Source organism: Oryctolagus cuniculus, chromosome 1 (assembly GCF_051225735.1).
Source record: "Oryctolagus cuniculus isolate XC-2025 breed Fujian yellow rabbit chromosome 1, ASM5122573v1, whole genome shotgun sequence".
NCBI classification, from domain to species: Eukaryota; Metazoa; Chordata; class Mammalia; order Lagomorpha; family Leporidae; genus Oryctolagus; species Oryctolagus cuniculus.
This window is the reverse complement of record NC_142867.1, coordinates 94,639,350-94,711,438: the sequence shown is the minus strand read 5'-3', so window position 1 is coordinate 94,711,438 and position 72,089 is coordinate 94,639,350. Positions and strand designations below refer to the sequence as shown.

General features: G+C 40.4%; 2 protein-coding genes and 2 pseudogenes across 2 annotated transcripts; 3 read left to right on the top strand and 1 right to left on the bottom strand.

Moving 5' to 3' along the window:
* The first annotated feature begins 21,003 nt into the window (after positions 1–21,003).
* MMP1 (matrix metallopeptidase 1) lies at positions 21,004–30,555 on the top strand. The gene is made up of 10 exons (NM_001171139.2): positions 21,004–21,196; positions 21,990–22,234; positions 22,327–22,475; positions 22,712–22,837; positions 23,528–23,683; positions 23,845–23,962; positions 25,805–25,938; positions 27,709–27,871; positions 29,715–29,818; positions 29,993–30,555. Exons 1-10 carry the CDS (start codon positions 21,095–21,097, stop codon positions 30,100–30,102), a joined length of 1,407 nt encoding a protein of 468 aa, NP_001164610.1. The 5' UTR covers positions 21,004–21,094; the 3' UTR covers positions 30,103–30,555.
* A 14,860-nt stretch (positions 30,556–45,415) lies between these two features.
* LOC100339535 (eukaryotic initiation factor 4A-II pseudogene) lies at positions 45,416–46,366 on the top strand (annotated as a pseudogene).
* A 2,910-nt stretch (positions 46,367–49,276) lies between these two features.
* On the top strand, positions 49,277–60,855 carry MMP10 (matrix metallopeptidase 10). Its single transcript, XM_002708561.6, has 10 exons — positions 49,277–49,446; positions 50,113–50,357; positions 50,449–50,597; positions 51,025–51,150; positions 53,039–53,203; positions 53,400–53,544; positions 55,567–55,700; positions 58,175–58,334; positions 59,325–59,428; positions 60,496–60,855. Exons 1-10 carry the CDS (start codon positions 49,342–49,344, stop codon positions 60,594–60,596), a joined length of 1,434 nt encoding a protein of 477 aa, XP_002708607.3. The 5' UTR covers positions 49,277–49,341; the 3' UTR covers positions 60,597–60,855.
* LOC103350472 (transmembrane protein 14C pseudogene) lies at positions 53,949–54,576 on the bottom strand (annotated as a pseudogene).
* Positions 60,856–72,089: the final 11,234 nt, after the last annotated feature.

Below are 72,089 nucleotides of genomic sequence, written 5' to 3'. Positions count from 1 at the left end.
TAATAAGCTCACTTTCCTAACAAATACAAAAACCCAAATACAATGAAGGCACACATTTGCACATTAAAATCAACAAAAATGCTTTTTTTAAAAAATCATGTACCCACTCAATGGAATAGGAATTTAATGAAATTCACTATTGAAAAAAGCATGTACTAAGTCTCATCACAGCCAATATCCTTGTACCATTCAGTTGTGAAATGTATGCTTATAATACTCCAAGCAGTTTAAACCTGACACATGATACCACACCGTCTTATTCTTTATACAGTCCTCAGTAAAATTATCTACAATTTTAACAGCCATTTGAAGTACAAATCATTTCTTAGCACCACGTTGGTTTAGGAAAAAGCATATTTGGGGCTAGGAGTCTGCCACTCTAGAGTAACCACTCTAATACACACTGTCTCCCTCTACCAGCTCTCTTCTCTGGTGTATTAACTGTTTAGCAGGGCTGGTATTGTGGCATAGGAGGTAAGCCATCACCTGTGATGCCAATATCCCATATGGGCACTGGTTCGAGACTCCGCTTCCATTCTTGCTCCTGGCTTATGGCCTGGGAAAAGCAGCAGAAGGTGGCCCAAGTGTTTGGGCCCCAGAACCTACACTCCTCAATTTGGCCTGGCCCATTCCCAGCTGCTGTAGCCATTTGGGGAGTGAGCCAGTGGATGGAAGATTCCTCTCTTTCTGTGTCTTCCTCTTTCTTTGTAATTCTGCCTTTAAAATAAATAAACACATATTTGATAAATACGTCTTATTATAAAAAATACAATGATTTAAGACAATAAAAAATCCCCAAACCAAATGGTTGAATATATGCATTATGTGTGCTGGTAACTATTATTTGATTCTCTCATATCTATTAAAAGTTTATTCTTAGCAAATAAACTCTTTAAAGGCAGAATTCACTTTGTTTGAGTAAAACAAAACAAAACTAAGCAATTCAATATCAGTCTTACTGATAAACAATATCTCTAAGTCACTACACTCAGTGTTAAGAACAATGTGTGTAAATTACAGGGGCTGGAACTGTGGTGCAGAGGGTAAGCCACTTGGGTCCCTGCCAACCATATGGGAGACCAAGTTGGAGTTCTAGCTCCTGTCTTCCGCCTGAACCAGCAAACCTGTGAAAGGAAGATTTCTCTTTCTCTCTCTCTCTCTTTCTCATGCACTCTCTTCCTTTCAAATCAATAAATCTTTTTAAAAAGAACAATACATGTTTTTACATTTTACTGGGAATATACACGTTCAATCTTTGTCTTAAAACTTCTAAGTTTCCAATCCTCCAAATTATCCAAAGGCACCGAGTACCAGAGATTTAAGATTTCTGTTTCTCTCCCTATCTTCTTTGAATAGAACATTTAACAACTCATGTTTTAGACACAGAATTATTTGGAAGTGGCCACTTCTTTGGAATATTCTGATCTTTTTTTTTTTTTTTTGGGTATTTATTTCTTTATTTAAAATTTTTTTTTTTATCTTTTATTTAATGAATATAAATTTCCAAAGTACGACTCATGGGTTACAATGGCTTCCCCCCCCATACCGTCCCTCCCACCAACAACCCTCCCCTTTCCCACTCCCTCTCCCCTTCCATTCACATCAAGATTCATTTTCGATTATCTTAATATACAGAAGATCAGCTTAGTATACCTTAAGTATTTCAACAGTTTGCTCCCACACAGAAACATAAAGTGAAAAATAATAGATGATTTTTTTTAAATGATGATGAAATCAGATCAGACCTATTGTCATGTTTAATCCCAGTGAGAGTCAAGTTGGGAATTGATAGTTTCTTTTTTTTTTTTTTTTAACAGAAGATCAGTTTAGTGTACATTAAGTAAAGATTTCAATCGTTTGCACCCCCATAGAAACACAAAGTGAAATATACTGTTTGAGTACTCGTTATAGCATTAAGCCTCAGTGTACAGCACATTAAGGACAGAGATCCTACATGAGGAGTAAGTGCACAGTGACTCCTGTTGTTGACTTTACCAATTGACACTCCTGTTTATGGCATCAGTAATCTCCCTATGCACCAGTTATGAGTTTCCAAGGCTATGGAAGCCCCTTGAGTTCTCCGACTCTTATCTTGTTTAGACACGGTCATAGTCAAAGTGGAGGTTCTCTCCTCCCTTCAGAGAAAGGCACCTCCCTCTTTGAAGACCTGTTCTTTCCACTGGGATCTCACTCACAGAGATCTTTTTGCCAGAGTGTCTTGGCTTTCCATGCCTGAAATACTCTCATGGGCTTTTCAGCCAGATCCGAGTGCCTTTAGGGCTGATTCTGAGGCCAGAGTGCTATTTAGGACATCCACCATTCTATGAGTCTGCTGAGTATCTCATTTCCCATGTTGGATCACTCTCCCCTTTATTTATTCTATCGGTTGGTGTTAGCAGATACTAGACTTGTTTATGTGCTCCCTTTGACTCTTAGTCCTTTCATTATGATCAATTGTGAACTGAAATTGATCACTTGGAGTAGTGAGATGGCATTGGCACATGCCACCTTGATGGGATTGAATTGGAATCCCCTGGTATGTTTCCAACTCTACCAATTGGGGCAAGTCAGCCCGAGCATGTCCCAAATTATACATCTCTTCCCTCTCTTATTCCCACTCTTATGTTTAACAGGGATCACATTTCGGTTAATTTTCAACACTTAAGAATAACTGTGTGATAATTACAGAATTAAACCAGTCATATTAAGTAGAACAGACAAAAAAAAAATACTATGAGGGATAATGTATTAAGTTGTCCATTAGCAGTCAGAGCTATGCTGATCAAGTCACCATTTCTCATAGTGTCCATTTCACTTCAGGAGGTTTCCTTTTTGGTGTTGAGTCAGTTGTCACCGATCAGGGAGAACATCTTAAAAACAGAATGGAATATTCTGATCTTACCCATCAAACCTCTGAAGCAAGGGGACCAGGAAGAGAAAAGAGCTGAAAGGCAAGGTTCATCTAAAAAGTGTTGTATTAACCATTACCAACTGCATAGTATAAAAATGTGGCTTTCTAAACATTTATTACTGGCTCAAAAAGTCAGTCTGATGAGGGAACAGGACTTTGCTGTCCCACTACAGCTTTCTTAGTCGTGACTATTTATCTATCAGATGCAAACTTTCAGGCACTCAGTTCATTTTGTTCCAATTAGTCTTTAGTCTGTGCCAGCTCCCCTTTCTGTCTTAGGAAAAGCAAGCTGATGGCTGGGCCTACCCTTGTTGACCTCAGCTCCACAATGCTAGATGGCTAGACTTGCTTGAAGTACTGGATTTGAGTAGCTGTCTTTTGCCTGTTGGTTGCGTGCAGCTCTCCTGCTGTTCTTGCTTTAGTTTTTTGCAAACTCTTGTAAGCCAGATGCATCACTCAAGTTACGAACTATGAACTTCCCCCAAAGCCCACACATATGCTTCATATTCTTTTTCAGAATGAACTAATCTCATGCCAAAGCTTTGAAGTCTGTTTCACTCAGCCAAACCTTCTTGGCAAGAGTCTGCTTGAATCCAGAGAGCATTCTACCAGTCACTCAACTGCCACAGAGCCTTGCCTGGGAGGAACAACAAGGTGGGGGAGTGGCCCCAGGTGTTTTCTGTGGATCTGGATCTCACCTGGTCCTCTTCCTCCCTGGACTTCAGCTGAAGCTATGCTAGGTGAACACCTGGGCTCAGTAAGCCTCTCTCACTCATCAACCGCATTCCTTTTTTTCCCCCAAAGACCAGGTTGGCACTTATTTTTCTGTCCATGACACTCAAATTCATAGAGTGTAGGAAGATTATAGTATATCATAAAAATAACACACAAACGAATTTCAAAAATATTTAACCATCTATCCCAGATGTCCTCTGTAAACTATACAAAGATAAACATAAGCATCTTCATACACATTATGCTTAATTGTATACATTGTAAAACAATTATCAAAATTCACATGAAGATCCTAGTGCAGGCAATTGTGTATGAAAGTGCAAACAAGGTCAGTGATGAGTGATGTGTCACCGACTTGTCACTTCAACATACTTTGCATCCAGCCAAATGCCTTACTGCAGGCAAGTGGAAAACACTTTTATTTCTTTCCTTATAACATGAATGTTTAAAATTTATCTGAGAGGCACAGAGATAGACAGACAGAGAGAGCTCCCATCTGCTGGTTAACTCCCCAGATGCCTACAATGGCCAGGGCTGGGCAGGTAGAAGCTGCCAGAAAGTCATTCCAAGTCTCCTACATGGGTGGAAGGAACCCAATCACTTGAGGCATTGCTGCTACCTCCCAGGGTACACATTAGCAGGGTGCTGGAACTGAAAGCAGAGTCTGGACCTCCAGTATGGCATCCCAACTGGCATCTTACTTACTAGGCCAAATGCCTACCCTACTTTATCCCTTTTAAGTAACTTACTGCATTCACCCTGACACTCTGGCTTCAGTGTGGCAATTGACTAGAAGTTCAAGTTAGGAGTAGCACCAGGGAATACAGAAACTGATGTGAAATTGGCCATTCTGATATTAGCCTACACTTGCTAATGAAAACAATTTAAAAAAAAAAAACTCTATCTCAAAAACTACACAATTATCACCCACTTTGACCTCAACATTTTTTAAATTAAAATTAAATCTAATTCCTCAGTTAAAATGCTTGCTGAAGGAGAATCCATACATGGTAGTGAAGCTCTTCCAAAAATAGTTCTGTGTGGGGCAGGCCTTGTGGTAGAGTCACGTGGGACACCTACATCCCATATCATAGTGCCAGTCTGAGTCCCTGTTACTCTGCTTCCAGTCCTGCTTCCCGCTAGTGCATTGTGGGAGGCAGCAGGTGATAACGCAAGTGCCTAGGTACAAGCAAACAAGGTTTGCTTTGGATAAACTCTTCCACTTTCCTTGGTTACTTAGGATGCTATTTAAAAATTGGATCAAAGTCCTGAATAATCAATGAGGGAAATTAAATATATTAGCAAGTTAGTGTTCTAAGTTACAAGAATAAAAATTAGTTGATTCAGAACCACACCTTCAATAGATTCTGTGCTTCTGTACACACTTAGCGTTTTTAAACTCCAGATATTTCAGGTGCAGATATTTGTGGGGTCATCAGCTACATTCTTTGAAATAAATATTTATTTACTCAGCCCCCATTTCAGATTGAATATATACATTTATATCTTAAATAAATACATATATCAGGAAATACTCATAAACTGTTAAAATGAACATAATAGTTGAATAATCAAAACTAAAAGCTATAAATGTCATGTAAGGAATATAATAATTTCATAACATACAGATGATATAATTTAAAATGTTTAATACATTTAAAATAAAAATAATATAAAATCCAATGAAACTGTGTGCATCAGTAGACTATTTTCAGTACTCAACTGAAGTTTACTTCTGACACTTTGTTATTATACCATTGAATATTCCTGGGCACATTTGCACTTCTAAATGAAAAATCTAATCTTCAAAGTCAAGCTTATGGAAGAGCAGGAAGCTATCCCTTGGATTCTCCCACATGGAGGCCATTGCTTGCTCTTTATACAGTTGTGGTGATGGAGTAAGGGTATTGAATTCTGATGGAAGTGTGTAGGAAAGTTGACAGGTTTGGATTCCTTTGGTTACAAGTAGCAGAAAATTCCAACTGGTTTACACATGAAGGAGTTTGCTGGTTAACATTACTTGAAAGTATAGCACTAAGGCAGGTTTCAGTTCTAGCATGTTCAGGGCTTTTGACCCTGCCACTGTCCTGCTTCTGTCCTCTGGGTCACTTCCACCCTCAGGTTGGCTCTCCTCTAGGCAGCAGCACATCTCTGGTAGTTTCAGGTAGCGCTCCTATCTGAAGTATCACCACCAGCCATCAAAAAGCAGTTCTGCACCGCCTCCGACTTGAACAATCTCTAATCATTGGTCTGCATCCAGACCAGTCACTGTGGTAAGGAGGATGGGTCACTTCGTCCTGTCCATGTTGCTTTACAAGACAACACGGAGGGACAAGAGAGTAAGGCAGCAATCTCTGTCCACCAAGTACAAAAAGAAGCAAGACAATGGAGATAATAGGTGTAAATAACCCTTAGGAGAATTTGCATTATGAAAGAAGCGAAAATTATTTTCTTCATACTGCCAGACCTGATTTGTAGTTCTTAATTGTGTCTTGCCTTGGTTGGGCAAAAGGAACTCAAAAACATTTTATTTATTGAACACCTATTTAGTGCAAGGCAGTAGACTAAGGTGCCTGGTGTATACTGTTAATTATACGCATAAAAACAGTTGAGTTGGTGGTTTGTCTCAACAGGGAAGAAATGAAAATTTAGTGATTCAGTAGCTTTTCCAGGGTCACACAGTAAATAACATAGCCACAAATAAATTTCATATTCTGATTTTAAGGATCGTGTTCTTAGTCTGTTGAGAGTAACAGACAAGAAAAGAGCCCATATGGCCTTACACCATCTAGTTTTGATTCCATTAGAATCAGAGGTTCTGCTATATCATACTGCTTGAACACAATAGGACTGGTTTCTTCTTCAGTTCTACAGCTCAGTGGCCAGGATTGTTCTCCTCACCTGAGGTCTAGTCCTACTAAATCCCAGTGTGCTAGCCCAAATTGTAACGACCGAAGAGAAGCCACACACCTCTGGCTATTCCAGTCTGTAAATTTTCCCAAGGAATTTTGTTCCAGAAAGGCTGGTCGATGTTGATATTCTGGCAAGCTATTCAGTGGCTTTGCTGAACGCCAATCCGAGGTTGAGTGCCAGAGACCAGGCTAATAGCCCATGTCAGGACAAGATCAGAACTAATGGTGATGTGATGCTGAGTCCCAGAATGATATTTAATCTCTGGCTCAATTCCTTTTACTTCAGGGCGGGTTTGGCCCTGGGAATTTGGAGTACATTTGCATTTACAGGAAATGATCCAATGACACTAGGTTGGAGGGTAGGGGAAAGCATGTAGAAGCCAGAAATCAGATTGGGACTTGCCAACAAACCAACAGAATAATGGATTTGACTCAGATGAGAACATAAAAGATATTGAAGTTACAAAATCTCACCAATCAGTGATCAGATGAGCTATGAACTCAGAAACAGTGAAGAACTCTGGCATCAAATATCAAGCAACACCAGGATTAGTTGTAACCCAAGGACACAGGAGGAAGAGCATAGTGAATCTGCTCCAATCTGGCAGGAATGACTTGTGAAAGCAGTTTTATGTACAACTGAAGAAGTTGGCAGGCTTCAATATGAGAAATGTCCAGCTTGCTGACCTAGATTTTTCAGACTAGTCCTAGGAGCTGCACCAATGTTCTTAGTCTTGACTTACAATCACTGATAATAACCCATATGTATAACTTCAGTGACTGCAGTGGCCCTGGAACTCATTTTGGTTGGAGAATAAACTAACTAGTTCTGGAAGGAGGATCTACATAGATAGAGATTAGAGGTGGGAGAGAGAGAATAAAAATTAATGAGACATTCATTTATTTTACCATCAAGCTGTGCTCTGCTTTGTAGTCATTCTATCACTTTGAATATGTTTCTCTGTTTTTAAGATGTTTGAACAGTGCATGAGAAATTGATCTAAGGGATTCAATATTTTATCAGATTAGTAAGAGTTACTTAAGTGCTTAGAAATGCTTGCTGAAATTTAAGTCTACAAAATATATTTGGATTATTTGAAGGAACTAGCTACATTTACCTTATAAATATAATTTGAATTACTGGTGAAAATGTTATTTATATTATTAAAGTATTTATATTAATAATATAAATAACTTTAAATAATAGATAATTCATTACTTTAACTGTATAAATCAAATATTAATCAAGAGCTTGAGAGTGATATTTATTTTCATACAAATATACTAGATTAAGGTTCAAAGTGACATATTAGAAAGTTGAACTTATAATATTGAGAAAACTTAATATGTGACATTAATAGACTGGATATCAATTATAATTTTTTTTTACTTTTTTTTTTTTGACAGGCAAGTGGACAGTAAGAGAGAGAGACAGAGAGAAAGGTCTTCCTTTTGCCGTTGGTTCACCCTCCAATGGCCGCCGCGGCTGGCGCGCTGCAGCTGGTGCGCTGCGGCTGGCGTGCTGCGGCCAGCGCACCACGCTGATCCAATGGCAGGAGCCAGGTACTTCTGGTCTCCCATGGGGTACAGGGCCCAAGCACTTGGGCCATCCTCCACTGCACTCCCGGGCCACAGCAGAGAGCTGGCCTGGAAGAGGGGCAACCGGGACAGAATCCGGTGCCCCGACCGGGACTAGAACCCGGTGTGCCGGCGCCACAAGGCGGAGGATTAGCCTAGTGAGCCGCGGCACTGGCCTTATAATATATTTTTAAAGATGTATTTATTTGAAAGGCAGAGATACAGAGAGAGAAGGAGCGAGAGAGAGAGAAAGAGAGGGAGCGAACTCTGCTATCTGATGATTCACTCACCAAATGGCCACAATGGCTGGGACTGAAGCCAGGAGCCAGTTGGTACTTCCAGGTCTCCCACTGGGTGCAGAGCCGCCATCTTCTGCTGCTTTCCCAGGCACATTAGCAGGGAGCTGGATCAGAAGAGGAGCAGCCAGGACTTGAACCAGCACCTATATGAGGTGCTGGCATAGCAGATGGAGGCTTAACCTTCTGTGCCACTGTGCCAGCCCCTATAAATACAAATCAAACTCTAAGCATTAATGGACATATAAAGCACGCCTTGAACATTAACAAATCCAACTGAAAGGCTGCCATATATTACTAGCTCTGTTTTAACACAGAAAGAATATAAATACTTTACATATATTATCTAATTCTCACATATGAAGTAGGTATTGTTTAGAAGTATAGGAGTTGCTGCCATTCTAAGAGGTTTACATCCTTAAGGTCATGCAGATTGTAAACAGCAGAGCCAGAAATCTGACATCAAGCTTATGTTGTGTCCACTCTGCTGCCTCCCTATTCTTTGTACTGATGTGAATTGACCTATAAATGTGATTATTAGTAAAAGAGACAGAGCATAGAAAAGATTGTCTGAAAAGGCAGGGCATGGTTGACACTTTGTATCAGATTGAGTCAAAAAGAATAGATTGAAGTGGTTTAGGAATACATACATGATACAGACTTTGATAATACCCTATAACTGCCATTTTATATTATTTTTCCATTTATAAAAGAAATTTTAAGGCAAGTAAAAAATATTTCATGTGTGTCTAAGTCATTGCTAATAAGCAATAATTTCATAATTCAAAAATAGCTGTTAATTTCTCAGTTGGGAAAAATCCATTAAGAAATTGCTGAAAACTCTGATACTACAGAAAAGGCATGAATTATCAATAAAACAGCAATGTAGAAAGCCTCCATGTTCCTGGAGTGGGTTTTTCACCTGAAAATAACAATTTAATCCTTAAATTTTTCTGCATGTGATCTTCTTTTGAGTTTCCTTTCCCACAATGTTATAATATATCACTCTTTCACTTTGAGGTAGTTATGTGGTTTTTGTCTTAATGCTCTCAGCCCACATCACTCTTGTGACTAATTAGATTCAAATTACAGCCTTGTGAATGAGTGGACCAACTTAGGAGGAGAGTTGTACCCACAAAGCTACACTTTGCAGAGGTTTAGGTCAAAATTCTGCCATGCTATACAGGAACAGAAATGCTTTCTCCCCTTTGGACACTCACGTTTTGGAGTGATATCACTGGTATGGAGGCAAACACAAAGGGCAGGAAAGGTAAGAGATATTCACTTGTTTCTTCATCCATTTCTTCCCTTGGGTATACTAAGTACTCAGCATATACCAAGCACACTGCTGGGAGCTTGGAAAAGTCAGTCAAGAAAATAAAGGTCTTCACCTTCTTAGAGCTTACATTCAAGCAAGGTATGTGGACAACAAACAAGAAATATAGCCAATAAACGCATTTTAACATGTATTAGGAGGACATAGTACTTTGGAACAAATTAGAAATGTAGTTCAAGCTGTAAGTGAAGGAAGAGCAGTCAAGGTGAGCCTCACTGAGAAGGTGACTTGGAGGAGGTGAGAGAACTCACCCAGTAAAGGAGAAATCCAGCAGAGTGAACACCTAGAAGGAAAAGTCCTGGGCTGTCATGTGCTCAGGGTGTTCAAGCAACAGCAAGAGGACTACTTGCAGCAGGAAGTAAGTGGACGAGGGTGGGAGTACTAGAGTACAAAGTCCGAGATGAAAATTGAAGGCAGGAGCAATTCATGGGGATCATTGATTAGAAGTGAAACAGGGAAGCAGTGGAAGGAATAGAACAGGCGATCCCCCAGTGCTGTGCTAGGTTCCTTAGTACAGGAGTAAGAGCAGAAGCACAGAAACTTATTAGGAGGCCGTTGTCGTATTCAGGCCAAAGTAGATGGTGGCTCAAACCAAGAAGGCAGCAGTAGAAGCGATGAGAAGCTTGTATGAAGAGGAAGAATTAGCAGAATTTAATGATGAACTGGCTGTGAAATATGAGACAATGAGGAAGGTTTAGGTTGACTTCAAGTCTTTTAGACTCAGCAATTGGTTGGATGAAGCTGCCAAGTTGTCATCACCACAGATGTGGAGGCCAGAGGGTGAAGCATGGTTTGAGGAGAGGATCAGAGTTCAGATCTGGACATATTGTATATTTGAGACATCCACATGAATCCAACAGTGATGCCCAATATATGAGTCTGCAGTTTAAGAAAAAGGCTGGATTGCAGAAAAATATTTTGGAGTTATGGACACATATATAGTTTTAATGTCTTGAAATTGGATAAATTTAACAATGAAGCAAGAATATAGAAAAGAAGAAGTCCATGGATTAAACAATGGGGCACTGTAGTACTGAACTAAATGACACATGTGAAATATATATATATATATATATGTATATATATATATATGTATGTAACCAGCCTTCCACCATACTAGAATGTAGCATCTCAATCGTTAAATAAAAGGAGGATAACAGGTATATTATAATCTGTAAATATAGATTGCCTCTTCTTGCTACTGGTGAGAGTCAAGGGTGTGAATTATTACATTACAGAAAGGTGTCTGAATGAGGGAAAGGAAGAGGCATGGGCAGTTTGGGACAGGAATGTGTGAGCCCTGGAGATGATCCAAGGATGAGCAGGTGATGAGTGGAGGAGGGTTTCAGCAGGACAAGGAAGGAAATAGGGGAGAAACAAGAGGAGAAGGGAAAAGATTCAGGTGACAAACCATAGAATCACATTAGCAAAGTCATCTGGATTGATCATGTAGGACGTGGGCAGGGAATATGGAGGAGATAAGTGTCTGGAGAGAATGATTGTCCAGTGTCCCAGTACTGAGACGAGTGAACTTGCAGGAAGGCCTACTTTCTGTGAGGCCAAAGGGCCAGGAAAACCTTGTTCAGTCTGTCTACAAAGCAAAACCATACTTAACCTTCAAATGCTGACAGAGGTACTTGGTAGTGATCTGGTTTGTGCCTATGTCATTTATTCATTGATTTATTCATTTCTTAAACAGGTATTTACTGAATGTCTATGATTTCCATGTCCTGTGCTACAAATAAAGATACATTTATTTTTTTATTTTTTTTAACTTTTATTTAATGAATATAAATTTCCAAAGTACAGAATATGGATTACAATGGCTTCCCCCCCATAATGTCCCTCCAACCCTCAACCCTCCCCTTATCCACTCCCTCTCCCCTTCCATTCACATCAAGATTCATTTTCGATTCTCTTTATATACAGAAGATCAGTTTAGCATATAGTAAGTAAAGATTTCAACAGTTTGTTCCCACACAGAAACATAAAGTGAAAAATACTGCTTGAGTACTAGTTATAGCATTAAATCTCAATGTACAGCACACTAAGGACAGAGATCCTACATGAGGAGTAAGTGCACAGTGACTCCTGTTGTTGACTTAACAAATTGACACTCTTGTTTATGGCACCAGTAATCACCCTAGGCTCTTGTCATGAGTTGCCAAGGCTATGGAAGCCCCCTGAGTTCACTGACTCTGATCATATTTAGACAAGGCCATGGTCAAAGTGGAAGTTCTCTCCTCCCTTCAGAGAAAGGTACCTCCTTCTTTGATGACCCATTCTTTCCACTGGGATCTCACTCACAGAGATCTTTCATTTATTTTTTTTTCCCCCCAGAGTGTTTTGGCTTTCCATGCCTGAAATACTCTCATGGGCATTTCAGCCGGATCCACATGCCTTAAGGGCTGATTATGAGGCCAGAGTGCTGTTAGGACATTTGCCATTCTATGGGTCTGCTGTGTATCTCACTTCCCATGAGGCATCTGCTTAGACCCTATTGGAAAAGACAGAAAAGTGAACATTAAGTCAGAATATAGATGGAAAATGAGCACTGCCCAGGGCAATCACATAGAGCTTGGGAAACACACAGCAACTAATTCACTTTGGGGAGAGCAGGAAAAGATTTCAGAGGAAGCACATTTCAGCTGAGACCCATAGGGGACATCCTCAGTGAGTCAAGGAGAGGAGCAATGATATCGAATGTGTGAAGGGTGAGAAGGGAGACAGCCTGGCTTTTTATCTTGCAACTCTTTATCAAAATATCAAGGCTCTTCGTAGTGTCTGCCCTGGTCACTGCTCTATCTCATCTCTCAACGTGTCCTACCCAAAATACTACACTCCAATCATTCTGAATCACTTGAGGCTCCCTGAATGTCCCAAGCTTTCTTCCTCAGCCAGCTCTCAAATTTCCTGTGCCCATGCCTAGAACACTGTAGGTGACATACCTAGAATGTTTGCATGGTTTCCCTTCTCTAGACATGTCCTCCTAAAGTCATCATGGAGTTGGCTGGCCTAAGCATCTGAATTTGCATCAATAATCACATGGTTATAAACATAACTGACAAAATAATAATATAGAGTCTATCAAGCGCTCACTCCCAGAATTAGAAACAACAGACAGGGCTGGCGCTATGGCGCAGTGGGTTAACACCCTGGTCTGAAGCGCCAGCATTCCATATGGGCACCAGTTCTAGTCCCAACTTCTCCTCTTCTGATCCAGCTTTCTGCTGTGGCATGGAAAAGCAGTAGAAGATGGCCCAAGTGCTTGGGTCCCTGCACCCACGAGGGAGACCCAGAAGAAGCTCCTGGCTCCTGGCTTCAGATCGGTGCAGCTCCGGCTGTTGCGGCCATCTGGGGAGTGAACCAATGGATGAAAGATCTCTCTCTCTCTCTCTGCCTCTCCTTTCTTTGTGTAACTCTTTCAAAAAAATAAATAAACCTTAAAAAAAAAAAAAAACAAGAAACAACAGACCCAGAATATATGGTCAGACAGTGTTAGGAACTGATTTGTGATATCATCTAGGATTGGAGCCATAATTGGTACTACAGCATGCACAGGCTGATATGGGGGAGCATCATCTTTGAAGAGGAGGTGGTCTACAAAAAGAGGAAAAAACCACAGTTACTCAGGGGGAAGGCTAAGAATATGTAGCAGAGAGAGAGCGCGCACACCTATACTCTTTCCATTTCTCAGGAAAGATGTCCTGATATTGAACTCCATGGAATTTCTCAAGTTCTTTATCATAAATCCACTGTAAATAATTTCCCAACTAACCTCCTGGTTTTAATAATATGCCTGCAAGAGCTACTCATCCAGTTTAGACATAAATTACTAGTGGTTGACAAGCCTTGGGCCTTCAGAGAATATGTTGAACTGGCTGTAGGGTTCCAGTATGGCAGAGGACAATGTCATGTGAAAGTGAACCACTGGTCTTAGGGAGAGGAGTAAGCTTCTGACTTAATGGCCATTCATATCAAACTAGCTCCTGGAACTCAAGCCATGGGCCTCCTGAAGTTGAAGTTTGAGGGTGTTTAGATGAAGAGTAAATGTCTAAAAGTGTTGGATATTTTTCTTCATTTAAGTCTATACATAAAGTGGCATATGAGGGGTCTTCAGAAAGCTCACAGAAAATGTGTATTATGAAAAACCTATTATAAATTTCAAAGTTTTTCACCAAAACAAATTTATCCTCTAATTCTGTTTTTTTAAAGATTTATTTATTTTACTTGAAAGTCACAGTTACACAGAGAGAAGGAGAGGCAGAGAGAGAGAGGTCTTCCATCTGCTGGTTCACTCCCCAAATGGCCGCAACAGTGGGAGCTGTGTCAATCTGAAGCTAGGAGCTTCTTCTGGGTCTCCCACGTGGGTGCACGGGCCCAAGGACTTGGGCCATCTTCTACTGCTTTCCCAGGCCATATCAGAGAGCTGGATTGGAAGTGGAGCAGCTAGGTCCCAAACCAGCACCCATATGGGATGCCAGCAGTGCAGGCGGAGGCTTTACCTGCTATGCCACAGCGCTGGCCCCTCTGTTTTTCAAAGAACTTTGTAAAATATATGTGTATTACAACTCATATTTCCTTGCAGAAAATAAGTAAACTAAAAAAATATGTAAAAACTGCTAAGAAGCCCTTGCAGTCTGTTATACATTATCAGACTGCCCAAGACACATTCAGAAGTTATTCATGCACCTGGCTAACTTGTACCGCTTGAATGCTCATGCCACACAGATACTAACTGGAATAGCAGTGTTCTGAGTGATGAGAAATGGGATAGAGGTCATTGAAAAAGTTGATGGAGGTGTTTACAATAAACTAACTCTACCTGCCCAATCCCATCTTGCAAAGTAGTTCTTATTAGGGGTTCCATGAGATTCCTCTGATTCTTTTAAACAAACCTTCTTTTCATTTTTTATTCAGCTTTTCATTCCTTCTATTCAAACAATTCTTTAAAAAATTTTTTTTATTTCTTAATTAAAACAAACCTGGAATTCTCACAGTTCACATGTATTTGATGACCCAGGAGTCACCATCTGCATACACTGCTCTCTGGCTGTGTTCACACTTCCTCTAAGGTACATCCATTAGAGCCCAGTGCACTGTGACTTTCCATTCAACTATATTCCCACAGGGCCCATTAGATGGTGTTCAGCACCACGCTTGTGATTTAGTGCTCATTACACTTCCAGTGAATGAATAACGTTGTGAAAGAAGTAATGCTTGATTCTAGTTGTGAAAAACTCAAGAATCTACTAGGCAGAGTGGAGAGGGAGAGGACAGCACAGGCAATGGCATGAAAATATGAGAGAACATAACTTATCTAGTGGACCACAAAGAGATTGAATAGAGTGAAGGGAGAGATGATCTTTTTTCAGTTATACTGCGGAGGCATGGATACACTGCGGAGGCACGGATACACTGTTATACTGTAGGGAAAAGGATACCAAGTAATTTACTAATTATTTGATGAAGAACATTAACTTTCTTTTTTAAGTTAAGTTTTTAAAATATTTTGATGTATTTGAAAGGTAGAGTGAGACAGAGAGAAGAGAGAGATATTCCAACTGCTGGTTCACTCCACAAATGCTCCCCCATCCCCCACCATCACCAGCCAGAGCTAGACCAGGATGAATGAAGCCAGGAACACAGAACTCAATCCAAGTTTCTCAAGCGTGGGGAGATCCAACTAATTGAGCCATCACCTACTGCCTCCCAGGGTATACAATAGCAGGAAGCTGGATTGAAAGCAGACAGGGGCTCAAACTAGGGCACTCTGGTTTCTTAACCACGCAGCCAAATGCCCACATGTAATAAATACAACAACTGATGAAATTCTTCCAAAGCACATAAATTCATTATTCTTAAGTAAGCAATTATTCAGTTACAGCAGGACATCCCTTCTGAAAGCATTCACACTGTAAATAACAAGGTAAGCTATTAATTTATTAGCCAGCCCACTCTGCATACAAAGTAAATTTCAAAAGCATCTTTGAAATAACGTGTTTCAGAAAGGGCCACAAAATGCTGAGGGATAAGCACCTGGTGTTCCAAGGATTTACAAGGAGAATCCACGCAAGTCATTTAATCCCTGTAGGTCTGGAGGGTATGATTCTGATAAATGACAGATCACAGAATAAGAGGAAGCTGATTCTTAATGTATAAATATTAATCCAGGAAACCTGCTTAGCCTTATTAAGGGAAAATTTTCACTTTCCTAAGATTAAAATTGAACACATGTTTAACATGACTTCTGGGCCATGATTTATACAGCCAAGGAATATGTCATCTTTGCATTTACTCTTAGGCTCACATTTAGCTCATGATAATGAAAATAATGGTGATCATGATGATGATATAACACCTTACAACATGTTAGCTTTGCTGGTAAGATTCCAAAATTAATTAAATTGGTAACTCGTTGTATTGGTTTATGATGTGTGTTTAACAAGAAATTGTGTTCCAGTTGGGTTGATTTAATCCACGCATAAATATAATTTCCTCAAGAATTATGTTTAGTTCGCATGACAGATAATCCTCTAGTAACAATATTGAGTGTATTGAAGCATTTTTATCAAGACACTTGAACCACAGTTCTAGCAGTTTTGCTTCTAATGCAATAAAAACAAATGAGAATTCAGGGGTTCACTTTGCCCATGTCCAATGTGAGAGGGTTATAGTAGATGGCTTTACGTATCTTTTCTCAGTAGGTGGAATTAACATTCATCAAGCATCTATTTTGTGATAAGCATTAGACACATTACATTTGGAGATTTAACTATCCTCAAACCGTTATGGAAGATCTTAATATTTCTCTTTCCACCAAATATATGAAAAAACAGAATATGAGAGAGGTTGAGAAACCTAAGATTACAGGTCAAAATAAGTTACAAAATACATTTTGAATCCAAATCTTCCTTACATGAAAAATCAGATTGCTTCTTCACACCAGAATGCTGTTTCCAATTCTATATTCTGTTTCTGTGTTCATTTGATAATTCTACATTTTCAACCAATTTACATATTGAATATAAATAAATAAAAATATGTAGAATTTGTAATATCTTTATAGAATTTTGGTTAGTAGTCTAAGGAAATAGTTCTTCAATTAGCTCAAGAAAACACTAACTATAGGCTAAGAAAATAGGCTATCAGTGAATCCCTCCATTTAACTTCTATTGCTACATAGTGCCTGATCACGCAGACTGTCTTAAAGTTTAGAAGGTAACAACTGTAATGTGTAGTCATCCAGTTTACAAGTACCTGTCAGTTCCATTATGTCATAAAGAAATGGATGACGCATTATTTCCTTTCTGCATGTAATATCCAAGATCGCAGATAAGATCAAGTCAGTGAATACGTGCAAATTCTTCCTGTGATAATTTAAATAATTTTAGACCTCAGAGAGTGGAAGAAATAAAAGCCTAACCACAGACATAGGACTTCTGCAGACAACTGAGCCTAATAAGAAATAGTTCTTTTATTTAAGCATCAATTTATTCATTTGGTCATTCAAGAATCATCTCCCCAAATCTACTAAATTGAGGTAGTAAGAATAATTACAATTTCAAGAACTTTTTGAAGGAAATAAGGGAAATGGAGTGGTACTTTGAAGGGAAGATTCTTTCAGACCTGAGGGACAAGGTGGTGGTACGAAGACTTCACTGTAGACAAGAGCAAGTTAACATAATAATCCTAAGGTCTGGAGACATTGTCTTTCTGTTAGGGAAGCAACCTTTCCATACCCAGTGTGTGTGTGTGTGTGTGTGTGTGTGTGTGTTTGTAAGAGAGAGAGAGAGATGCCTGGACTGGAGTCTCAATGACCTGTAATTCAACAAGTGACTCTACCACTTATCTGCCATATGACCAAGGACTCAAGACTGATGGGCCAATCGTTTCCACCTGGAGGGTAACCATGAAGACTAAAGTAACAGTGTGTATCAGGTATCTGTTTAATTGTCTCACACATAGCGTTATCCATAAAAGTGCCATGTGCCCATATATGGGGAGAATATGGAAAGTGGGATTAATTTTTTCTCCCTTAATTCTCAAGACAAAACGACATTAAATGTTTAAAGTTTCTGGCTAAAGATCATTTAAAACTTGTAGGACAAAAAGAAATAGAAAAAAGGTGCTCAAATGAAGCTATAAAGTTAGAAAAGCTGAATTTCCAAGTCAAGAGAAAGGGAGGCAAGACTGAAATTCCAAGACAGAATTGAATATGGAAAAACACCAACATAGTTGAGGCCTCTTACACAGCAGCGGCATGAAGCAACCAAGAAAAACATGGAAATAATTTGCCTGCTTGGAAATAGTCAGGAGTCAGTTGACACAGCCACACTCACAAGAGCTCTCTTAAGCCTGATATTCTCTCAGGGAAATGCAATAGAGGAATAATTTCCACAAAATCCCCATCAAAAGGGAATTATTGGGGGAAAAGGTACTTACATATTTTGAAAATTCATCTGGAAATGAAGAGTAAATACAATTCTAACATCTTTCTAGCTTCTTGGGAGCTACACTAAGTCCAGGCATTAGAAGGATCTGGTCGGGCTTAATCTCCAATTTCTGTTTCAGACTTTTGTTTTCTTTTTTTACTTCCAAATAAGTTACACCCTAGCACTAGCTCAGAAGTTACATGTATTATATTAGAAGGTTTGCTATGAACAGCTAACTGGAAATTTCAAGGTTAGGACCATGTGAATCTATGAGACTGACAGCTTCACAAACATTTAATTTTAAATTCTCTGTTGGGGCAGATGTTTGGCACAGCTGTTGACATGCCCACATCCTGTACTAAAGTGCTGGAGTTCAAGTCCCGGCTCTGCTTCCAATTCTAGCGTTATGCTAAATCACACTCTGAGAGACAGAAGCTGATGGTTCAAGTGCTTGAGTTCCCACCACCAACATGAAAGACTAAGATTGAGTTCTGGGCTCCTGGCTTTGACCTGGCCTGGCCCCAGCTGTTGGTAGGCATTTGAAGAGTGAACCAGTAGATGGAAGATCTCTTTGTTTGCCTCTCTTTTTTTTTACATTTTTTCTTAAAGATTTATTTACTTACTTGAAAGTCAGAGTTACACATAAAAAGAAAGAGAGGCAGAGAGAGAGGAGAGAGAGCGGGGTCTTCCATCTGCTGGTTCACTCCCCAAATGGCTGCAATGGCCAGAGCTGGGCCAATCCGAAGCTAGGAGTGAGGAGCTTCTTCCGGGTCTCCCATATGAGGAAGAGATTTAATGAAAAGTTGTTTTAAGGAACTGATTTTCAAGCCATGTCAATAATCCTTTTATAATTAAACACTTTGAGCAAATAAGGTAATAGCTTGGGACTCAGATAAGCAGAAAATGGTGGGTTCTGCAAGAGAAGAAAGCCCGTATGGGCCTGGTGTGAATGGGAGTCAAAGCCCCCCTTCCAACTTCCACCAGAGAAATTCCATTTTAATCTGATTTACAAACTGGCTTCTCCAAAGGGATTTTGTTTAAGTCAAGAATACAACAGTTTATAAAAGCTTGAAGAGTTCTAGAACAGAAGATGTAAATGCTTCCCGGATCAGACATTCTAAGAGACTCTTTCAGAGTGATAACTGTGCAGTTTCTTGCCCAATCCCAGATGGTCATATGCTGCTGTCTTGAGTTAACCTAGTGACTCTTGTTCCCTAGGCCCCAGCTGGCTGGGGGCAACCTCTTCACACTGACCAGTTCCCCAATAGTCAGAGTGTATCTACCACCTCCTGACTTTCAAAACAGTCTGTGTTCAGCCTCTAACAGAAAGAGCTCCTGTCACTACTTTCCTTGCCTGCATAGAGTCCCTTCAATCTTAGTGTTCTTCAGTTTCCACCCTGCTGTCCCTCTGATTCCCATGAGAAGAAGCAACTTTGGTTTTTGCAAGAGCTTCTGCCAATTCCTCTTACTCTCTCACACACATATCACTCCATATAGAGAAGGAAGCTGTGCTTAAATGATTAGAGAAAAATGAGTTCTTTAAACACAATCTAGGATATGCGGAAACATTACTTATGCATAAGATATGGCTCTTGGCATGGTAGGGAAAGCAGAAATCCATAAGGGAAGAAAAATCCTGAGAAAGCAAACCTGATTCCCGGGAAAGCACCATAAGGTGCTAAACTTGAAGAATGGAGGTAAGTGCTTCTCAACATTGTGTCTGATTTAAGCACTTCCAAGGAAGCAGTGTGAGGCCTGTTAAAGGAAGCTACGGAGACAGACTGTTCTTGCCAAGGGTGGTATGGATAACACCGGTGGCACCCAAGACAATTTGGTGTGGAGCACAATTACACGAGTATACATCTTCCATTCCGTAGGAGGAGATGTTTAGAACCTTTGAATGAAGGCATGCACAAAGAAATTAATGATTGCATGCATGAAAGAACAAATATGAGACTGCACCAGGAAGTTCATGGAAATCCATGCACTGATTTTTCATAATATGCATTTTCATGTATCTTTCAATGACCTCTCATACATTTCACCTAGTCCCCAAAAGCAAAGATGTATTCTTATCAAAGGGAACAAGATGATTAAAAATAAGACTCCAGAGTCACGCTTGGTCTGTCGGCACCCTCTGCTGCACCTCCTACATTCTGACAGGCTTCAGAGAAGGATCCTCTTGGTCCCATGATGCTGATGGGCAGGGTCAGCAGAGACAGGGAGCCGTCCCATACCTCATTCAAATTCTAGGTCTGAATAGCGATTAGGGGAAGCATGGCACTCTTGCAGTAAGCTATCCCGTAGTTTGGCGAATACAGAAGGGAACCTCAGAGAACCCCCAGGAGCCATTTTACAGGGAGTGTCTGAGGGACTGACTTTCTGTCAGGACAGGTGCTAAACAGCCAAAAGCACACAAGGTTCTTAAGTTTACCGTCTACCCTGGGTGCCAGGTGTGTGCAGACCACAGGAGCACTTGACAACCAGCAGAATCAAGCAAGGAAATCCATTTTTTTTAAAGGCCATGGAGTACTCTGTGCCAGTATATGTAAGGGGAGCATTTCTCAAATAGGATGGAAATGAAATGGAGAAAACAACTGTTTACATGGTGGAGCGTGTCTCCTACACCACGTCCTGTTTGATATTAATCATGAAATTGCAACACCAAGCTAACCCAAAAAATCTGCCGGGACTCACCATGTCTGATGATTGCTCAGGCTATTCATTGTTAATCAAGAGGATGTTATAAAGCATGAGTCACACAGCCCTCAGCTTTGTAAAAGCGCAAGGACTGGCATATAAAGGAGGAGGTTCCTAGAGGATGCAGTGAGGCTGCAAGCAGGTAGGGAGCCCGTGGTTGCCCTGCACTGAGAAGGAAGACAAACACCAGCATGCCCGGCTTGCCTCTGCTGCTGCTACTGCTCTGGGGAGTGGGCTCCCATGGCTTCCCAGCAGCTTCAGAAACACAAGAGCAAGATGTGGAGATGGTCCAGGTAAATACTGCATTACACATGCCAGAAATGCATGTCCTTGCTTTGCATTTTTACACAGTAGTATAGCGAAACTTATGTAAGGATGGATTTCCTAGAAAAAGATTTTTTTTTTGCCAGAAACAGTAGTCTTCCAAAATATGTATCTATACATAGATAGGCTCTCCTTGTCGAGTTGAACATAAGAGGGAACTAAAGGAGCAGAATGCAAATCTAGCTCTACAAGTTATAGATTTGCAGCAGTTTGCCCATCTCCCTCTACAAATCTGGCTCTACTATGATGCTCTGACTTCATAGCAACAAACGGTAGTAAAATTTCTACTCTGAAGCTGCATTTTTCCACCAATGATAAAGACAATAAGGAATATGAAATTTAAACAAAAGTGTAGTTCTCTGAATGGGGATTTAGCCTAGTGATTAAGATACCCACTCTCCACATCGGATTCCCAGCTCTAGTTCCTAACTCCACCTTCCTGCCAATGCTTACCCTAGGAGGCAGCAGGTGATGGCTCCAGTAACAGAGTCCCTAACCCCATGTGGGAGACCTGGATGGAGTTTGCAGCTCCTGGCTTTGGCCCCAGCTGAGACCTGGCCAATGCAGGCATTTGGGGAGTGAAGCAGTAGATAGAAGTATGCGCATTCTTGTCTCAAATAAATAAATTTAAAATAAGAAAAAGTATTTGTGTGAAAACACTTTAAACATAGTCTTCTATTTTGCCTAAAACTTCATGCGTCAATTTTTAGGAAATGAGAACGATTTCCTATCCAGCGTTTCAATCATTTTGTCTTTTATCAGAAATACCTGGAAAACTACTACAATCTGAAGGATGATTGGAGGAAAATTCCAAAGCAGAGAGGCAATGGCCTAGCAGTTGAGAAGCTGAAGCAAATGCAGGAATTCTTTGGGCTGAAAGTGACTGGGAAGCCAGATGCTGAAACCCTGAAGATGATGAAGCAACCCAGGTGTGGAGTGCCTGATGTGGCTCAGTTCGTCCTCACTCCAGGGAACCCTCGTTGGGAACAAACACATCTGACTTACAGGTAATCGGGCTGAACACCAAAACGAGAGTGCTGCTTCTTCCTACAGCCTAAGAAAAAAGGTCTAATGTGTTTCTGTTTTCTTTCATTGTAAGAATTGAAAATTACACACCAGACCTGTCAAGGGCAGATGTGGACAATGCCATTGAGAAAGCTTTTCAACTCTGGAGTAATGTCACACCCCTGACATTCACCAAAGTCTCCAAGGGTCAAGCAGACATCATGATATCCTTTGTCAGGGGAGGTAAGCTTTCTCTGGAAGGATGGTTTTCTCACCCGAACTTCAGCTTCTTCCTAATTCTCTCCAGTCTCACAGCTGGAATTCCTTCTTTAAAAGGACTGTTAATTTTATGAGCTCCAGGAGGGGGCTGCACTGCATTTGATGAAAGTCAGCTGGATTTCTAACAAAGCTGCTGCTTGCCCTCCTGGATTAGCCAAAGTAGGAACTAAGAGACCTTTGTTGCATCCTCTTTCTTGTAGATCATCGTGACAATTCTCCCTTTGATGGACCTGAAGGACAGCTCGCTCATGCTTTTCAACCAGGCCTGGGCATTGGAGGGGATGTTCATTTTGATGAAGATGACAGGTGGACCAAAGATTTCAGAAGTAAGTCAACCAAGTTTGCTTCTCTTATTGCCCCACTATTTCATGATTCAGGTAATGCTGACCAGCTTAATAGAAAGAACACAGTAATAGAACTATGTATTTTCTGCTACCACTTGGAAAATTAATGATATATTTAACAACGTGAGGTTATTCCTTTATATATAACATTGCATGAGTGACAAATAGGGCACTCTAAAATTTCTATTTCAACATTAACATTGAAAACTTTAATGTCTCACTTGCATACATCTTTATGGAATCTTTTTTCCTGGAAGGATACAACAAAATTTAACAGTGGTATAGCTTTTATGGAAATGAAGAGAGATAACTTTTGTGTTTTCCAAATTTGTTCATTTTATTTATCTATCAGTTTTGTAAATAATAAATAGTGTTAATAGAAATGTATTGCTTCTCGATGAAATTATACCATCTACTCATTAAGATTGACTAATCATGCTAGACTCTCAGATGAGTTTGTTTTTTAATTTTGCTGATATAATCACTGGTTTTAGACTTTACTATTAATAAATGCATACTTTCCACCCGCAGAAAAAACATACATTTATTTGAAAAATTCATTGACAAAGTATGAGCATAAATCTTTGTGAAGTTGTAGATTACTTCCTAATTAAATGCCTTAAAATTGACTGCATTTGACATTAATACAAGTGGGTTTGTTGTCTCTTTTAGATTACAACCTGTATCGTGTTGCAGCTCATGAACTGGGCCATTCCCTTGGACTCTCCCATTCTACTGATATTGGGGCTTTGATGTACCCCAACTATATGTTCAGTGGTGATGTTCAGTTAGCTCAGGATGACATTGATGGCATCCAAGCCATATATGGTAAGTTTAAAGAAAAATATCGTGGACAAGGGCCTACTAGTCTTTACACCTGTTCCAAATAAAACAGTCACTAGCTGTATCCTGTAACAAGCTGTTTTTCAATGTTTATGTAGTTTTCTAATACTAAGAAAAACTAAATCTAGGTCTCTTATTTTCTTTAGGACCTTCCCAAAATCCCAGTCAGCCAGTAGGCCCACAGACCCCAAAAGTGTGTGATAGTAAACTGACCTTTGATGCTATAACCACAATTCGGGGAGAAATAATGTTCTTTAAAGACAGGTAAGACATCAGGTTTTCTTTATGTTCTTCATTTGTAATGATAACAATATTCACTACCATCAGCCATTAATATGCTTCATGTATTATTCTAATTTGTTTACATTTATAATTATATGGTAATGATTTCTTGCATTTGTACAACACAATGTACTTAAACCAACTTTGTTTTCACATATTGTCATTCGACTCTCAGAAACTACCATTTATTGGTTTTTTAACCCAATTCCAAAGCTCTTTTGACTTCAGACTGTTTATGATGGTATGTAATCAGTCCTTTCCACAGCACCATTGCACTGAGGATGGCAAAGCTGCCACTCTCTAAGGATCACCCCTTCCGTGCTCCCGAAGCCTGAGACCGTAAGGATCTCTGTTGCCCTCTGGAGGCTCGGAGAGGAGCAGGGAAGGCGCCACTGCTGGGAGAACCCCCGTGACATTCCATGAGATGCCCCTTGGGAGATGGGACAGCACAAGGTGGTGCTTCCCTCCTCAGTGGAGGACCCTGTGCCCTGAAGCGGTAGGGGTCCTCTCGCCTGCAAGGAGCCGGCCTGCTGTTCTTACCATTGATTCCTAGGGAATTTGGCAGAGAGAAAGATCAATACACAGGAAGCAAGGGCCCTCTGGGAGGCTCCCTCCTCCTCAGGCTCTCTTTGTAGAGTGATGTTGGTGCTGTTTTACTACTTTGCAGCCCTATCTGTCCCAGAATGCAGGATATCATCTAATGATGCCTTCCATCCTCTTCTTTACCGTGTTTGAATATAAAAGATGAGGCAGGATTACCCCATACAGGATATAGTTCACTGCTGGGAATTGTTAAGGAAACACATGTTTTTAAAGGAGAGCTCTCCATATAGCAGGACACACCTATCAAAGCAAGTATTCAGAGGATTACTCCAAGGAACAGGTCGAAGTCTCCACAACCGGAAGATGTGGAAAGCAAGAGCTAGTGACTGACTTGCAAGGGTCGTAGCCCAGCAGAGGCAGGACAAGACCTACAAGTCAGGCTTCTCAGCATCAAGGTCAAAGTCTTCCTCATGGCTAGGACTCCAGAGAATTCTGTCATCCCCCATGACATCACACTGCGCTGTACCCTAAAACCTGTAGAGTCAACTTTATTTACTACTAACTGAAGTATGGCAAAGGGTGTGGCTGAGTTTAAAGTTCACTCTTGCTTCTTATCAGCAGGTAGCCTTAGACAACTCCCACAGCTCCCCTGACTTCGAGTCTCACCTCTGAGACAGGAGTAATCCTGATTACTCCTGTCTCGTAGCTATTTTCTGAAAAGACATGATGCAGGGGTAGGCCCTGGCGTGTTGTAAGTGCTCTCTTAGGGTGGCCCATTTATTGCTGCTGCATTCCAGCAAAGACTGCACCGCAGCTGGCTCCTAATGGCTCACCAAAGCCAGCTGTTAAATTCTGAAGAACTTTGCAAATTGTTGGTGTACCCCCGTCATTATCATAAATTACATTATACACATAAAATTAAATTCTATTAAAACCAAAAGTAGCAAAAATAATCAAAACTTATCATTGTAATTATTGTACTACACTATATTGTTTATATTCTTGAGGTCATTGATGTCTAGTATACCATATGGTAGAAACACTATACGATGGTCCTCTACTGTGACTCTTGATATTCACCACACTGGGAGTATTTCCACCAAGGAAATATGCAAATGCTGCAAACCGGGACTTTCCAAGCCCCACCCTCCTTGCAGAGCAGATGATAAACATGTACCAGCACAAAAATAAGGGCTGGATGTCAGCCAGGGATTACTAGTCATTAGATCTAAGCCTTTGTTTTCTTTCTTTCTTTCTTTTTTTTTTTTTTTTTCAAATCAGGTTCTACATGCGGGCAAATCCCTACTACTCAGAAGTTGAGCTCAATTTCATCTCTGTTTTCTGGCCACATCTGCCTAATGGACTTCAAGCTGCTTATGAAGTTGCCCATAGAGATGAAATTCTGTTTTTCAAAGGTAATATTTTGATCATTTTTTACTGTTTTTATGGGTTAATTTTCATCCACTTTTGGGCTAAGCCATAAGGGCATTAGCTAAATCCTCTTTGTGGCTTTTTGAAAATCTGAGTTTCACCAAGCAGATCAGTGGGAACTCATAAGCTTAATTAAAAGTTACATCATGAGTTTATGAGTCATTTTAATTGAAGACAAAAATTGGAGATACAAACCTTCTGGCGTATTTATGAATTGAGACTTGTGAAAGTGTGTTCTGTACAAATTATTTATGTATTTAAAATCATCTCTATTCCTGAAATTGCTCAGGAATAAAATTGAGACTTGGTCCAATTCTACAGAGGACAGAACAGAAAGAGATCATCTATATTTGTTTACGTTCTTCAACCCTATCTTACTAAGAAACATAAATGAGAGACAGCACCACCAGGCAGTCAGATGGGGGCGCTGCAGCCTTGCTATCAAGGCTGAGGCCCAGAGATCAGCAGAGTCATCAAGGGTCAGTCAGTTTGTTACATACAGAATCTCGCAACCCATTGCAGGTGCTCTTTGACAGAGTCTGAATTTTAACAGGCTTTCTAGGCAATTCTTATATATGTGAAAGTATGAGAATTCCTGGTTATTGTGAATCAGACAAACTTCTCTCAGAAGGAAACACAGTGCAATGATAGGTTCTAGGCTTTGAAGACACTATGCCAAACAAAAATATTTTTGTAAATATGTGTTTGGCATAGGACATGCAAACATTAAGGCACTTGAGTGAGTCATGCACTAAAAGCAAAAAAAAAAAAAAATGTAATTGAGCTGGGCAAAACCCCTTAGAATTTTAGACTTCGTATCATGAAATTAAGTAAAATATCAGATGCACACAATCCAGCAGCACTCCTATCTTTTACTGAAGGTGAAATAACCATATTTGTGCAATGAGAACAATCCCAGCTTCAGAATTGTGATGTGTGAATGCCTGAGTATAATAAGCATACAGAATCTGGACACAGCATAAATTCCAATATTTAGATGTAATGATTCAAACCCAGGGTTGCAAGACATTACAGGTTGTGAATCATTAAAATGCTTTCTCCTTTTGGATCTCAACGTTGTGTGCACTTCCACAGTGCCTGGGCTACCTGGAGAAGTGAGCTTTCTATCACTGAGAGGGCGTGGTGGACTGGCTCTTTGCACATCTGGCTTTGCCCCCGCCATCCCATAAATGTGTCATTCTCAAAGCTGGTGGCAGATGAGAATCACCTAGGCAGCCTCAAAAACTGTAATCATTTAATTGATCTGAGATGGGATCTCAACAATAGGCTCAAAAATCTCTCCAGCTGATTCTAATCTGTAGCTAGGCTACCACACTAGCAGCTGACATTAAGAACTCAGCTGCAAACCTGTTTATTTGATTTTTTTAAACAGATTTTATTTATTTGAGAGGTAGAGTTACAGAGAGAGCAAAAGAACAGAGTGAAACATTTTCCATCCATTTACTCCCTAAATGGCTCCAACAGCCTGAGCTGGGCCGATCCAAAGCCAGGAGCTAGGAGCTTCTTCTGGGTCTCCCATGGGAGTGCCGGGGCCCAAATACTACTGCTTTCCTAGGCCATAGCAGAGAGCTGGATCAGACGAGGAGCAGCCATGACATGAATTGGTACTCACGCTGGGTGCCGGCACCACAGGCAGATGCTTAGTCTACTATGCCACAGCCCCAGCCCTGCAAAGCCATTTATCATCTGTTGGAGCCCTCGGCTTGTGTTTCATCTCTGTTTCTTGATTGCAGGTAACAAGTACTGGACTGTGCAGGGGCAGAATGAGCTACCAGGATACCCCAAGGACATTCACAGCTCCTTTGGCTTCCCTAGAAGTGTGAATCATATTGACGCTGCTGTTTCTGAGGAGGATACTGGAAAAACATACTTCTTTGTTGCTAACAAGTACTGGAGGTAAACACAGAGTGCAGAAAATGTTAGGGCATTGGTTCTTTCTACAGAGAAAGCCCAACATTGAACAAATTTCAAAAAGTCAGCTGTCTTTTCTATGAACAGCTGTGGCCAGTCTATCGTTCATCTATTCTACTGACCAACAACGATCCTGGGACGGCAGTGCTGGGAATCTGGGGAGAATGTGGGTCTGGATATTAAAAAGGTGTAGAAATGAAAGCATGCCTCTTCCGAGAGCTGCCTGTTACCTCGCACAGCATTTTGTCTTTCTTTTAATATTAGTTTAAGATATTTTTATTAGCATAGAATGCTTGTACATTTTTATGGGATACAGTGCAGTATCTCAACATGTATGCACAGCCTAAACCAATCAAACCAGGCAACTCAGTTTTCCATTTCCTTATCTTGTGTTTGGAGCCTACCAACTCCTCTATTCTGGTTCTCTGCATTGTATATAAAACATTTATTATGAACTATAGTCATTCCAAAGTGCTATGGAACACTAGAAATTATTACTTCTGTCTGAATGTGTTTGGGTACCCCTTATTCAACAACATCATTCTACTCCTTTCTACCCTTCCCGATTTCTAGTAATCACTGTCAAATCAATTATTTTTTAAAAGTCCCCATGTAGGAGAGAACATGTGGTATTTGTCTTTCTATATCTGTTTTAGTTCATTTAAAAATAATCTCCAGTTCCACTCATTTTTCTGCAAATTTCAGTATTCTGTTATTTCTTATGGTTGAATAAGTCCATTTTGCATACATATCATTTTTATCTATTTGTTGATGGTTAACTAGTTTGATTCCATGTCTTGACTATTGTAGACAGAGCTACAATAAATATGGGAATGCAGGTATATCTTTCATATGTGGGTTGTATTTCCTTCAGATATATGCCTAGAAAATTGGGTACCTAGAGAATTGAGATAACTGAGTCATACAATAAGTTTATTTATTTTTTTGGGAAATGTCCATATTGTTTTCCGTAATGGCTGTCCTAATTCATGTTCCTACCAACGGTATATAAGGATTTCCTCTTCTCTACATCCTCACCAGAATTTGTCTTTTTTATAAAAGCCACTTTAACTGGAATGAGATAATACTTCATAGTGGCTTTGAATTACATATTCTTGATGGCTAATGACACTAAGCATTTTTTCATGTACTTGTTGGCCATTTGCATTTTTTTCTTTTAAGTAATGCCTGTTCAGATCCTTTGCTCATTTCTTAACTGAATTATTTGGAAGTTTTTGGTGATAGTGGTGTTGAGTTTTTCTAGCTCTTTATATATTCTAGATACTAATCTTTTGTCAGATACATAGTTTACAAACATTTGTCTATTTTTGCTTTTGTTGCCTGTGCTTTCAGGATCTTACCTAAAATTTGTTGTCTATGCCAACATCTTGAAGTGTTTCCCCTATGTTTTCTTCAAGAAGGTTCATATTTTTGGTTATTTCATTATATCTTGAATCCATTTTGAATTGATTTTTGTATAGTGTGAGAGCTGGGGGTTGGGGATCAAGATTCATCTGCATATGAATATTCAGTTTTCCCAGCGCCTCTTATTGAATAGAATATCCTTTTGCCAGTGTCACATTTTTTCTTAACAGGAAATAGTGTGGAATCTTAGCATTAGATACTAGATTTCAGAGGGAACTTGTAAATGTAATGCATCAATATTTGACCTCAATATTTGACCTTGCTTTATCCAACCTCCCATTTTACAAACGATCTCTAGAATTAAAAGTTGTTAAAGTCCAGTTGCTGAATTCCTTTGAGTGATCTTGGTTTGTCTGCATGTTCAGCAACCATTTATGACACTTCTAATCCTCTTTTTGACCAGGTATGATGAATATAAACGATCTATGGATGCAGGTTATCCCAAAATGATAGAATATGACTTCCCAGGAATTGGAAACAAGGTTGACGCTGTTTTCAAGAAAGATGGTAAGTGTATATACACAGTTCCTCCTTTCCATTGCCATGGTAATAGCATCAGTACTATTACTTGGAGCAGCAAATGCCAAAAATATTTGTGTTCACAAATGACTTGACTTTCTCAAGAATTCAAGTTAAACCTATAAGCTACTTGTATAATATATAAATATCTTTTTCCCTCAGGATTTTTCTATTTCTTTCATGGAACAAGGCAATACAAATTTGATCCTAAAACGAAGAGAATTCTGACTCTCCAGAAAGCTAATAGCTGGTTCAACTGCAGGAAAAATTGATCAACTGTTGTGAAGTTGAATGAAACAATGTACTTTGTGAGCCCAATGTATTCTGTGAGCCTAATGTATTGTATTTATCTAAAGAGTCATGTATTTTTCAGTATTGTATTTAACTTCTAGAATCACTCAGCACTATTAAGTATAATGTTATTTATACCTCATTTTTCATAACTTTTGTACTAGACTTAATATTTTATATACTGATATAAATAAGTTCTATTATAAATAATGGCTAAGGAAGGCCAAGTTCATGACTGATGGATTCACATGAACCAGTTTTGCAAAGAAAATCTTTTGAAAACTACCTTAGTGAAGAACACCTGTTTTCAAGAGAGAAAAAAAGAGACAGGAGCCTTCCCAAGAGGAAATGCAGATCAAGAACATGGGAGCAGTCACTCACATCATCCTGATATGCAAGAGACAAGTCCTCTTATACCCAATAAAATGTTGGATATTTGGAATAAAGCTGTCCTTGGCTGTATTATTTTAAAACTTTCTATTATAATAGTTATAATATCCTGGCCGGCGCCGTGGCTCAATAGGCTAATCCTCCGCCTTGCAGCGCCAGCACCCCAGGTTCTAGTCCCGGTCAGGGCGCTGGATTCTGTCCCGGTTGCCCCTCTTCCAGGCCAGCTCTCTGCTGTGGCCTGGGAGTGCAGTGGAGGATGGCCCAAGTCCTTGGGCCCTGCACCCCATGGGAGACCAGGAGAAGCACCTGGCTCCTGCCATCAGATCAGCGCGATGTGCCGGCCGCAGCGCACCAGCCGTGGTGGCCATTGGAGGGTGAACCAACGGCAAAGGAAGACCTTTCTCTCTGTCTCTCTCTCTCACTGTCTACTCTGCCTGTCAAAAAAAAAATAGTTATAATCTCCTGACTATAAACCCATATTTACAGGAAATAGTTTTCAAATTTAAAATGGAAAGTAGATAACATTCAGTATATTGATGTGGGAAATTGAGATATAGAGAAAGTTGAAATATTCTGTACTCTTGTGTAATTGATATCATGTAGAGGGGAAAACACAGTTCCTTTATTCTATAAAAGGATTCCAAAAGTGGTTTTAGGTAAAATCAGTGAAAGCATGGTGGTGCTTTCTAAGTGCATTGCTTTCTCTTCTTAGTACAGGGGATGGTTGCATTTTTCCACAGTCCAACTACTTGCAATTGGTAGGGTGGTTACAGGAGTTGTAAGCATGGTGGGTAGCAGGCATCTGGCAGTTCTAGTCAATAGATTGTTCAAAGAAGTGACAAATATCACATCTAAACCAAAACATTTGATTGCTGGTACAAATTTCTTCAGTGATCTATTCTCCTACAGAAGCACTCAATGAGATAATTGCCACAAAAAAAAGAAGCCAGAAATACTGGGCTACTACTCCAATTACCCTAAACTTCAGTTAATTTTGCATAACTAAAAAATAAACTTTTATTTTACTAAGCCACTAAGACTTTCAGATTTTGATAATACTGCATAATATTTCTAGATAAGGATCATTAAGTTTATCATGACTGATTTGTGTTTTTAATTTAATAGTTTAATATTTCACTGAATAAGAACTTTAATCAGTTAAAAGCAAAAACACCCTAGTCCACTAGAAATACAGATAAGAGCTATAAACAATAATTAAATGGAAAAATGACCATTACACCCATATATAGTAAACTTTAAAGTAATCCCAGATCATTAAAACTATAGTAGTACAACATTGTTAACCATTGGTTTGACAAAGATATAAAGCAAACAAACCTATATTTGTAGCAGTACTGATATACACAGACATTTCTTTCTTTTTTCTTTTTTGTTTGGTTTTTAGATTTTAGCTCCCACATATAAGGGAGAACATGTGCTAATTAACTTTCTGGATCCAGCTTATTTCACTCAACATGATATCTTCCACTTGCTTCCATTTTGCTGCAAATGATAGAATTTTCATTCTTTTTTATAGCTGAATAATATTCCTTGTGTTATATACATCACATTTCCTTTATGCATTCATCTGGTGATGGACACCTTGGTTGATTCCAAATTTTGGTTCTTGTGAATAGTGCTGCTGTAAACATGGTGCTGCAGGTATCTCTTTCATACATTGTGTTCAAGTCTTTTTGGGTATATACCCAGTAGTGGGATTGCTGGATCATATGGCAAGTCTATTTCTAGCAGAGAGCTAGATTGGAAGAGGAGCAGCCAGGACTAACCAGTGCCCATATGGGATGCTGGTACCACAGGCAGAAGCCTAGCCCACTAGTGCTTCAATATTGACAATCTATGTAATTGCATACTGCTTTTGCTGTATCCTACAGGTTTTGATAGGCTGTATTTCCGTTTTTATTTCAAGAAAGTTTTTGAGGGCTGGTGCTGTGGTGTAGTGCGTAAAGCCTCCGCCTGTGGCACCAGTATCCCATACAGGTATTGATCCTAGTCTTGGCTGCTCCTTCTGATCCAGCTCCTTGTTAATGTGCCAGGAAAAGCAGCAGAGGATGGTCTAAGTGCTTTAGCTCCGAACCCACATGAGAGACCTGGAAGAAGCTCCTGGCTCCTGGTTTCAGATGGCCCCAGCTCTGCCCATTGCAGCCATTTGGGGAATTAATCTTCAGATTTCTCTCTCTCTCTCTTTCTTATTTGACAGATAGAGTTAGTGAGCAAGAGAGACAGAGAGAAAGGTCTTCCTTCCATTGGTTCACCCCCCAAAATGGCCGCTACAGCCAGAACTACACTGATCTGAAGCCAAGAGCCAGGTGCTTCCTCCTGGTCTCCCATGCGGGTGCAGGGGCCCAAGCACTTGGGCCATCCTCCACTGCCTTCCCGGGGCACAGCAGAGAGCTGGACTGGAAGAGGAGCAACCGGGACTAGAACCTGGCACCCATATGGGATGCCAGCGCTGCAGGTGGAAGATTAACCAAGTGAGCCATAGCACTGGCCCCATCTCCCTCTCTCTATCTCCCTCTCTAACTCTGCCTTTCAAATAAATAAATAAGCATTTTTTAAAAAGTTTTTGGTTTCCTTTTTAATTTCTTCAATGTCCCATTGATTTTCAGTAGCATGTTGTTCACTTTTAAGTATTTATGAATGTTCTATTGTTCTTGTCATTGATTTCTGATTTTATTCCTTTTTGGTCTGAGAAGATACATGGTATGATTTCAGGCTTGATTTGTGGCCCAACACGTGGCCTATCCTAAAAAATGTTCCATATGCCTATGAGAAGAATGTGTATTCTGTAGCTGTTGGCTGAAATATCCTGTAAATGTCTGTTAGGTCCATTTGCCTGAAAACATGTTTCAACTCTAATGTATCTTTATTGATGTTTTTATCTGGATGATCTGTCTATTGATGAGAATGGGGGATTGAACATGCCCACTATTATTGAATTGGGGTCTATTTTTCCCTTTAGGTCTAATAGTATTTTCTGTATGTATCTGCATGGTCTTCTGTTGGGTACACACACACACACACACACACACACACATTATTTTATGCCTTCTTGCTGAATTGAATGTTTTAATCAATATATAATGTCCTTTATCTCTTTTTGCCGGTTTTGATTTAAAGTCTGTTTTATCTAATATCAGGATTGGCAGGCCTGCTCACTTTTGGTCTCCATTTGCCTGATATTTCTTTTTCCAATGCTTTACTTTCACACAGTATGTATCTTTGTGAACTGAGTTTCTTGAATGCAGCATATAGTAAAGCCCTGGTTTTTTATCCATTCAGCCAAACTAAGTCTTTTGGTTGGTAAATTTATTTACTTCCATTCAAAGTTAGTATTGATAGGTAAGAACTAAGACCTGTCATTCTGTTGACTGGATAATGATTCTCTTAGTAAATTTGGTGATGTCACGTGTTTTCATGTTTACTCCTAATGCAGGATGTCCTGCAAAATTTCTTGTAGGGCTGGTTTGGTGGAGCTGAATTCTCTCAGTTGTTGCTTATCTGGAAAATGCTTTATTTCTTCTTCACTTTTAAAGGATGTCTTTGCTGGATATAATACTCTTTGTTGGAAGTTTTTATTTTCTTTTAGTATCTTGACCATATCATCACATTCTCTTCTGGCCTGTAGGGCTTCCACTGAGACATCTGATGTTAATATAATTATTTTTCTTTTATGTGTAATTTGATGCTTTTCTCTTACTGTATCTAGGATTCTCTCTTGTCTTTAACTTTTGACAACTTTACAATATGCTTTGAAGACCTTTTTTAGTTGAGCCTGCTTGGGGTTCTTTGAGCTTCTTTTATCTGGATGCCCATGTCTCTTTCAAGACCTGTGATATTTTCAACTATTATTTCATTTAGCAGGTTCTCAATGGCTTTATTCCTTTTCACCTCCTTCAGGAATGCCTATAATATGAACATTTGGTCATTTAATGGTATCCCATTTTCATGCAGACTTTCTTGATTCCTTTCTCTTTATTTTTGTCTGATTGGATTATTTCAAAATTCCTGTCCTCAAGATCAGAAATTCTTTCCGCTACTTGGCCTATTCTGCTGTTGAAGCTCTCAATCATATTTTTATGTTACTGAGTGAAGAATTCACCTCAAAAATTTCTATTTGGTTTTTCTCAATGAGATCTATCTCCTTAGTAATATTTTCACTTGTGTCACTCATTGATTTCCTCATTTCTTTAATCTATCTGTGTTCTATTGCATCTCATTAAATTTCCTTACAAACATTATTTTCAATTCTATATCTGTCATTTCATAGATTTCCTTTAGTTCAGGGTCTAATTCTAGAGGAGTATTGTGTTCCTTTGGAGGCATCATGCTGCCTTGATTCTTCTTGTCTCCTGTGTCCATCTGGTATACTCATTTTTTATTGTGTAGGTTTTATCAGAAAAGAATTTATGGTTTAGCTAGAATGCAAAGTATCACTTGGCTTGTTGCTTTGTCTTTGGTTCTAGGTGAGCCCATGAGTGTCATCTCTGAGTGGTTTCTTTTGTATTAGTATCAGTTGTGTCTATAAGTGACACAGTGGTCTAGTCTGCTGCAGTCCTTAGGAATTGTGGCTTTGACATGAATAAGGATTTCACTAGGTGTGCATCTTTGTTCTACAGAGAGTTCAGTGTCAGTCTTCCTGGCAAATGTGATAGTCAGGACCTTGTTCTTGGTGTTAAGAGAGAGAGAGGTGGCTGCCCCCTTGTCCTACTGGCAAGCCTGCATCATGCCAGGGCTTATGGCGCCAATTGCTGTGGCTCTAAGACTGTGTGACTTCTGCTAGGAGAGTCCAACTTTGTGCTGTGGCTTATAATACCAACAGCCCTAGTCCTAGGACTGTGGGACCCTGCTCCAGTCCTACAGGGTGACTACAAGGTATATAGATTTTACTCTGTATGGTATGAGTCCATAGACACTGAATGCAGGTGGGTTCTTCCCTATGTCCACCAGGTGATTCCCTTGGCATCAAGAAATTTAGAATGAATTGTTATAGTCCTTGTGTTGTAGGGTATAGTGAGGTCATTACCCCAATCTCCCAGGATGGAAGCTGACTTTTTATTGGATGCAGCAGTTGTTAGCCCCTAGATGCTAAGGTGAATCCCTCTTGCTCACATAGAGTGCATGACTGTAGCCCTGGGGTTGATGCCCCAAAACTCCCACAGTTACAGGATATAAGTGATCTGTCCTTTTTCTCACATGTTGCTTTTGTTCTGATGATGATGCCAGTAGGAGAACAGAGGCACACTGTGAGACTTTTCACTGCCACGTATGGCGCTCTGTGGGAGTGGCTTCCCTACTCCAAGCACAGCATTTGCTCAGTTTAGTCAGTTCTCCAGACTGAAGTAAAAGTGGGTGACTGTGGAATTCCTTCTTGGCTAACACTGAGCAGCAGGGTGCATGGTGATTTCTTCTCACTTTGATGTAGGATGGCTGGCTGCACCACGGAGCTGGTTGCAATGGTGTCTCTCTTCTCTCCTCTTGTCCCATAGGGTCTTTGTTGTTATTGCTTCACTTGTTTGTGGAAAATTTTCCTCAATTTCCATCAGTCAGATCCCTGGAAACAAAGTTCTTCTTTTGTTCTTTTCATATCTCAGAGCAACATAAGTCAGTGTAGCTGTACCCTATTCAGCCATGTTGGATCTCCCCTATCGGGACTGATTTGGGGGGAGGTCAATGTACACAGAAGTCTTTTGCTTCCAAGTTCCATCAGTTTTATAAGCCATTCATGGGGTGCTCAAGGACATTTTTAGCTTTTCCAAGTACATAGAGATTCTAGAAAACTATTATGAAATATTCATGATTCTGAGTCAGTTCCCAATTCAAGATTTTAGAGAGTAATATCCCTTCTCCTTTGGCTTTGCCCAAGTCAATATCTCTCTGTGTAACAAATATTTTTGTATTGATGTATAACAAAAATTATAGGGAAAAATAGGTATATCATAAATGTTCTATGTACAGAGTCATAATGTTAACAAACCTATGAAATTCTCAGCCAGGTCATGAAATAGAACATTACCATCACCATGGATGTCCCTTGAGGCCCTTCCCGCCACTGCCTAACACTGTCTTGGGTGTTCACTAGATCCAGACCCTGAAACAGGAATTCTTTGGTAGGTCATTGGGGTAAGAGTGCTCTCCAACAGAAGATGAATAAGGGAAATATTTGAAAGCAGAGGAAAACTAAAGAGCATGGTCTCAAGCAAAATTTCTCTGATTTTATGAGAAGGCTATGGAGCAAAAACTGAACCACAGAATGAGTCCTGCCTTAAACAAAGGGGCCAGACCTTTCTACATCTGTGTCAATCAATCATGGATCAAGATGTGGTTATGTAGGGGTGGGAGGCATAGCTTCCCAGACTAGATGCCTCCATTTGACAAAGGAATGAGAGATGACTGTGACTTATAAACAGCCAGCCCTTATAGCAGCCAGGGGGCTAGGTGCCTGGGTGCTAAAGGGAATCCACAGAGGGCACCAGCAGTATCTGCTGCACATTCCCTGTGCCCCGAAGGTAACTCTCTGCTGACTTCTAACACCTTCGGTTAAGTTTGCCTATTTTGGAACTAAATTGGATCAAATTTGTGCTCTCTTGTATCTGTGTTCAACACTGTTGTTTCTGCACTTCATGCAGTATTAATGGACTTTGGTTTGTTACCATTTGAAGCTTTCATAAATAATGCTGAATGTAGATATGCATTTCTTTGATTTTGTACCTAAGAATGTAGTTGCTGGATCTGAGATTGTCAGACATCTCTTCATATTCTTTCTCATCCTCATTTATATTCTATCCCAGCTATAGCAGTGGCAACTGATTCAGTACCGGTCCTAAACCTGCTTTGAATCTTGCTAGGCCTATGCAATGTACTTCTTGAGTCTTACTCTAAAGGTTTTTCTCATTTTCTGTTGATGTTACATCAAGAACAGCTGTGGAGTTCACTTAGAACTCATGCGCATATAACCCAGGAGAGCAATTATCCATGGAAGAAGTATTTTACAAACATGAGAAGAATGGGTAAGTAGACGCATTGCCCTTTCCTTCCCAGATGGCTGTTCCTAGGATATATTTGAAGACCATGTGCAGACACGGTTGACCAACATGTTTCTTGTATCCCTGTCCAAGTGACTGTCCCTCTTGATGTTGTCTCCCCTTTCCCTGCTTTGCTCTTCCTGTTCTATCACCAAGCTCCTGGATCACAGACCCCAGTCAGTACTTGTACTTACGTTATTGTTTCAGGCTCTGCTTTCTAGTAATTGCAGAGAAAGATAATTTGTGTTAAGAGTGGGGTGGTGATACTTAATGTACACTAAACTGATCTTCTGTAAAAAAAAAAAAAAAAAAAAAAGAAATTATCAATTCCCAACTTGACTCTCACTGGGATTAAACATGACAATAGGTCTGATCTGATTTCATCATCATTTAAAAAAAATCATCTATTATTTTTCACTTTATGTTTCTGTGTGGGAGCAAACTGTTGAAATCCTTACTTAAGGTATACTAAGCTGATCTTCTGTATATTAAGATAATCGAAAATGAATCTTGATGTGAATGGAAGGGGAGAGGGAGTGGGAAAGGGGAGGGTTGTGGGTGGGAGGGACGGTATGGGGTGGGAAGCCATTGTAACCCATGAGTCGTACTTTGGAAAATTATATTCATTAAATAAAAGATTAAAAAAAATAAAAGTGGGGTGGTGATACCTGAATATGTAGTGGCATCAGAATTACTAAGCCTCTTATCTGTGATTGATCCTAAAGAGATAAAGGTAAATAGTAAGGAGAAGGCTGGTGGCTGGAATATTTCAGTAGGATAAGAGGAATAATAATTATAGGAAATGAGGAATAGGATGGTAAGTTCTGGATATTTGATAAAACAAAATAATATGTCCAGGGGCACTAAGTATCAACTCAAGATACACAGAGAAAGTGGACAGACACTAATGCCAACTCTTAAATAAACCCTCATCTATTGTTGTCTATGCTAAAAATCAGTACCAAATCTATTTGCAAAACTGAGCACTTCCCAACTGGAACAATGAGAAGGCAAACTTGAAAATGCTGAACACTTAAATTTCCCTAAAAGTTCCACACAGGCAGATGCAATATCTCCTTAGTCCCAGAAGGAAGCAACCTGCCTTGCACAGAAAACTGACCAAGACCTTATCAGAGACAGTACCTGCCACAACAGCGCTTGGGCTTCCATATTGCCTTCCCCACTTCGCACTGTTTTCAGCAAATAACTAAGGTCAGGTCTTAGCACAGTTCAAATACCAACAGCAGAAAATAGCTGACAATTCAGATGAATTATAGAACCTAGGCATTTAGTATCATCAAGAACCGAGGGAGTGTGTGTGGGAGTAGATCTTAAAGATATTTGATTGAAGTAAGGGGATATAATGTTGTGCAGGAAAAAATTTACTGACATCGGTGCATGCATTCATGACTTGGGATTCAATATTCTAGACAGCTTGCCTAATAGTTTGCTGATATGAATTCTCAAATCTTGGACACAATGAGGTAGAGATAGCAGCATTTCTGTGATATGGTATTGGAAAGGGAGTCAAAAGATATAGGAAAATGGGAATCCTGGAATGAACTTACTGCATGAGAACAGTCAACCCATCACCAGCCTCTGTTCCTTGGTAGGACCCTCACGGAGGCTAGAAGGAACACCCTAGTGAGGAACAAGCTGGTGTCTCAGAGACACATACTAGTGGTGTTGTCTGTGGGCACAGCTGAGATTTTGTGGTGCTGCTGTATAATTGGGCTGTCTAGCATCACTGACTTCGCAAGGGGGAAAGAGCAGTGGCAGCCTTAACCATCAGAGGCACGGTGAGTGAAACTTAATGTAGTGGACAGAAAGTGGGAATGGCTACCAGAGAGCCATGATCTCTGTGGTCCATAGGTCACATGTTTCCAAAGGTAAATACACACACACACACACACACACACACACACGAGGGTATTTCAATTATGCTCTTAACACTGAGTATATGAAATACATGAAATGTGTTCTCTTTATATAAATTTTTTAAAAATTAAAAATAGGAATTATATATGGGTGGACTTGAAGTGATCTTGTAGGTAACTACAAAAAATTGTGGAAAAAATAGAATTAAAAGATGTGCATTTGGTGTAAAAATTTTAAACCTATGCATATTTTCTTAAAAAGATGTGTTTATTCATTTAAAAGGCAGCATGAGAGAGAGAGAGAGAGAGAGAGAGATTGATTCTACTGGTTCATTCCCCAAATGGCTGCTACAGCCAGGTCTGTGCCAGGCCAAAGCCAGGAACTCTTTCCTGGTCTCCCACATGGATAACAAGGGAACAAGCACTTGAGCCATTTACTGCTGCTTTCCTAGGCACATTATCAGGAAGCTAGATCAGAAGCAGAGTAGCAGGGACTCAAACCAGCACTCTGATATAGGATGTGAGTGTTGCAAGCAGCAATTTAACCTGCTGTGCCACAATGCTGGCCCCTATGTATAGTGTTTTTATATTTCTTTAAAAATTTTTAGATTTATTTTATTTATTTGAAAGGCAGAGTTACAGAGAGAGGTAGAGACAGAGAGGGAGAGAGAGATCTTCCATCCACTGGTTCACTCCCCAGATGGCCTCAACGGCCGAAGCTGCACTGATCTGAAGCCAGGAGCCAGGAGCTTCCTCCAGGTCTCCCTCATGGGTGCAGGGGCCCAAGGACTTGGGTCATCTTCTACTGCTTTCCTAAGCCACAGCAGAGAGCTGGATCAGAAGAGGAGCAGCCGGGACTAGAACCGGCACCCATATGGGATGCTGGCACTTCAGGCCAGGGCATTAACCCACTGCATCACAGTGCCATCACCTGTTTTTTTTTATTTCTTACATGAAGTTTTTGAAGCTCTTCCATATATACATATACCTGCATGCATATATATACACACATACATATGCACATATTAATACATGTATGGGGAGATGGCTGCATACACACACAACTCTTTTCTATTAAAAAAAGATTTGTTTATTTATTGTTCATTTATTTGAGAGACAGTTACAGAGAGAGAGGTCTTTGAGCCTCTGGTTCACTCCCTAGATGGCTGCAATGGCCAGAGTTAGGCCAATCCAAAGCCAGAAGCCAGGAGCTTCCTCCGGGACCTCAACATGGCTGCAAGGCTTCAAGCACTTGCGTCATCTTCCACTGCTTTCCCAGACCATTAGCAGAGAGCTGGAACAAACTGGAGCATCCAGGACCAAATCAGTGCCCATATAAGATGCTGGCATCACAGGCAGAGGCTTAACCTACTAAACCACAACGCCAGCTCCCACACATAACTCTTAATAACAAGGATGCTATTACATATCAAGGGCTGTGCGTATGTGTCGTCTGTGTGTGTGTATGTTTGTGTGTGTGTGTGAGAGAGAGAGGGACGGAGAGACAAAGAGAGAGGGAATGAATCTTCACAACGGGTTCTGTGGCCATCTACCATGTAACTGCACTGGGGAAAAGAAACATACTAAGATTTGACAAGAATACTTGGACACCAGATCTGAACTGACACTGGGATCAGAGTCCCCCAGACGGCATCACAGTCTTCAAGTATAGGGAGGAGGTAAGTGATAAAATTATGATTCAAGGTCATCTGGCAGTGGGTTCCATGGCTTCACAAACTATCCTATAGTTGTTTTCTGGAATAAATCTTCCTATGATTTCCTGACTTATAGATTAAGACCTTTGTAGTAGGAAGGGCCAAGTAGAAGCTATTGAAATTGCTCCTTGAGGGGCCACACTATGGCACAGTGGGTTAAAGCCCTGGCCTGCAGTGCCAGCATCCCATATGGGCGCCGGTTCTAGTCCCAGCTGCTCCTCTTCATATCCACCTTTCTACTGTGGCCTGGGATAGCAGTAGATTATGGCCCAAGTCCTTGGGCCCCTGCACCCACGAGGAAGACCTGGAAGAGGCTCCTGGCTCCTGGCTTCGGATCAGTGCAGCTCCGGCCATTGCGGTCATCTGGGGAGTGAACCAGTGGATGAAAGACCTCTCTCTCTGTCTCTGCCTCTCTCTGTAAATCTGTCTTTCAAATAAATAAAGTGAATCTTATTTTTTTATAAAATAAATTGCTCCTTGAAAACTTTCTGGCCAATACAGTAAATCAGAAGCAGCAATCAAACAAATAAGAAAAATCAATAACACCCTGAGAGGATTGAACAGACTGGTGATACTGCCAAAAACAAAAACATAGTCCTAGCATAGCCTCATTCAATTAATCCTTGGAAACTCTTACATAAACCAAATACATCATGGTGGATGATGGTGGACTTATGGAAACTTACTTAGGTAACTGCCATTGCAGATACTACACAAGATAAGATTTCTTTGCTAGGACAAATCACAGTCTCAGAAATTGAATATGGAATGACTCAGAAAGAGTGGAATTTCCCCCTATTGTCAAAGAGTCCAGAAGTGCACCAAAGTAGGAATTTTACTTGTTTGCATTCACTTTTGGTTTAATCAAAGCTCTGAGTTTTCTAGTTGGAGATCTTTTGGAAAATTTAACCTTAAATATTACTATAAGGATAAGTAGTCCTTTTTTTTTTTTTTTTAGTGAGAGAGAGAGAGACAGAGAGAAAGGTCTTCCTTTTCCGTTGGTTCACCCCCCAATGGCCGCTGCGGCCGGCGCACCACGCTGATCTGAAGCCAGGAGCCAGGTGCTTCTCCTGGTCTCCCGTATGGTTGCAGGGCCCAAGGACTTGGGCCATCCACCACTGCACTCCCGGGCCACAGCAGAGAGCTGGCCTGGAAGAGGGGCAACTGGGACAAAAATCCGGTGCCCCAGCTGGGACTAGAACCCGGGGTGCCAGTGCTGCAGGCTGAGGATTAGCCTATTGAGCTGTGGCACCAGTCAAGTAGTCACTTTTTCCTAGACCTATCTCATGTTTCTGAAACAGGCAGGATTCTGGCCCATGAATTATAGTGCAAAGCTAGAAGACCTGCCTGCCACTCAACTCTCTGGGGTCTTGGACAAATGAGCTGGCCTTTCTGAATCTTCATTTCCTTCCTTTGATAAAGGGAAATATTGCTAACACCTAGGACTGTCATGAGGGTGGAAGAGGCTAAATCACTGAGCGTAGTGTCTGCCGTGTCAAAAATACTCCATATAGAATAATTGCCCTTTCCTTCCTCCATTCTCTTTTTATTAAAGGTTTATTTAATTTATTTGAAAAAGTGACAGGGAGATAGAGAGAGAGTGACAGAGAGAGAGAGAGAGGTCTTCCATCTGCTGGTGTACTCCCTGAATGGCTGTGATGGCCAGGGCTGGGCCAGGTTAAAGCTGGGAAACCAGAACTCCATCAGCTGCTCTCTCATAGGTGGCAGGGGCCCAAGCACTTGGGCCATTTGATTGTCTGTGTCAGGAGTCCAGACCATGCCTGTATAGACCTTAGATACTAAATCTTACTATACATAATTCTTATGTTTGTTTTATAATTGCTGCAGTAATTTTGTTCTTAAAAAATGCTGCTGGGGATGGCACTGTGGCATCCCCTATGGGCACCAGTTTAAGACCCGGCTGCTCCATTTCCTATCCAGCTCTCTGCTGTGGCCTGGGAAAGCAATGAAATATGGCCCAAGTACTTGGGCCCCTGCACCCGCATGGGAGACCCGGAGGAAGCTCCTGGCTTTGGATAGGCGCAGTTCTGGCCATTGTGGCCAATTGTGGAGTGAAGACTTCTTCCATCTGCTGGGATAGAAGACCTCTCTCTCTGTCTCTCTTTCTCTTTCTGTGTAACTCTGACTTTCAAATAAATAAATAAATATTAAAAAAAAATGCTGCTAATTTTGTTTACACCATGCCAAACTGGTCAACTGACTTAGATCATCATTTTCAAAAATATGTATACTTATTTATGATATATATAGTGACCTGTCTCAACAAGAATATCTCCCCTTTGATCAGATAGCTGGAAAACAAAAGGACAATACCTCTTAGAATAATTTCTCTTCTCTCTTTACACAAAAGTTGAGACTCCGCAAATGAAAAGTCAAGGGAAAATTCATACAACTTCTCATACCATCTAGATTAGACAAGATCACACAAATATCCCCCACCCGTGTAATCCTACCAACCCACCTGTCAATCAGATGACCCCTCCCCAAGATGCACTCCCCTTCCCTGGGACCTGGGGGCAGTACTATGTAACCACTCCCCTTTTCAAAGCTCATAAGCAGCTTGGTGAAGGGCAAGGGGATCTCTCTCTCCACCTCGTGTACTCAGGCTGAGCAGGGCAGGGTATGAAACTCTCCTTTTTACCTTTCTTGTCTCACTCTCCCTAAATGAAGCCCTCATGTACCTGTGTATTCTTCTCATTTTGTAAATAAACCTTATCACACTGAATAAAAAAAGATCACACAAATATATTTATATATATCTACATCTATATCTATATCTTTTTTTTTTTTTTTGACAGGCAGAGTGGACAGTGAGAGAGAAAGACAGAGAGAAAGGTCTTCCTTTCGCCTTGGTTCACCCTGCAATGGCCGCTGCGGCCGGCGTACTGCGCTGATCTGAAGCCAGGAGCCAGGTGCTTCTCCTGGTCTCCCATGCAGGCGCAGGGCCCAAGGGCTTGGGCCATCCTCCACTGCGCTCCCGGGCCGCTATCTATATCTATATAAATATCCCCACATGACCTGTTTAATTGGCTACTCTGAGCAACATGTTTTGCTCAGGATTGCAAGATACTGTCCTGATCCCCATGGAAGTTCTGACTACTCTCATTGTCTTCAAATTAATCATGTTTTCCTTTTCTTAATGTTTATTGCAGACCCAAACTAAGATCATGTTGTTAACTGTCACATGCTGTTCCTATGTGTAATTCTTATCAGATGTTACACTAAAAAGGAAAAAGCCAGATCATGCTAGCTAGCAAATTAGAGACAATTTTTAATGAATTTTATAATGATTAGTAGGAAATATAAAACTTGGATTTCCTAATGCTCCTGTCACACTTGAGAACAAAACCACAAGGACATCAATTGGTGGTCATGGTATGCAACCTCAAGTTGATATAAGACCACAAGGGGGACCTTGTGGACTTAAATGGTGACTACAGAAGCCTAAATTAGACAAAACATTGTGCTGTGAAAATACACTATAGTTGCAACAGGACTTTTCGAGGAAGCTTAACTGTGACCAAGAAAACCTCAGTGTGGGGGAAGGAAACATCTACTGTGCCTCAAGGAGCAGTCAGCTTTACTTAGAGACATTGCTGGAAGAGTGATTAATGATCCCACTTTTGACCTCTTATTGCATACAGATAAGATCCCATATGGGAATGAGAGTGGAAAGGTAATGTACCTCCTTAATTAACAATCAAGTCTGTTAGCTATTACCACGTGTTCTTCAAGTTTCCATGAGATATTCTTCAATGTCCAATGTGACTGTTACCTACACATTAATCTGTCTTGTTTAATCCTGACTCAATGCACATGCCTACCCTGAAAGTAAAGTATAAAACCTATAACTGTTCAGGTTTGTGTTATATCCAAGTCAGGCCATTGTCTGGTTGTTTCTGGGTTTAAATCCATGGCTTGACTAGCTGGATAAACTTTAACTTTTATTTTTCAACTAGACCCTGATCATTCCAGTTAACCATTCTCAGTGAAAAAAAAATTGCAAAATACTGATTAATGTTATACCACAGATGATCCAGAATCATGTATGCATTGTGAGTCTTAATAGGTTATTGGGTATTGGGAATTGATAGCTAACAAGTTTTTCCAAGAAAAGTAAGGCGTGATGCATTTCTTAGTCTTAAAAGTTGTGATGGGTTGTATACATATGAGGATACTTCAAAAATTTTGTGTAAACGCTGATTTTACAAATGTTTAGTGAGTCAGGTGCTGAGGGACTCTTCAGACATGTCTAGTGGCTCCATGGATTATAAAAGAGAGCTTGGCAGCCCAGAGGCAATGGTGTCATTAAGAGCAACCACAATGAGATTGTTGATAAGTTTAGTGATGTGAATTTAAAGGAGTCTCGTCTTCAGGTCACCCACACCTATGGTTCTGAGAAGCCCTCAGCTATTCAGCAGAGAAAAGAGTAGTAAAGATCTTGTAATAAAGATTATTCCTTGCAGGAAATATGTAAAAGGTAATTCTGACACTTGGAGACTATCTGGGAGCAACTTTGTCCTGCCTACAGTGGTGGAACAAACGTTAGAAATGGAACACAAGAAGTGCAAGTTCAAGCACCACATATGATGGTTGGCACACCAGGGACAGTAGTCAATATGTGAAACAGAAGGTGCCTTTCTCCAAAATGAATTAAAGTATTTGTTTTGAATGAAGCAGATGAAATGTTGATTGAGGGTTAAGGTTCAAATCTATGAGATTTTTTTCAAAATTTATATATAATTATTCAGGCAATATTGTTTTCTGTCACAACATCAACTGATATGTTGAAAGTGATAAAAATCATGAGAGACCCAATTTGAATTTTGGTGAAGAAGGGAAAATTGACCCTTCACCGACCAGAGAGTCTTATATTAACGTTGAAAGAAGGAATGGAAGTTGGATGCAATTTGTGGCCTGTATGAAACACTAATCTTGATGCAGGCTGTTATTTTTCTCAAGACAAGGCACACAGTGTACTGCCTCGCTGAGAAAATGCATGCTACAGCTTTCAGTTTCTGCTCCACATGGTGACATAGACCAAAAGGAAAGAGACATCATCATGGAAGAATTCCAATCAGGGTCAAGCTGTGTCCTTAACATTACTGACATGTTGGTCATGGGAGTGAAGTGGAACAAGCGTCTTTGGTTATAGTCTATGACCTACCTAACAGTCATGAAAACTACATTCACAGGTGATAGCAGCAGTTGACGACGAGATGGCACTCACAAATGGCACTGATGTGATTTAGGATGTGAAATCCTAAGTGAGGCAGCACATTGTTTGAAAAAAGAGCAGGCTGAATTGGCAGAGGAAGTTGATTTGAGAGGAAAGGTGTGGCTATACGCTTAGTTACGGAGGAAACAAGGGAATTCTTTGTGATACCAAGACTTTTTCACAATACTACAGTAGAGAAAATGCTTAAAGATGCAACTGGCCCTATTTATTTCCTGGGATGAGTTGTTTTGAATGTGGTACTCACTGTTGCTGAATAGGCAATCACTACATGTATTGTGTGGCTCTTTCTTTGGGAATATCAGAATTTTGTCTCAGTGCTAACAACGGATCAGAAATGCAGGTTCTGATAGCAAAGTGATGGTAATGATGAACTCCTGTGGGGAAAGTCATTGGCTTTTTCCTCTTTAGACTGTTGGAGTGGGTATAAAAGATGAAATCTGTAAGACCTTTCTTTCTTAGACATTTATTGCTCAATTCTGTGGAAATGGTTGTATTAAATGTTCTCTAACATTTATAATACATTGGTTGACTAAAAGATATTAGTGACTGTATAAAATCAGTCAGGTTAAACTAGAATAGCTTTCCTTACTCTATTTCTTATTAACTTGAAGAGAAAACCTTTAAAAATGATTTTTTGAAAGCATATGAGTGCATTTTATTTAGTATTGTATTTATTCAATTAAATATTTAATAAGTGCTAAGTGTGAACTGGGCCCTGTTGCAAACAATGATATCTTAGGTAGGGCCAAAATGTCAGTAAAATTGCCATATTGCACAAGTTTTGATACAATTTTATTGTTAAATACATTGTCTATTCACTTTTTATAAAGGTTTATTTATTTATTTGAAAGGCAGAGGCAGAGAGAAAGAGATAGAGAAAGGAGGAGGAGAAGAGGAGAGTGAGCGAGAGTGAGCGAGAGAGAGAGAGATCTTCCATCCACTGGTTCAGTCCCCTGATAGCCACAATGATCCGAGATGAGTCAATCTGAAGCCAGGAGCCAGGAGCCAGGAGCCAGGAGCCAGGAGCTTCTTTGGGGTCTCCCACGTGGGTGCAGGGGCCCAAAGACTGGGGCCATCTTCCACTGCTTTTCGAGGCCATAGCAGAGAGAGAGCTGGATTAGAAGTGGAGCTGCCGGGTCTCGAACCAGCACCCATATGGGATGCAGAACAACAGGTGGCAGCTTTACCCACTATGCCACAGTGCCAGCCCCCCTCCCCAGTATGATGATTTAATGAAGGATAACCTTAAACAGTAACATCACTCCTGTGATGGATGCGGTTTAGTGTTTAGTTCGTTATAATCATAGCTCTCATTGTATCATTACCACATATTAAGGTTCATCGGCAGGATGTGCCAACACCAATCAACTTGTGACTCAGACAAAAATGAGGCATCTCAGAGCTTGTTAAGTCGGTGCCTAAGGGCATTGTCATTGATTTGTCAGGCCAGCAAACTTTGTGTGTTGAAGGTGTGGAGTGAAATAAAAGATTTTCTCCCCACATAAAGCATATTGAGTTACCCTATAAGTGGGGTTGTCTCCATTTTTGCAGTTAACAAAATATTGGCTTAGGGGCTGGCACTGTGTGAGTCCTGGTGTCACCATCCTTCTAAGTTTTAGCAGCTGATGTCCATTCCAGGCTACCCATTGTGGAGCAAGCTCCTTGGCTACATTAAGCTACAAATTGGCTTGGCCGGCTCAGTATATGCATCTAAGCTTCTTCCAGTTCTGGCTTGGAGGTCTCTGACCCTCCTGGTTCCTACCTGTCCATTTAGGGTGGAAGTTGTGGGTCATACTGAAAAGATCATCCTATACACTTGTTAAACTTTTAGTTTCCCATTACTTTGAAATTCCATATTTCAGGTATGGTAGAGTTAATTTGTGTTTGAGAGAAATTTGAGAGAAATCTAAATCTATACTAGAAGAATTTCAGAGTCCCTTATAATAATAGCTTTATTTGAAAAAAATAGGTATTGCAAACTTTCTATGTCACTATATGAAAAATACTCTATATGGCTGAGAAAACAGAAAAGCAAATGCTATTCATGGACAGAGGTAGGTGGTTAGATACATGAAGGAAAGGAGGATTTCAAGTCTTTCCCAATTACAAAACTCAATCTGTCTCCTCCTTTGTACTTTGGAAGGAGAGAAAGAAAATGAAAAGAACTTTTTAAAGTAGATGAGAGGAAGCAGTTAGGTGGAGTCCTTCATCCTAATATGCAGGCTAATAATTTTCAGTTTAACAAGTTTTTAATGAAACAATTGTTATGAACATACACTCCATTCTGAAATGGACAATGAGTGAATGAATGAATGCCAGGGGTTCCTTCCTTGTTGCGCCTTGTCGTGCCCGCATCCTTCTCACAATGATCCTTCTCTCAGACCAGGAAGTGCATCCGAAAGTCAGCAACAGCTGATTTAACAGGGACTACAGAAACGATCTGTTGTAATGTCTTCCTAGAGAGCAGTTCCCACATTTAGACCACAAGGATGTTTGGAACTTCTTCCCACTAATCTATTTCTTTCCACTAATCTTTCCATTAAACCTTTTTAAAAGAAAATTGCCCCGATTTTGAAATGTATAAACATTCTAAATCTGACTTCTTACTGGGTTCGTCAGCTCGCTCTCAGTACACATACAGACACGACTTATCAAGCCAATTCTTTTTTCTCTTTACAAACACGGAAACCATTTCCTGAGATTAATCATTCTTTCAAGTTTAGAAGGTGGAGGAAAATTACTGATGTAAGCTGTATCCTCTTTACGTTGAATTTTTATGAGCACTCCCGCTGTCATTCGGGTTAAAAATGCACACATTTGAATCATGCTGTTATTAATCTAAACATTGTCTACCTATAAAAGGGAGGGCACCAGAGGGTAGAGATAGAAGCCAGTAGCCAGAAAAGGCATTTTTCTGAAAGCCACATCATTAAGAATGAACCATCTTGTCCTCCTTGTGCTGCTGGGTCTGTCGGTCGGCTCAGCTTACCCTCTGAATGGGGCGGTGAAGGAAGAGGACCCAAACATGGAACTTGTCCAGGTAATTAACGGTGGCATCTATTGCAACCAGGGCAACCCTGGAGAAGAAATAGGTCTACTTGCTTGCTTTTTCAAAACAAAGCAGAATGACTTGGTTAGAAGGACTGTGTTGGGATAATTTAGCATTAGTGCTGAAGGTGGACGTTCTCTTCATTTTAGGACAGAAGGAAAGAAAGGCATAGGCAGGAGCGATACTTCCTGAAGGTGAAAACAAAACTATGGCAGCAGCACTGGGGCTCAATGAAAGCAACAAATGGAAAACACTCGCCACTCCTCTGGCTCTAGAAATTCCTGGTTAAAATAACTGGAGAAGGGTAGCATGATAATTTTGAATGCCAAACAATATCAAGCAGTGATATTTATATTATTACTTGTTATCTTTGACAAATGAATTTGTCTCATTTTAGTCTTGAACTAGGTCTTTATTAACATTGTAAAGTGAAAAAAATATTATTTTCCCAAAAATATTCTCATAATCATGCCAAATTTCTTACTTGGTTAGCTAATTAAATTACACTGAATTATTGAAATGAAACATCTTAATGAAAAATTAAGTATTTTAGCTACTTTTGTCTCAGTGAACTGGAAAATAAGTAAAATAGATTGTAAAAATTGGGTAAATGATTAAAATCATAATGAATAAAAACTACACTTATTATTCCACTAGCAATACCTAGAAAACTACTACAACCTCACAAAAGAAGGGAAAAGTGTTTTTAGAAGAAAGGACAGTAGTCCTGTTGTTAAAAAAATCCAAGAAATGCAGAAGTTCCTTGGCTTGGAGGTGACAGGCAAGCTGGACTCCAACACCCTGGAGGTGATACGCAAGCCCAGGTGTGGCGTTCCCGATGTTGGTCACTTCAGTACCTTCCCTGGCACCCCAAAGTGGACAAAAACTCACCTAACTTACAGGTAATGGGTCCAAAGAGGTTTTCACATCATCCTGAAACTTTGGGCATTACAATGGCAGGTACAAATGGTACCTTCAATTTTTCTCCTGCAGGATTGTGAATTACACACCAGATCTGCCAAGAGATGCTGTTGATGCTGCCATTGAGAAAGCTCTGAAAGTCTGGGAGGAGGTGACTCCACTCACGTTCTCCAGGAAGCACGAAGGAGAGGCTGACATAATGATCTCTTTTGCAGTTAAGGGTAATGAAATAAACTATATTTTTATGTCTTAGTCACCTCAGGCTTCTATCCCAAAAATCAGACTGGGTAATTTATAAACAGCAGGAACTTATTGCTTACAGTTCTGAAGGCTGGGAAGTCCAAAATCAAGGTGCCAGCAGATCTGATGTCTGGTGAAGGTACCTTCCTCATAGATGGCACCGTCTGCCTCCTCACGTGGCAGAAGGAGCCAGGGGCCTCCCTCAAGCCTCTCTTGTAAGGGCACTAATCCCATTTATGGAGATTCGAGCCTACCCACCTCCTGATGTCCCCATCACTGAATACGGTCACTTTGGAGATTTGTGAGGTTTTATCAACATTCAGACCATGGAATCGGGTGTTGTCCTATTGGTCAGAGTAGAAAGAAATTCTAGACACTTAATTTCCATTAATTTTCTGCCCCTGTCAGAACACGGAGACTTTTATCCTTTCGATGGACCAGGATACAGTCTGGCTCATGCCTACCCACCTGGGCCTGGGCTTTATGGAGATGTTCACTTTGATGATGATGAAAAATGGACAGAGAGTGCATCAGGTGAGTCATAACCCTCTCAGGACACCTTTGGGAATATTTCTAGTCCTATGTCCAAGAATAATTTGATTAGCCAGAATGAACAATCAGCGGAACATCCTAATAACTGAAATGTCTGATTATCTGAACTGTAACCAAAAGTACTCTTCCTTTCCATCACTGTTGAATTGTATAAACTGTCTGCATTTCCTTCTTCGCCTCCACCAAAAACAATCTGGTAAGCACCATTCAATCCTATATCCACAACTCCAAAGCTTGTGAGTGTGTTAGGACCAGCGTATTTTGTAATGTTTTTCATCGCTTTAGCTGAAAATGATTGGAACAGAACAGGATCCCACTGAGCCCATGTTGACCTCTGGAATTCTTCCTGTCTTCTCTTTTGCCTCCTTTTCTCCTTAAGGTAAATGGCAGGAGAAAATGTTAGGTTTTTCCCCCTGAATTGATTCTGACTTTACAAAGTGTAAACACAAGGATTAAAATTAATTGCATGCTGCTTACTTATTTTTTGAATGGTCTCTGTTTTGGAAACACATTGTTTCTGAGACTATTTGGAATCTCTAACACAATGCAAAGAGTAGGAGGACAAGTCTGGACTTTGTGCAGCATGAATTGAACTGGTTTTATTTGAACAACTGCTCTTTTCTGCACCATTGATTTGGAGCCTTGGTTAAATAATTTCTACTACTAACCTCATAAAACTACTTTTTGTAAATACAAAGAAAACTGAATCCAGCTGTGTTTGTACTGCAGAAAACTATTTAGGGAAATGTTTCTGTTTTAAAATGAAGATTGTGTTACTGGGGAGATTTTTGACAAACAAAAATTTTTTGATTAAATGAACACAAAGAAAACAAGTCAGGATAAATCCTCACAGAAAATAACCAAGTTCCGGTGCTCAAAAGTTTGATGAATAAAGCTTAAATACTTTGATTAATTTCAGGTGAGGTTGTACCTGTACAAATTACAAAATTTGGATAATTGTTATTTTTAGATATGAGGAGTTGTATTTATTGACATGCGATTAGTCTTGATAGCTTCAAATAAATATTTTTGGAAACATTTTTATGAGTTTAAATATAGAAAAAAAATGACTTAGTTTTTCTGACCAGGGAGGACCTAGGGAAGGATATCATGAAAATTTGTCTTAAATATTGATTTCAACTCAATCTTGAAAATCACATGACTTTCTGTGAAGTATGGAACATGCCAGTCAATGAGCCAATCTACAAATAAGGCAAGGACAATGTATGATTCCAAGGAAAGCCTTTAGAGCTGTTGTGAACTAGAAGACTTCAAAAAAGTTTGTGGAAAGTGGAATTAAAACATAAGTTTATTTTAGTTCCAAAAAGTAGAAACCCACACTGTACATCAGTCTTTTAAAAGTTCATAAAAAATGTATATTGTGAAAAGAAAACTGGATTTCAATTTTTAATTTATTTTACTTGAAAGAGTTACAGAGAGGCAGAGGCAGAGAGAGAGAGAGAGAGAGAGAGAGAGAGGTCTTCCATCCTCTGGTTCACTCCCCAGATGGCTGCAACGGGCCAGAGCTGCGCCAATCTGATGCCGGGAGACAGGAGCTTCTTCTGGGTCTCCCACGCGGGTACAGGGACGTGAGGACCTGGACCATCCTCCACTGCTTTCCCGTGTCAGCAGAGAGTTGGACCAGAAGTGGAGTAGCCAGGACTTGAACTGGCACCCATATGGGATGTTGGAGCTGTAGGCAGTGGCTTTGCCTGCTATGCCACAGCACCAGCCCCTGGATTTCAATTTTTTCACCAAAATAAACTTATCTGCTCATTTCATTTCCATGAATTTTTTGCAGCACCCTTGTATTTGTATTTGTAGACTAAATAATTTGTTAAACTCTGAACATTCATGGTTTTTCAAATAGGAACCAATTTATTCCTCGTTGCTGCTCATGAGCTTGGCCACTCCCTGGGTCTGCTTCACTCGGCCAATCCTGAAGCGCTGATGTACCCAGTCTACAACACCTTCACAGACCTGGCCCGGTTCCGCCTTTCACAAGATGATGTGGATGGCATCCAGTCCCTCTATGGTGAGTGATACTGGCAACAATGCCTATTCTTTCTCACTGGTCTTCAGCAAGTTTTTACAGTGATGGTCTTTAGGAGAGCTTTCAGTACTACATAATGTTTCATTTCAAAGCACCTGTATAATGTTGGGAAAGCATGTAAACTGACAGATGCTCCACGTGTGTCCTAATGTTTGTATCCCCAAATCTGTCCCCTCAGGCCCTCCACCTACCTCTCCTGGTACCTCTGTGGTGCCCACAGAACCCATCCCTCCAGCATCTGGGATACCAGCTAAGTGCGATCCGGCTTTGTCCTTCGATGCGATCAGCACTCTCAGGGGAGAGATCCTGTTCTTTAAAAACAGGTCAGACCAGAAAATTGTGTTTTCCTGTCTGTCGTTTGATGTACAGTGCTTAGAAAGGAAAACAGAAACCTGAGAGCTTTTTAAACTTAGTATTTCCTCTACATTTAGAAATCATTCAGATCTGTCTTCTTGCATTTTTATTACTTACACTAAACTGTATTTTCATTGATATTTTACTGAACATAATCTTTAAGCTGTACCCCAAGATGAAAAAAAAAACCACATAGCCTAAATCTCATCAAGTGATTTTATTTTGTCCTGTTGTTCTGATGGGGGAGGGGATTTTAGGGGCCCCAGTATTGACACTTACCATTTTACACCTTGAGATTTTACCCACAGGTACAGAAAGAGATAACACCAAGGTAGAAGAATCAAACTCTATGAGAGTATCATTAGTTCTTGTATTACACATCTGCCACCTTTGTAGGACTGTGATGGTAATGGCGAAATTTTTCCCCTATCAAGTTCAGTGTCATTTTGTACAGGTTAAATGTCATACTATATAAAAGTGCTGCACACATTTTTATTAATACATTGAAAATAGTGGAAGTTTGGAGTTTTTTAATTTCCCATGAGATCAGGCTGGGATATGACTCCCACTGATAGGGTCTATTTAGCATACTAATTCCAAATTTGGCAATCATCCACAAACTGGCACATGTAATTAAACCTGCAGGTATACATTTTCCAGAGTAGTAAAATCTCATTGCAATAATGCCAGCAAGATGTAGCCAGGATAATGCAAGTGTTTCCTGGGTCCTAAGACAGCTGGTAATTACCCTGCTGAAACCCAGAAGAGAAGCCCTGCAGCTAGGGATGTCACGCTACCTGCTTTTGCATGGCCATTGATCCCACAGTAGTAACCAGTGCTGCATAGCCAAACCCAAAATGATGTGAAGGCACTAGTGGGCCTGTGTCCTTTTGCACTGTTGTCCTCTCACTCTGCCCAGGCAGGGCCAGAAATGTTCTCCCAATGTCCTGGGCTGCAGGTGGAGGGCATGCAACCCGTGAAGTGAGGAATCCTTGTTGCATTTTTTTTTCCTTTTTTTTTTTTTTTTTTTTTTGGACAGGCAGAGTGGACAGTGAGAGAGAGAGACAGAGAGAAAGGTCTTCTTTTACCGTTGGTTCACCCTCCAGTGGCCGCTGCGGCCAGCGCGCTGCAGCTGGCGCATCATGCAGATCCGAAGCCAAGAACCAGGTGCTTCCTCCTGGTCTCCCATGCGGGTGCAGGGCCCAAGCACTTGGGCCATCCTCCACAGCACTCCCGGGCCATAGCAGAGAGCTGGCCTGGAAGAGGGGCAATCGGGACAGAATCCAGCACCCCGACCGGGACTAGAACCTGGTGTGCCAGCACCGCAGGCGGAAGATTAGCCTATTGAGCCGCGGCACCAGCCAGAATACTTGTTGCATTTTTAAAACCTCCTTAGAATTGTCCACATCATTTCTATAGACTTACACAGGATGATTCTTGGTTATTAGAATATAAGTTTGATGAAAGCAGGAGGCTCTATTTTGCACATTTTTAAAATGTCGTAGGGGATAGAATTTTTCAAAACGCACCACTGGATCTTTAGAAGCAGGGTGCTGTCTTTGCCTTTGCTAACAAATGCTACTATTTAAATTAATTAATTTGAGAAAAAGTGATATATACTTATGGCACAATATTCACACAGTACCAAGAGTTCAAAGAGAAATCTCTCTCCCATCTCTGACCTCTAATCTCATAGTAGCTCCCACAAGTGCAACCAGTGCTACCAGTTTCTTTTGTCTCTTTACTAAGAGTTATAATCACATACAAGCACAAATAGGTACATAGCATCTTTTAAAAATACTACCAGGTGCATTCTCTGTGCACAGTTCATAGACTTAGACTGGAACCAACCTACATCTACCACAGATTTCATTATACTGGAATCACATGCAAATGGCAGCCCAATTACAGACTTCTACAAAAGGGAGAATTAGCATTGATTGAAAGAAAGAAAGAGAAAGAGAATTGCCAATAATGTCTGTGTATTACAGATACTTTTGGCGCAGATCCCACTGGAGCCGTGAACCTGGTTTTCATTTGATTTCTTCATTTTGGCCCTCTCTGCCATCAAATTTGGATGCTGCCTATGAAGTTAATAGCAAGGATACTGTTTTTATTTTTAAAGGTAGGTACTATATAAGAATTTTTAATTTGTTGAAATAAATCTTATTACAAAAATTTCATTTATATTAGTTTGCTCTGCTACATTAAATTTTAGATGATATGTTAGGGTGAGACCTAGTGTTAATGCTTAAAAGAAATATGTACAAAGAACATTATAGGTTTCATTTTTAATATTTATTTATTCAAAAGGCAGAGTGACAGAGAGAAGGAGAGAGAGGAAAAGGAGAGAGGGAAAGAGAGACATTTTCCATTCATTGATTTATTCTCCAAATGGCCACAACAGCCAGGGCTGAGCCAGGCCTGAGCCAGGAGCCAGGAACTCTGTCTGGGTCTCCCACATGGGTAGCAGGGGCCTAAGCACTTGAGCCTTCATCTGCTGTTTCCCGGGCATATTAGCAGGAACTTGGACTGAAAGTGGAACAATGAAGATTCAAACCAGCACTCCAATTTGGTATGCCAGCATGGCAAGTGGCAGCTTAACCAATCGCAGCACAATACCAGCCTCATCTTTACTTGGAAACATTCACTACGACTTCTTAGATAAATAGATGACACCCAATATTAATATTCAGAAAAATTCAATGTAATAAAAATGCTCATTTATCTATAGATATAAGACATTTCCAATTCAAATGTGTAAAGATTTTTCAAGGAATTTGACTCGTTCCATAATTTGTATGGAAGAGCAAAGGCCAAGAAAGGCTATGAAAGGTTGACCTGTATTCCTGAAGAAGGATAAGATGAGGAGAGAAGTCCTGCGTTACAAATCGTTAATCTGTAAGGTATTGTAGTAACAGTGGAGGGGCACATGAACTGATCGATGGAACTGTCCATAACTGGAGTTCCTTCGTCACATATTTTAAATCACTGTTTCAATTTGTTCTGTTGGTGATACACTATTTGAGCCCCTATTACTTAGTTTTGTTAGCATATTTTTAGTAATTTGCCAATTTTCAAATAAATTGGTACAAAGTTTTCAGAGTATTTTTTGTTGTAATTAATTATTGCTGAAGTTCTATGTGCCTTTTCATTCTGCATATTCAATGTTTCTCCTTTCTTTATCATTCGATGTCATAAGATACTTAATAATTTTATTCGTGTTCTCCAGGAACTAACTTTTGGCCTTGTTGATCCTCTCTATTGTATTTTGATTTTTTATTTAATTGATTTCTATTTTTATCATTGCCATCACTTTTGTTTTCTATGAATTTATTCTGTTATTGTTCTTATAATTCAAGTATGACACTTGCCTTATTGCAGCCTGTTTTCTTTTTTAATGTAAGCATTTATGTCTATAGATATTCTCATCTTTGCCTTCATCTACAAATTTTGATATATGCTATTTTCTCTTCATTCAGTTTTAACAATTTTATGTCAGTTCTAATATTTCCCTTGATTCTTAACTACTTGAGAATATTTTTAAGTGTCAAACTGTATTGGAATTTTTATAGAAATATTTATTTCAGATAATTTTATTTTTGTGTAGATTAAATGAAATAATATGAAATCACATTTGAAATGATGTGGTTACACAACTCTAAAAATTGCTGCTGTATATTAATATATCTAACATTTCTTCATGACTTGCAATGTGATAGGCACCATTCTCATTAGTGGAGAAGAAAAAGGGGCTTATGTTACATGGGGAGTAGCAGAGATGACACTCTGAGCATATCTTATGACAAACGCTGTACTTGGAGGGGAGGAAAGGCGCTATGGTGACCTATATCTATTTTTGGCTCCACAAAGATCCTTGAGAGGAGATGATATTGGAATGAGTCTTGAGGAATTTTTGCTATGTAGAGATAAGCGATATATGCAGAAAGTGGAAGACTCCATAAGGCAGAAGGAACTCTTTATATAAGAGTGTTTATCTGGAATGCCTAAGACTAGTACAAGTTTTTCAGTTCAGGTGGAGCAAGAGAGATACAGAACAAATTGGCATTTTAGATCGGTTATTCTGGCAGTGGTGTGAGGAAGGGATTCAGGTTTGAAGTAGTGAGGGAGTGGTTTAAGTAAGTAAAGGCAGGGAGATTGATGTGATCCCATTGCCCTTATTCACTCAAATTTCAGTGGATTTCTGTAGTACTCAGCTTGGGGACTGTGATATATCTAAGAGGGGGTGTCCAGTAAACAACTGACCTATGAATGTGAAGCCAGAAAGAGAAGTCTAGGCTAGAAATTTAGATTATTACCAGCAATGACAAGAAACGGCTAGAACAAGTCACATAATTTATAGATAAAAAATATAAGATGCAGAAAGGGAAGTGAACCAGAGATGTATGCTCACTTATTTGTTCATTTCATTCATTTGCTCACTCATTCAGGGTGTATTTATTTAATATCTGCTGTGAACTGGGCATGTGGTTAGTGGTTGAAATTTAAACCGAGAGTCCTTTGCCAAAACAATGCATTACAATCATTTCTGAAATCAAAGGCTTCACTTGAAACTTCTTGGGTTTGTTTTTTGAATAGGAAATAAGTTCTGGGCAGTCAGAGGAAATGAGGTACAAGCTGGTTACCCAAAAGACATCCACACCCTGGGTTTCCCTTCAACTATAAGGAAAATTGATGCTGCCATTTCTGATAAGGAAAAGAAGAAAACATACTTCTTTGTAGAAGACAAATACTGGAGGTGAGATGCAATAGGAAAGACTTTGAATGAAACTAATTAGGAAAATTATTTTCTCTCTTTAAGACTACCCCCCACCCCATGCCCACACTATACCTTCCTCTAGCTTCAGACTCTGAATAGGAAAAAGACAGCTTGTAGTTTTTCAAGTTCTCAGACACAAAAGGCTTCCAGACACTGAAAGGGCAAGAGAGGCCACCTAAGATCCAAGGGCACATGTACTTCTTAGCCCACGGTCATTCACCACGTGACTATAATAGGAAGTGTTGGTGTGACAGGCTACAAGGTCCCAGCATGACAGAGAACCCCAGTGTACTTTAACCAAATGTTAATTTACCTTGTATCTTTTTTTAAATTTATTTTTTTATTTATTTTAAAGACAGAGTTACAGAGAGAGGAGGAGAGACAGAGACAGAGGTCTTCCATCCACTGGTTACTTCCCAAATGGCTGCAACAGCCAGGGCTGGGCAGGGCCGAAGTCAGGAGCTCAGAGCTTTCAGGTCTCCCATGTGGGTGCAGGGGCCCAAGCACTTGGGCCAAATTCTGCTGCTTTCCCAGGCACATTAGCAGGGAACTGAAACAAGAGGAGCAACAGGATCTTGAACTGGCATCCATAAGGGACGCCTGCGTCACAGGCGGAGGTTTAACCTGCTTCACCACAATGTCAGCTCCTTGCTTTGTATGTTATGTGTTTAGTCCTCATGTGTATGCTACAGAAAGGTGCTTGAGTTCCATGTGTACAGACTTTTAAAAAATTGACCTCAGACATATGTACAGAACCTTGGTAGGATAGCTTAATGTCCCTATTTCCAGGGAAGGTATTGTGTATGTGCTAAGCTTGTACACCAGAAAAGTCCTAAAAATGATTAACACTTCTTGGCACAACTTGAAAATCTTATCTAGGATTCTACACTGGAAATTAACATGGGATCATACCATTACATGTAATGGGACCACTGTGAAAGGTTGACCTGTATTCCTTTCTTGGTGCAGATTTGATGAAAGCAGCCAGTCTATGGAGCGAGGGTTCCCCAGACGAATAGTGGATGACTTTCCAGGAGTTGAACCAAAGGTTGATGCTGTATTAGAGGCGTTTGGTAAGAGGATTCTCACTTCACTTCCAGTCAGGGCGCTTGCAAAATGTTTATGTTATCAAAATGACTAATAGATCAAAACAACTTTCAAATCATTCACTCTTGTATCATTTTTGTTTCACACTTCTGAAAATTTTAGCTTTTCAAGTCTTACAATTTGAGTCTAAATGATGTTTTTCTTGAATAATGTCCAAGTCTCTGTTTCACACTGTACACAAAAATAAAGACCTCTTCCTCACACTTCAGTCATTACCAGGTCACTCTTCATATAAAAATACAAACAAGTGTCAACTAGGGTTATTAATAGTTGGTGTCACTCTCCACGACCCCATCGTGTTGTCCCTTCTCTCCCATGCCACCACAAGGAACCATGTCTGGGTTTCTGTTGTGGTCTGAAACTGTCTACATTAGTCATTTGTAAATAGATCATAGCCCTGCCATGTGCTCAGAATAGACAATAAATTCCTGGTAATAGGAAGAAAGGAAAGCAAAATTTGTGCTTGCAGACTGGGAAGGAATTTCCTAACAATGACAATGTTTGTGAAGCTGTTGATCTTGTTACTAAAATGACTTGACTAGAGTGTATACAAAGCAGGAAATGGACCTCCAGTGCACCTTATCACTGATCTGATTGTCTTGGAACAATTGTCTCTAGAGCTGTGATTTAGGACCTAGTAGGAGAGGAGAAGTTGGGAAGAAAAGAATTTAAACGAAGGTTTTCAAATATCCATAGACTTTTATCTATTCGGAAGCCTTGTAATCTAATGTTTAAAAATACCATCTTTGAAGTCAGACGGATGAGACAGAGTCCTCCTTCTATGTTTCATTACAGATTTTACCTTTGGAAAAATCACAAAATCTTCATAATTTTCAGTTTTATCTTCATTAAGATCATGTTACACTTTTAAAACCAAGGATAGATGAAAAAACATAAAATCCCTTAGCACAACGCCTGACACAGAGAAATCACATAAAAATGTCATCCATTATGAGTTTGCTCTTTATTGTAAGTTATACATATTACAAAATTTGAAAAATGTCTCATCATTTTTCCTTATTTACACTTGCAGGGTTTTTATACTTCTTCAGTGGATCATCGCAGTTTGAGTTTGACCCTAATGCCAAGAGGGTAACACATATATTTAAGAGTAACAGCTGGTTGCTTTGTTAGGCAAGATAAAGAGAAGACATTTGTGGGCATTTTAAATGAATCTTGTAATTATTCACCTAATTTATTATGCACAAGAATGATTAGTTATTCCTGCATATGCTGTAGCTGAAGAAAATGGGCTCTACAGACATCTTCATGTATCCTGGATCATTCGTCTGGACCACTTGACTTGCTCTGGGGTTCCACTGAATAATAGTGAGAAATCCAGAGAGGATGTATCTCTATAAGTGTTTTATTTATTATTTAATAAAGATTTGTTATTTTGGACCTGTTTTTTACTTTCTATAGTAATTCATGTTTAATGCACTGACTGCACTGTGGGCTAGGCATTTGACCGATGCTCTATCATTATGTGTGGTAAGATCATGACTCCAGTATGGGCCATATGTCTGCTATATCCAGTTCCTATTCTCCACATAAACAGCATAGTTATCTCCACCTCACAGATATTATAAGTATACTTATATACCTAAGGAAGAAAGAGAGAGTCAACAGCTGTCCTGAACGACTGGTTCTGGGCAAATTAGGGAAATAGAATTCCAGAATGTTGGAGCCTGGGAAACCAGTATATTATCTAGTCTACCTTAAAATTTTACAGATCAGGAGACAAAGCTGGTTTGGAATCAGTAATCTCTTGTTTTAACTGAAATTTTTCTTAGTGGTACTCTCTATATACTCTAGAGAGCAAATTTTTCACATCATCTTGTTAAAATAATCTTCATTACATTTTGTCTCTCTCAGTTTAAAGGTGGTAAGAGTTTGCATATGATAATTATTCAAGGGTACTTCAGAAAGTTCATAGCTAATGGAATGAAGACATAAATTTATTTTGTTATCAAAAAATTGAAATCATGCTATAAGTAGTCTTCAAAACATTCAAAAAATGTATATTATGAAAAAATATGCATGAGTTTCAAAATTTATTTTCACCAAAATAAATTTATCTTTTAATTCCATTTTTACATAAACTTTTTGAAGCTCCTTCATTGGATAAACTCATCACCACTAGGTTATCTGCCTTACACCAAATGAAGTACACTATAGAAACTTGTTCATTCTTTTATTAATACATTTAGAAGATGCCAACCAGTCATAGGTGCAAAGAAAACACATGTAACTCAATCTCATTGAGTTCTTTGTAGTGAAAAAAATCAGACAGAAGATCACAAATTTATACATACTTAAAAACTATGGCAGTTAAATTGTATTAAAGAAAAAAGTGGTAAGAGAGAATAATGTTGACAGGTTGATTGTTAAATATGGTCTCTCTGGGACAATAATGGAAACATTCAGTTAGCCAAATAGATGGGTAGAGATTCTAAGAAAAGAAAATGCAAAATAGTGTTAAGGCCCATGGTGAAAAACTTTTCGATATGCTCAATGAACAGAAAAACAGGTATCTGATCAGAGATTGGTGGGTAGATATGGAACAAGATGATATTAGACACATGAGTAGCATCAAATCTTTTAGACATACTTTTAGTATGTCTTTTAGACATACTAAAAAGCTATATTATTTTAGTGCATTGTGGATTCATTGAAGGAGTCTTAAGCAGAGAAGTGACATAATTCATTATGTAACTTGAATGATTATTCTAGTCTAGGAAAACTGAATGGAAGTATGATGAATGTTGGAATACAGATCAAGGAGGCATCACAAATGACATGAAAAGATGTCAGGGAAAGGGGTTTCGGGAGATTGAGAAACATGATTGGGCTTGAGATATGTTTTAATATCATCAGATTCAATAATGGACTAGATGAAAAGTTCTTAAGAAAAAGACAGTGTTAGGAAAATCTCCTAGAAATCTGACTTGAAAGACTTCTTGGTTGGCAGTGGCTTCGACAGAGTTGGGGGGAGATTGGCTGAGAAGCACTTTTGTGGGACAAGGTGAAGAGCCAAGAGGAATCATCTCATTTTTTAGATTTAGAAATTTCCACGAGATTACTAAGTAGAGATATTAATGGGTCATTACCTAAAGGAATCTGAAGCTGAGGACAAAGTAGACAAAACTATGAGAGTTCAGAGACACCAGGCAAGTCATGGGATAAATGAGGTTACATGAGCAGACTGAAGAGATAAACGTGGTCTAGGATCACACCCTGTAGAATGAAGTATCACAGGTAGACTAGCTTATGCTCTGGTAGCAAATACTTTCCAAATCTCAGTGGCTTAAAGCCAAAGCACAAGTGGTTCCACTGGGGTCTTTACTCCAACCTGTCCTCACTTCAAGACCCAAGCTGATCCAGCAGCCTCAACTTCTGAGTTCTGCCCTTCATTAAGGCAAAAGGAAAGAGTTATTGTAAATTTCACAGTAACTCCTAAACTAGCTCCATGTAGAAAATAACAAGCATCATTCTTTTCATGTGTCACTAGCCAAAGAAAAAGTCATTGCTTTATTTAACACCAAATATGGGGAAATGGCATCTTGTTAGGTGCCCAGGTGGATAATCAGAAATATTCAGTAGAAAACATTAATTATAATCACAAAGGGCTTTTTCTTCTTTTAAAAGAAGTAACATTTCTCTAACTATTTTACAAGGAAATCCATTCCAATGATCTCCAAGAGGAAGGAAACATTGATTTAGTAGAAGTTTTTCTCCCTGTGACATCATTTCAATCACTAGCTCTTTTCAGAGGTAAACAGGTTACTGATATCTTATGAATCCTTTTATCTACTCTATGCATTAATGAGCACAGCTAACAAGCCTTTTTTAAGTCCAAAGTATAGCATACTTTATATCCTATTTCACACTTCATTTTTTCTTACTCACTGAATTATGGAGATTTTTCTGTATCCAGAATAGAGAGCTACATCACTTTATTAGTTAGCTACATATATGAATGAGTCTATAACATATTTTATAATCCTTCATTTGTGCACATTTGAATTTGTTTTATGCATTTTGATTGTTAAAAATAAATATATTTTTACACTTACTGTTTCACAGAAGTGAATGCATCTATTGAATACTCAATCATCTAAGTTCTAGGTAGAGGAAGAATTGGAACAACAATTCACTAGCTCAGTGACACGACCAAGATGGCAGACAATCCCGACAACAGCACTGTGGTTAGGGAGATGGAAACAGAAATCGGACCCAAGTATCCCTTGGGATCATCTTGGTACAGAATGGCTTACTAAAGGGAATTAATTCTTGAAAGCGCACCAACTGTGAAGAAAAGCCATAAGAAGAACTTAGCTATGGGTTGATTTGTTTATTCTGCTTGAGGCTGCAACATTGATGTTTTTCCCCAAAAATGATTGTGAAGTGAAGACGTAGAAACCATGTGTAGAATGCAAAGACAATCTTGGGAAAATGTTGGCAAAGGAAATGCTCATAGAAAATATTTTCTCATATTCCCAGGCCAGTTCTAATGATAATGCTTTTATTTGGTTGACAGGAAGGTAAGGGAAAAATTGAACTTCAGTTTATAGGCACTGTTCAAGGTCCTTTATATGTGAAATTCATTTAGTCCTCATAATAACCAAGACAAATAGTATCGTCTTCACAGTTTAGAATCTTAAGCTCAGAAGGATGAATTTTCCTATGATCAGCTACTGGTGAACTGCACTACAAAGATTTCACTCCAGAATTTCCTGTCTTCAAAGATCTTGTTCACCTTGAAGCAAGGTTCACAAATCATAAATCAGCCTAATTTAGCTCAACTGTGTCTCCATCATGCTGTTATTAATGCCTTTGCTTTTCAATGTTCAGAAGTTTGATGATGTTGTTGCGTTATTTCCACCTTTGTATCTCTGGTTCTACAGCAATTATTGTGTGAAAATGAAAAGACGTAGGATGAAGACAAAATAGATTCTGACTCAGAATCCTGACACTGACTCATGATTCACCCTCCGAACTACTGGAAAAGTATTGGATTCATGACATTTTTGTAGATAATTAGACTCAGATATACTAAGTGGCATCCATTAGAGAGGAAAAATCATGTAACCACTCCAGATCTGTTTCTTCCATGGTGTTCCCTAGTTCAGAGGGCAGCAGCTCCTTCTTCTAGTATTTCCATCTGGAATCCTCAGGAATCTTCAAGTTCTTTACTTTGCTCACAGGCCATGTTCCCCAAGTTTCCCTATCTGTGCATTCCGCCTGGGCCATGCCCAGAGAGGGGGAAAAAAAAGAGAGATCTGGTAGGAGAATGGCAGAGTAGACAGCAGGAGGCACACATTAGAATGGTACTCAATGCTTATGATCAATGAAAGGAAGTCTGCATTCACAATGCCACCACTCTCTCCAGCTGTCTGGATCATTTTCCACCTCACACATGATATCTTCCCATGTATGATGAACTTCTGACACAGATCCAGTGGGTCTTAGAGTCGCTCTTGGCATGATAAGTTTTTTTACTGCAGAAGATGTTGAATTAGTATCTATTCAAACACGGCTGGGGAAGAACTGGAGTTAAAAAAGGAAAAAAGACTGTGCCTCATGTGGGTGCTGATGAGGAGTTACAGTACAGTGGGCAACACACACATTCAAAAGGTAGAAAACAGTCTAGTCCTGATCTAGTCAAGCAGAGGGGATTTGAAGATGAGTCTATAGAGGTCTCAGGAGGTGGGAGGAATACTGAAAATGATCTGGGATGAGAAGGTAGGAGGAAAGCAGTTGGTTTGTGGGAGGTTGGACACCACTTATTATCTGGTTCCCAACTGTTAGTTAAAGGAAGTAGACACGGCATAAAGTGGAGGAAGTGACATGTAATAGCTGGCTTAATAGCAAAATAAGAATTTCTGAACAGGAACAAAATGAAAAATAAGGAACCCAGCCTGCAAAGGACTTTTACATTTTTATTTATTTATTTGCATCTTATTTGAAAGACAGAGATATGTAGAGAAATCTCCCTTCTGCTGGGGCATTCCCTAAATTCCTGTCACAGCCAGGAGTGGGTAAAAGGCAAAGTCAAAAGCCCAGAATTCAGTCCATATGGGTTGCAGGGATCCAAGTACTTGAGCCATCCCCTCCTGCCTACCAGGGTACACATTAGCAGAGAGCTGGATCAGAAGTATAGCTGGGACTCAAAACAGGCTTTCTGATTTGGGATGAAGGCCTCCTAAGTGGCAGCTTAACCATTGTACCAAATGACTGCCCCACATGAGGACTTTTGAACAGACTTGGAAGCTATATGAAAAAACTAAACTGTTTTCTTCTCTGTACTCTCAATCCTCTGTCACTAGATGTGTGGGGTTTTTCCTCACACCAATCAAATCTTCAACTGTCCCAACATCAACCCTGTGTCCTAGTATTAACTTTATGACACTAATGACCTGTAGTTACTGCAGACCCCACAGGTTAAGAGCTCAGTCCCATAAGACTGCTCCCCTCACACCAGATGCTAATCATACATCCAGGCCTCCTGAACCTGTGACAGATCAACTGCAAATCAGGGGTTCTCAGGACCCCTCTGCATGTTTGGTAATTTGCTGGCACAGCTCACACAACTCAGTGAAACATTTACTGGTTTACTATGAAAGATATTACAATGGATGCAGATGAAGGCGTACACAGGGCAAAGCATGTGGGAAGGAGTGCATAGCTTCCACGCTGTCTCTGAGCATCAGCTGGGGAGCTTGCCAGGACATTCACCAACCAGGAGGTTCTCCAAATCCCATACTTCAGGTACTTTTATGGAAGCTTTATCACATTGCTGTGATAGATTATTTACATAATTTCCAGCTGTACTCCTGTAACATCCTTGGAAGATGAGGTGAAGTTGAAAGTGCCCAGCACCCAGGAAACCCCAACGGATTAGGAGTTCTGTGTCAAGAACATTAGAACAAAAGGTCTGGGGTCAGCACCTGCAGTGCCAGCATCCCATATGGGCGCTGGTTCGAGTCCCAGTTGCTCCACTTCCGATCCAGCTTTCTGCTGTGACCTGGAAAAGCAACAAAGGATGGCCCATGTCCTTGGGCCCCTGCACTCTCGTGGGAGACCCGGAAGAAGCTCCTGGCTTCAGATTGGCCCAGCTCCGGCTGTTGTGGTCATCTGGGGAGTGAACCAGCAGATGGAATACCTCTCTCTCTCTCTCTCTCTCCCTCCCTCCCTCCCTCTCTGTAGCTTTATCTTTCAAATAAATAAAAAAAAATATTTAAAAAAGGTTTACCTGCCACCCTTATCTACAAGGATAACAAGAGCTCTGGGCAACCAGGGCAGAGAACAAACATTAGAAGAAAAGATTGTCCTGGCACTCCTAATGCTCAGGAAATCTCAAAAGATCAGAAGCCCTGCGTCAGGAACCGGGGGCAGACTAATATGTTCTTTTTTTTTTTTTTTTTTTTTTTTTTTTTTTTTTTTTTTTTTTCAGGCAGAATGGACTGTGAGAGAGAGAGACAGAGAGAAAGGTCTTCCTTTGCTGTTGGTTCACCCTCCAATGGCCGCCGCGGCCCGCGCACTGCGCTGATCCAAAGGCAGGAGCCAGGTGCATCTCCTGGTCTCCCATGGGGGACAGGGCCCAAGGACCTGGGCCATCCTCCACTGCACTCCCGGGCCACAGCAGAGAGCTGGCCTGGAAGAGGGGCAACCGGACAGAATCCGGCGCCCCGAGCGGGACTAGAACCCAGTGTGCCGGCGCCGCTAGGCGGAGGATTAGCCTGTTGAGCCGCGGTGCTGGCCCCAACATGTTTCACAGAATCGTGCATTAGGACAAGACTAACTCTAATGGAAAACTGATGAGGTAAGTAGAATAATAACAAACAGTTGATGGGCCAGAAAGAACCACATTTTGAATAGCATGGATCCATAGAATACAGTGAAAAACAAACATGACAGAGAGGGAAACTCATTCCACATGTCAATGACATTCAAGCTACTGACAGCCAGTCCTAGAAAATAACCATGATCTGGCTGAACTGTAGCAGCAGAATCCTCACCCCCCCTAACTGTATCACCACAGCTAATGTTCTGATAGAGACACTAAGATCCTGGCAAATAGAACAGGGAGAAGCAGAGACAGTCAGGAAAAACTCTTTCCTTCTACCCCTCCTTCAAACTGCTTTATTACTGAAAATATGAATACTTACAATAAACCCTCTTTAGTTCAGCTTGGCCTTCCTATAAAGGTCTCTGGTTAAAAACCCTATCAGGTGAAGAAACAACAAAAGCTCCCCTCACACCCTTTCTTCCTCATTTCTTGGCCATCTCCTTGGATGTCAGGACTCAGCTCAGAGACTACTTTGTCTGAGTCTCCCACTGTATTGACCTTGCTCTGTTGAATATCATGCCCAAGTACTCCCAATGTACTCATCCCACTCCATTTTTTTTAGATTTGTTTATTTATTTATTCGAATGTCAGAGTTACACAGAGTGAGGAGAAGCAGAGAGAGAGAGAGAGAGAGAGAGAGGTCTTCCATTTGCTGGTTCACTCCCCAACTGGCTGCAACAGCCAGAACAGCACATATCTGAAGCCAGGAGCCAGGAGCTTCTTCCAGGTCTCCCACACGGGTGCAGGGGCCCAAGCACTTGGGCCATCCTCTACTGTTTCCCCAGGCCATAGCAGAGAGCTGGATCGGAAGTGAAGCTGCCAGGACTCGAACCGGCACCCATATGGGATGCCGGTGCTTCAGGCCAGGGCGTTAACCCGCTGTGCCACAGTGCCAGCCCCTATTCTACTCCATTTTAACTACAGTCTCAAATTTGTCCCACACCAAGTTGGAACTTTCTTGAGTAATTTAGTATGCTCAGTTAAGGGAGCAATAATTGACATGTAGTGGGTACTCAATGAATTACTGTTGTACAATTAAGTTAGTATATAAGCCTAAGAAGGAAGTTGAGTTTGACCTTAGAGCAAAGAATGAGTAGTTGCAGGCCACAAGTTTAGAGAGAAAGGGCATTCTGGGTAAAAGGATGTAAAATGAAGGTACAGGCTAACAACACTGTGTTTGGCAAATTCCAGGATGTTTCGTAGTGTCAATAAAAGGGTATGCATTTCCACGTGTGCTTTGGATAGCAAATTATGAAGTGTACAATTCGTCAACTTATAATTAAGGGCATGAAATTCTATTTATTCGGTGAAGCAATTGAATTCAATGTCTCCATGAAATTCATGTCTTAATTTAAGTATTAAGTGTTTCATTAGCCATATCCATTCATTTACTAATCCTTTGGTCACAGCATCAAATCTATTTTTAAAGGATTATTTTATTTATTTGAAAGGTAGAGCAACAGAGAGAGAGAGAGAGAGAGAGAGAGACAGAGATCTGCCATCAGCTAGTTCACTCCTCAAATGGTTGAAATGGCCAGGGCAGGAAACAGTAACTCCATCTTGGTCTCCCATGTGGGTGACCAATTACCTGGCCTATCTTCTGCTGCTTTTCCAGGTGCATTAGCAGGGAGCTGGATGGGAAGCAGGGCAGCCAGGACTTGAACCACTGCTCTGGTAAGAGATGCTGGCATCAGAGGCTGCTGCTTAACCCGCTGCACCACAATGCTGGCCCCTCAAATGTTTTTGAAGCAGGATGTAAATTAAAACTGATGTATTCAGTCAGTTACTAAGCACAGCAAATATGCTGTCCTACTTATGAAAGTACTAGAAATGTTTGTGGGAAATGGATTAAAAATAATTGTTTTGGAGGCCGGCGCCGGGGCTCACTAGGCTAATCCTCCGCCTTGCGGTGCCAGCGCACTGGGTTCTAGTCCCGGTCGGGGCGCCGGATTCTGTCCCGGTTGCCCCTCTTCCAGGCCAGCTCTCTGCTGTGGCCCAGGAGTGCAGTGGAGGATGGCCCAAGTGCTTGGGCCCTGCACCCCATGGGAGACCAGGAGAAGCACCTGGCTCCTGCCTTTGGATCAGTGCAGTGCGCCGGCTGCGGTGGCCATTGGAGGGTGAACCAACGGCAAAGGAAGACCTTTCTCTCTGTCTCTCTCTCTCACTGTCCACTCTGCCTGTCAAAAAAAAATTGTTTTGGAGTAAAATTACTTTGAAATCCACAGTTTTTCATACTCTGCATTTCCCATAAACTTTTTGAGACTGCTTGTACATCCTACACTTCCTCAGTAACTCAGTAGACAAGTATTTCAGTGTCAAGCGGCAGTACTGACGTGGTCTCCTAAAGACGTTCGTCGGGGAGATCTTCTGATTATTTAGTGATGCACAACAACAACACAAACACCCCTCCAGGCTTTAGTGGCTTGACACAGCAATCCCTCCTGGTTTGGGGTTGACTGTTTACAGCTGTTCCGCTCATGCTCAGGCGCTCTCATGTGGTTGCAGGCAGATTACTGGGACTGGAGTCATCGCAGGCGTCCTCCCTCGCATGTCTGCTGCAGTAGCTGCAGCAGCCTCTCCCCCTCCACACAACCTCTCCATCTGGCAGGTTGGATTTCCTCTAAGTGTGTGGGCCCACTGAAGTCATATTTCATGTCGGGAGATTCAGAGTTCCAAAAGCAGGTGTTCTTGGGTTCATTTGGCACAACGATTAAGATGCCTCTCACGATGTCTACACACCATATTGGAGTGACTGCATTCAAGTCCTGGCTCTGATGTAGGCAGGCGTACAGGTTAACATTGATTAGGTTTGTGAGCTGGAAGACCACGCCTTCACCACGCCCCTGTGTGACCTCATGCCCCTACCTGGCCACACCTGAGTGCCCACCAGCCAATCAGGTTAATTAACCACTCCCCTTTGGAAGTGGATTAAAGCCTGGGACACGGTGTGCCCACCCTTCCGTTCTTAGGCCTTTTGCCAGTGTGGCCTGTGCAGCCCAGCTCCTCCAGGGCACATGGCCTTTGGGCCACCTGCCCCATGCTTTCTAGCCTAGATGCTCCTCCACATGGCTGGTTCCTGGTACTCGGTATGAACCCAGATTTACCTCTCTCCTACAGATAGGGCCCTCACTCTCCTATGCATTTCTCTCATTGAATAAAAGCTTAAAAATGTACCATGCTGCCTCATTCATTTATTTCGGTATTCAGAATTCTTCTCTGATTATTAGGCAAGAACACAAATGGGCTTATTAATATTGGGAATATATTAATAAGCACACGGTGCTATCATACAGCACCCCAAATTCTGGTTTCAGCTCTGCTGTAAACTCCAACTTTCTGCTAGTTGGCACCTTGGGAGGCTGCAGGTGATGGCTGAGGTAGTTGGGTTCCTGCCTTCCACCTGGGAGACCTAGATTGAATTCCTGGTTTGTGGTTTTTCAACCTGGTCCAGTCCCAGCTGTTGAAAGCATTTTGGGAATGATTTTGCTTGAAGCCATTTTTATTTTTCATTTTTATTTGAAAAGCAGGGAGAAAGAAAATTAGAGAAAGATACGGAGAACTCACATTTTCTGATTCACTCCCCAAACGTTCACAATGGCTAAGCTGAAGCTGTGAGGAGTCAGATGGGTTAATAGGTAGTCACAGTGGTCCCAATAGAATTTGGGGTATAAAATATCTGCTTCCTCCTGCAAAACTTATCTTTAGCAAGAATAAACAGGCCACCCTCCTTCCTTCAGAATCTCCAAATTTACCATGAGAATAGCAAGGGAGCTCTTCCTGAGCTCACAGCTTATTGTGAAAATAAGTTACCTATACCTATAAGTTACCTATACCTATTCTGGATAATTTTTTGTTTTATCCTGAGCAGGCCAGACAGGATAGAGAACTGTTAATCAAAGCTTTTGATGGGTTTTGTTCCCAGCTGGTAACTGAATGTCAATTTGATTGTCGTTTTTTTTTTTTTTCCTTCCAAAATTGTACTTAAAAACCCCCAATGCTGTGGGACCTTTTGGGTTTTTTCCTCTCTTGGAACCCCACTCTGTGCCACCCTGGCTGGAGGTCTGTGACTCTAATAAATCTTACTAAATCTCTTTGCTTGTCTGCTTGGAAATTCTTCCATGTGAGACAAAGAACTGAGATAATAATTTCTCTGCTGCCAATTTCCCATAACAAAGTGAGGACCCTGCAATGCGATCCAAGTCTCCCACACCGGTGACAGGGAACCCAATTACTTGAACTATCAATGCTGCCTCCCCAGGTCTGCATTAAAAGGAAGCCGGAAGGGCTGATGTGGCCTGCGTATCTGGCATCCCATATGGGTGCTGGCTTGAGTCCCTGCTGCTCCACTTCTGATCCAGCTCTCTGCTAATGTGCCTGGGAAAGCAGTGGAGGATGATCCAAGTGCTTGGGCCCCTGCACGTGTGGGAGACTCGGCAGAAGCTCCTGGCTCCCACTTTTTGATCAGCCCAGCTCTGTCCACTGCAGCCATTTGGGGAGTGAATCAGCAAATTAAAGACATTCTCTATCTCTCTCCCTCTCTCTCTCTCTGTCCCTCTCTCCCTCCTTCTCTCCCTGCCTTTCAAATAAATCTTTAAAAAAAATTTTTTTTAATAAAAGAAGGAAGCCGGAATTAGGAGCTGCAGCTATGAATGGAACCTGAGTACTCCAAAGTGGAAGCATAAACACAAGGCCAATGTCCATCCTAAAGTAAGTTTTTTTAGTTTCAGGGAAAAGTTTAAGGATTCCTCCAAACTTGATCTTTGCAAGGGCAGCAG

Excerpts from the sequence above, each read along its gene's own strand:
- MMP1 (NM_001171139.2), top strand. The coding sequence starts at position 21,095 with ATGCCCGGCTTGCCTCTGCTGCTGCTACTGCTCTGGGGAGTGGGCTCC. Across the intron at positions 21,197-21,989 it reads AAGATGTGGAGATGGTCCAG|AAATACCTGGAAAACTACTA; the intron begins GTAAATACTGCA and ends GTCTTTTATCAG. Across the intron at positions 22,838-23,527 it reads GTGGACCAAAGATTTCAGAA|ATTACAACCTGTATCGTGTT; the intron begins GTAAGTCAACCA and ends TGTCTCTTTTAG.
- MMP10 (XM_002708561.6), top strand. The coding sequence starts at position 49,342 with ATGAACCATCTTGTCCTCCTTGTGCTGCTGGGTCTGTCGGTCGGCTCA. Across the intron at positions 51,151-53,038 it reads ATGGACAGAGAGTGCATCAG|GAACCAATTTATTCCTCGTT; the intron begins GTGAGTCATAAC and ends TTTTTCAAATAG. Across the intron at positions 53,545-55,566 it reads ATCCTGTTCTTTAAAAACAG|ATACTTTTGGCGCAGATCCC; the intron begins GTCAGACCAGAA and ends TGTGTATTACAG.